The sequence below is a fragment of the Cornus florida genome, unplaced genomic scaffold, assembly GCF_030987335.1.
Source record: "Cornus florida cultivar Cherokee Brave unplaced genomic scaffold, ASM3098733v1 CherokeeBrave_3.0.0_Hap2_Chr08, whole genome shotgun sequence".
NCBI classification, from domain to species: domain Eukaryota; kingdom Viridiplantae; phylum Streptophyta; class Magnoliopsida; order Cornales; family Cornaceae; genus Cornus; species Cornus florida.
Window position 1 is genome coordinate 32,932,686 of NW_026775578.1, and position 72,089 is coordinate 33,004,774.

Genomic DNA, 72,089 nt, shown 5'->3' on the forward strand with positions numbered 1-72,089 from the left:
CTCGGTCACACAAAGTGCCAATAGCTGATTAATGTCCCATTTTGTCTCTTGTGAATTATAATTTACCCTGAAAGCATCGAAAGATCTAGGCAGAGAGTAGATCACCATGTAGACCAATAATTCATCATCAAATGTGATTCCCTGCTCCCTGAGACCATTAACCAGCTTGCATATCTTATAGATATGCTCCCTCACTGAACCACTGCCATCATAACTGGTTGACATAAGTTGTGTCAAATAATAATATTGAAGTTGCTTCTTGGTACCCATGAACTGCTTCTTAAGTAAATCAAGAAGCGCCTTGGCAGTATCAAATACAGGAATACCACCACGAATAGTCTCACCAATAGAAGTACGGATCAACCTGATGGCCATGGTATTAGCCTTAGTCCACTTAACATGCAATAACTTTACTGCTTCAGAAGACTCTTCAGTGATTGAAGCAGGTTTCTCCTCATAAAGTACGAACTCATAGTCCAAGAAACCTAACATAATATCAACACTTATCCTCCAAGTAGTATAGTTCGAACCATTCAATGGTTCAATCCCTGTGAGCTGTCTTTGAATAGCGGAAGCGTCCATAACTGTAATACATGTTATATCAAATAACATAAAAATGAACATATAAAATAATATGTTACAGCTTTAGGGATTATAACTTTAATTCGTGCTTGGGTTTTAAGTCGAATTTATCAGGATGTCTTACTATATGCAAAACTGTCCACCCTGCGGGAACATATAAAATGTCATCTAAAAAACACCTTTTGGCAGAATTTTTAGATTTTATTTTATCCCAAACTTGCGATCAAATCACACATAGACCTATTTGATTATACTTGAATTGTTGCAAAACACTTCCACTACCTTTTGGTAGGAGGGTTATTTAGTTATAATCCAAGCACTCTCAAATATTCTACTCACTTATCCTACATTAAGACATTGATCACATTTTGGCTGAACAAATACCCTCATGTAAGTAAGTGTACTATGAGACCTCAATAAAACCAATGCTTTAAAATTTCAAAATAATAATAACCTCTATAAGCGTGTCACTTTTTAGCAGGCATCACTCACTTTGACTATTAATTTTGAAACGGTCACTTTATAAGTCAGTGAACAATTTAATAAATAATATATGAAATTACTACCTCACATATATAAAATAATTTAAAGAAATAATTAAATATTATCTCTCTATACTGTACACAGTATGATTATTACAATCAAATTTATTAATTTTATTTAGGGTTCAGTGTGCATGACTTAATAAAGAAACAAATTATATATATATATATATATATATATATATATATATATATATATATATAAAGCATTTGTTCCTGTTATGACATTGAATCATCATTGAATTGTCAAAACAGATTGTGAATCTCGCACTCAAACCAGAGAATGAACATTAGAATTATACATATATATCTATGTATCTAGTTTGGCGTGCCCAATTTGTAAAGGAAACGAATTGGGATCAGGAGCATAACAAACTCATGTTAAAACAAAGGTTCTCGTTCCGGGTACAAAATATATTATAGTAATTTAAAACAGAACCTTGCATATATATATATATATATATATATATATATATATATATATATATATATATATGAATCAATTATATATCCATGTACCAGTACAAACACACAATTTTCAGACTTTATATGTAATTAATCACTCATAAATCGAGGACACATAGGTAATCAATGCGATTTCAAATACATCAGTTCAAGTATACTAGATCATAAATTAATCTTTACTATTTTGATTTCTACAAACCCTAACCTGACTCTGTTACCAATTGTTTGATTTAAAACAAATTACAAGTAGAAATCAAAATTAATCATCAATTAAAGAGTAATTTTGATAGCATACCCGATTAGTAAAATTAACTGTAGATATCTTTGAGAATTCTTTATCGCCCTTTTAAGAGATCTGAAATAGAGCGTTTTACCCCTTTTGAAAGTTGTTGATACGATAGGGCTAAATAAGGGTTTTAAAACCCCTATATATAACAACAACAGGGGGGACGACTTCTCTACAAACAAACATACTTAAGTTTCCCTTCCTATCATGGAAACTTAGATATCAATGGTTAGAAATAAATCACACCAAATAAGTTGGAAAACCACAATCCAACGGTATAAAACCATACTCCCAATTAGACCATCAAATTGGAAAGTACAAACTCAATCCATCAAGTATCAATAATCACATTGCAATCCTACTTTAAAAAACGTAGTGCATAGGACCATAAAATAATTTTCATTATTTATATATATACATATATATATAAATTCCAACACCATACCCTCTTGTAAAATTTGCCATCAAAACATAGTCTTAAAATATGTAAAAAATCTATTTTACCCTTCACTATTTTATTAATTGTAATTATAAAATATCAAGATATATACGTAAATGACCAAATTATCATTTTCATCTCTTTGTATATATATATATACACAACAATCACCACCACCCCCAACCCGAAATCCGTGGGTACAGATTTGATCGGTGTCGGCATTTTCGCATCGACGAAGCTATAGGATCAAATTGTGTCGTCCCTTTGACACAATACTTCAGTTCACAAATCACTGCCCCATAAACCAAGAATTTGGTTGCGCTGGTAGAGGTGGCAGCAGAGGAGGCAACCTCCTCCACGTGATTGTCTTCTTCCACGGGGACCACCGCCACTGTGCTCCTTCCCACCCTCTTTCTCCTTTTTCCTTTCTCTAATTTATAGTATATTATATATATATATATATACACACACAACTATAACAGATCAAAATCAAAACATTTTGATTTTTACAGCAATTAGCATACCAATTCAATTAGGTTTAATTGCAAATTAATGAGGCCTGCCGACCACCGCCACTGTGGCTCCTTCCCACCCTCACTCCTTTTTCCTTTCTCTAATTTGTAATATATATATATATATATATATATATATATATATATATATATATATATCAAGCAACGAGTCTTTATGTCAAATCTTAGGGGGTGTTAGTGTACTTTTACCCTATAATAATATGTATATATATATATACACACACACACATAGAGAGACACATATTAAATGAGTATTTTTAACTGTTGTAGCTTGTAATTCAATATAAGGTTAAGTGCAAAAACAAACTCCTTAAACTATTACCTTTTTGTAAATAACCCCCTAAATTAAAAATTACCTTCCCTAATTATTGATTTGTTACAATGAAGAACAAATTCATCACAAAAGATTATTTTACCCTTTTTCATTAAAAGTTTCATTTCTTATTAAGTTATTTTTATTATCATTTCTCTTATGTATATAGTAATTATACTATTTACCTTAATTTTATTATTAGTATCAATTTATCATAAAAATGAAGAAAAAAATAGATAAATTTTTTTTTTTCTAGTTGGTACTCACACACACATACCTCCATTGAGGTTCGAACCCCTGACATCTCTTTGAAAAGCAGGGACTTGGTACTGATAGGCCACTAACCTGTTAGTAAATAAATAAATATATTTGTAACTATTATTTTCTAAATTGATTAACTTATTATTAAAACTTTATTATTTATAATAAAACGTATTATAATCAATTTAAACATTTTTATCGTAAAAAAATATCATTTTTTTATATAATATATTGATGAAAAATTAGTAAAATACTTTTGAAAAAAATACCTTCTTTTCATGTAATATATTCATTAAAAATTAATTATTTTTTTTTAAAAAAAATCTACTAAAATTTTGCAAATTTAACAAAAAAATATCTCATCAAAATAGTATGAATTTTTTCATAATTTATTTAAATAAGAAAAATATATTAAATGTAATTCAATAAGAAAGGGTATTATGGTTATTTAATGAAATATAGTATAATTTTTTAGGTATGTTGCAATAAAATGAGATAGTGTAGGCGATTTTATGCACAAAATATAAGGATTATTTATTTAGATAAGAAAAATATATTAAATATAATTTAATAAGAAGGGGTTTTTAACCCTTTGCCCGCGCGCGTAGAGAGAGAAATATATATATATTAAATGAGTTTTTTTTTTCAATTGTCAAGGTGGTTGGGTGGGTAACAAATAAGCTTTGGCTGGGTGTGTGTAGAGAGAGAGAGAGAGAGAGAGAGATATTAAATGAGTTTTTTGTTTTTTCAATTGTCAAGGAGGCTGGGTGGGTAACAAAAAAGCTTTGTAGATTTCTAGGTATGAAAGTCAATCAGTTTTGAACTCTTATAATTCAATAGTTTCATTACGTTCCAAATGCAATAGTTAAAATGAGATTATTAATCTTATTGGATTAGACTTTAAATGCAATTGTTTGGTTGGGATTATTGCAAATATAATACTCCCTTTATTTATATGTCCCTTTTAGAGAATAGAGTTTTAAGGAGACATACAATTAATACATTATTTTTTAAAAAATTTATTAAATTATTATTTCAAATTTAAATATATATACACAATCAAGTTTAAAATTTTTTTAAACTTCAAGACTATTTACGAAACAATTTAAAATATTTTGTTTAAACTTTTTAAGTGGACACGTGTTTTGAGACAATAAAAAAATAAAATAAAATAAAATAAAATAATAATTAAATTGGAATGGAGGGAGTATATGCCAACACCGTCATAATGATGGTGAACTATATAGTTTGTATTTCATCATTGAAAAATGGTTTTAGGACCAAATTTGGTAGTTATCGTATTCAATTTATGTAAGTGAGGCGGTGCACCCTATCATGTGATGTCATGGTGCACCACGTAATATCACCATAATGTCATGTGGTGAGACTCACTATATTTCTCACATAAATTAAATTTGGTAATTACCAAATTTGATCCATAAATTTTGAAAAGTCAAACAAATTAAATGAAACACTTTCAAAATTATCATTCTAAGAGCATCTCCAATCGTTATGCATATTTTTTTTGTGTAAATCTGATGTGTCATGATAAATTTACACAAAAATTTTGGATTATTTAATTTTAACTCCAACGGTTGTTTTATACTTTTTGTGTAAAAATATATTTCCCAATGACAATCAACCATGTGTTATGTCAGGACCCCACATAACTTGTACAAACTTACTTAATATATAATTGATTTTTTAATATAACGAGAAAGAGGGATGAGAAAGGAAATATATTGATCTGATAGTGTAAAAATGTTATGTAAAATACGCAACCCTGTTTTTTTTTTTTTTTTCGAAATGGAGGAAATTTTTATAAAAATATGAACAATAAAATAAAAAAATTCATAGGAGCATACCCCTATTTACAGACATCCCCTCAAGGAGGAAAATGCATAAGCATATGAAAAATAGCCTTAAAGCTACGCAAACATTAAAATAACATCATGTAAACGTAGTCCTACAATATCAAGTGTCTTCCACATGATGCACTTGGCAATCTCCTTAGGATTAGAGCATTTATCATTACATACCCTATCATTTCTCTCCTTCCAAATGAAGTAAACCATAGCTGTGAATACACAATCTTACACATTAGTGATATGACAATGTATCTGGAGATGGAAAAAATTTACACATACCATAGGTGGCAGTGTATATTTTACACAAAAAAAATATTTTAACAGACCGCTGGAGATACTCTAACTTTTCAATAACCTTTCAACTTATGTTTTTTATATTTTAAAATTTAAAGAATAAGTTAATAATTTGAAAAGGGAACAATACATGTTGTCCACTTGTGAAGTTAAAAAACTAAAAATTGACAACTAATTTGTATTTGGACAAATTCAATTAATAATCAGATTGACAACTAATATGTATTTGGACAAATTAAATTAATAATCAGATTGACCAGCACTATTGTTGAGAACCTTGTAACATCTTCTTCTTCTTCTTTTTTTTTTTATCATATTCAAACAAATTACATCTGAAGTTTAATTCTGTGACCAAAAAAAAATCGCTTATCCTTCATAGGAAAAAAATTAAAGGATAACATTGATTATCCTTACAATTTAACGAGTTATTTATTTATTTATTATTAACAAAAGATGATAGGATTTCATGCCTCATTAAAGCAATTGAGTAAACTCGTCAAAAGAGTCAAACTTGAATAATGGTAAGTTCATCTTGTTTAGGCTCTTAAAAAAAATGTTACTGGTTTGTTTGTTTTTTTTTTTTTTTTTTTGGAATAATTTTAAAACGTTTCATACTCCAAGTTTTTAGATAAACAGATAATGAATAAATAAAGGCCTTTAATTAAAGAATACAATAAAATAAACTAATATGTTTCACCAGCTAATTTAATATTTGGGTTACGCGCCAAAAGCAACGGTAATAATAGATTATTTTAATCTTGTTGAATTACACTTTAAATGCAGTAGATAATTATGATTTATTCAAACAACTTATATCGAAACTAATAATAAAATAAAATAATTTTGGAATGATTATCTTTACAATTTAACCATCCTTTTTTTTTTTTTTTTAGCAAAACATGATAGGATTTCAAGGCTCACTAAAAGCTTTGTAACGCACTCCTTTGTTTTTTTTTTCTTTTTTTTAAGAAGGTTAAGCAAACTGTAAGCATTTTTCATAAATATTCTATTTCCACCTACCCATTTTGCAATGTGCAACCCTAACCGGAACCATATTCTATTTAGGGCCTCAGCAAATAAGTGGCCTTATTTTTTAATTGGGTTGAATTGATGTGGACCATGCCTAATGTTACTAGAGTCTCACGTCGCATTCGAATGAAAAAATAAATAAGAACATATGAGTTGAATGTTAATCCCATTTAAATTTTAAAATTTTAAATTGAATTACGAAACGCCAAACCCCTGTGGTTCTGTGTTTAGTAAGAAATGAATCCCTTAAGCACCTGCTTTTTGAATGTCAGTATGCTAGAGCTGTGTGGGAGAGTTTCCAGGAAAAATGTGGTGTTTATTGTGGTGTGTCCCTGTGCTGTCCAACATTGCAATGTGGATGTCTAGTGTGTGGAAAGAGAATTCTAAATCGTTCACTTTGCTCACATATAAACTCTGATTTGCGCAGCATGCTTCCATTATCTATGGAAGGAGAGAAATGAGCGTACATTTTCCGGAAAATTTTTGGAGTCCGAATGTGTTGATCAAGCAAATTGAGGAGTGCATTAGATACAAGTTGCTATCTGTCAATTTCTCGGACTGTAGCAGTGCTAGATCAGTCGCTCTCTCACAAGCACTGTGTCGCAGTAGATTTATTTGATTTTGATTTGACAAGTTTTAATTAATTTAATTATCAATGTTAGATTTGATTACAGAGATATTAAAACTGTTAACAAATAATATTTCCTTTTAAAAAATAAGGATCTAGTACCATTAAGTCACTGGCCATAGTATCATTAAGTCACTGGCCAATTGGTTAATCTTGATATATTTATGGTATATTTGTTATATTTATTATTATCTAAAAGGCATTACATTTTGCCATATAAATAAAAATATGATAACGAAGCATGTCCAAGAGAAAAGAAATTTAGAGGAAAGAAATTGTGAGATTCTATTCTCGCATCACAAACTCTCTTCCGTTTTCTAGGGTTTTCAATGCTCTAATCTTCCTTTTTCGGCTTAGTGACGGAGAAGGAATCCCAATAACTCAAGAGGAAGGTCTTTAACCTGTCTCACTGAACTTCTTGTTATAAATGATACTCTCTCTTATTTATAGGCATTATATATTGTCTATAAAATTTTACAAATCTCTTTATCTTTTAAGAATCTTGTGTAACCTTTACAAATATTTACCCCATGTGAAAATTTCTAAAACCCCTCTCATGCAAGAAGCAATGTGAAGGATTCTAGAACCCTCTCTCTAGGATCCAAAGTCATCTATACATTTTTAGATCTCCTCTGCCTTATGCATATATCTATGCAATGTGAAAGATTCTAGAACCCCTCTCTCCTCATGTCATAAAGTATGATTCAAATTCACTCTCTACATTTTTAGAATCTTCTCTACCCTCTACAAATATTTAGTCAATGTGAGATTCTACATACCCTCTCTCCTGAAACAATTTGACAATAGTTTCTATTTTGCATTTTCAAATCACACCAGAAGCAGTTTTTGTTGTATTGTGATTTATTCTAACAATGTTTGAAGAAAAAAATGAAAAATATGTTTGGATAAATGTTTAAAAAATTATTTTTAAAAAGATTTTATCTTTCAAAAATAGTAGTAAAAACAAGTGAAAACATTATTTTCTTACATTCAGATTTGGAAATTTTTGTGAAATAGCTATACGAAGCGTTCACGATTTGTTTATGTTTTTCACAATTTAGCAAAACAAAAAGGATTTCACAAAAAACCTTAATAATTTGTTTTAAAAGTCTTAATATAATCAATTAAAAAAAGTTAAATTATGAAAACACTCTAAAATATATATATAACAAAGGCAACGGTAATATCTAAATTCTGCAAACAATTGATGGAGCTAAACAACTACGGATCCATATAAATTAGAAAAGCAATAGAATAATAAAAAAGAAAGGTGAAATTACCCTCAGACTCCATAAGGTTTGCAACTTTCACCCTTAGATTAAACTATGTTCAAAAATCATTCCCGGTAACAACAAAATAACTCTATTAAAATATTGTTTTTTTTCAATGCCAAAATTATCCTTCAAATGGATGAAATTACATTTTTACCCTTAATTAATAAGAAGGAGAAGATGAACTTTATGTAAAAAGATTGAGGCTATTTTAATCATATATATATTAATAAGAAGGAGAAGATGAACTTTATGTAAAAAGATTGAGGCTTTTTTAATCATATATATATATATTTTACCCTTAATTAATAAGAAGGAGAAGATGAACTTTATGTAAAAAGATTGAGGTTATTTTAATCATATATATATTAATAAGAAGGAGAAGATGAACTTTATGTAAAAAGATTGAGGCTATTTTAATCATATATATATATATATATAAAGTTCATCTTCTCCTTCTTGTTAATTAAGGGAAAAAATGTAATTTCATCCATTTAAAGGGTAATTTTGGCATTGAAAAAATTATTCTGACAGAGTCAACTATCAACTAACTGATTGGATCTACTTGTTGCTTTTTTGAAACCTCAGGAGGTTAGAGGTTAGAGTGATTCTTGATGATAATTTAATCTGAAAATGAAATTACGAACATCAGGGAGTCTAAGCTAACCTTATTGTGAATATGGTCTTCTAAGCTAACCTTGCTTATATAGGCGTGGGTGGTCGAACAACTATAAGTGAAACAAAAGCGCATAACACCTAGGTATTAGCTGTAATATAAATGCAGATGAAGGCTTAAATAATAAAAATCGCTAGAACATTCCAGTCATTTAAAGTCCAACATTGATAGTACTCCGTATCATTTAAGTCTTTTGACCACTAATCGATTACATACTTTTAAACCGAAAAAGATAAAAGCCCCAATCCCAACACTCACCGACTATGAGTTGGAGTCCCCACATCTCACCCCCACTCACAAATGGTGGGTCAGGATAGGGTGTGTAGTGTTACTTTTTTACATATGAAGAATAAATAAATTGGTTACACGTAAATACCAAACCCACAAGCGTATGATCCACAAATCACCATGATGCATGCTTGTCATAACACGATCACGACTAAACTTGGTTTCAATTGGTTGATGCTAGAAAGGAAAAAAAAATAAAAAATCATTAATATTAATGTAAATAAAAAACTTATTATATGTGTTCCTACACGTACACTCCGGTTATTAAGGATAAACTACTTTATAAGCAAGCAGAAAAAGATCTTGATTTTAATAAAGAATCATAATCACTAGTAATGTAGATTGTAGAGAAGCACGAAATCGCATTCATCTACCATTTAACTTCCTTTCTCTATCAATAGCTCTAAAAAGCCACTTCATATTGGCTAGTTTATAGTGTCAAGTTTGAAACGGTGTAATAACAACCAATTTATATTGGCTAGCTTATAGTGTCAAGTCTACAATGTTGTAATTGTTGGGTTTATTTCTTTCTATGTGGAGGAAAGCCCAAGTGGGTTTTATTAAAAGTCCAAAGTCCAGCCTTTAGGGAAAAGAAAACCCTAAGGAAGTTAGTATAAAAAGAGAGAGAGGTTAGCCACAAGTAAAAGAACAAAGAGAAGAAAAACGCAGGTTTTTTCCATTCTGCCCAGGTTTGATCAAACGTCCGATCCTGCATCGTCCGTGGTCCGATCAAGCTGAAATTTGGAGGAGAGGTTCATGACTCAGTTATACACAATCTGAACGGTGGAGATCAGATTTTGAGCTCGGGAACAGTGATTCGTGTCTGTGAACAGTAACCGGGTTTTGGTAGAAAAATGCAGGTTTTTCTATTCTGCCTAGATTTCATCAAACGTCCGATCCCGCTTCGTCCGTGGTCCGATTGAGCTGAAATTTGGAGGAGAGGTTCATGACACAATGAGTTAAAATCTGAACGGTGAAAATCGGATTTTGAGCTCGGGAACAGTGATTCGTGCCCCGTAAACAGTAACCGGGTTTTGGTATTTTTCTCTCCAATTCTCTTTGTTTTTTGCCAAGATTGTTACTATCTTGATGAGATGTTTTGTAGCCTCTAATTGCGATTAGAGAAGACTTTGTGTACCCATTATTTGGTTGATAGTGGAGATTTTAACTGGACTAGGTCTCGTGATTTTTCTTCCTCACACTGGGGAAGTTTTCCACGTAAAAAAATTGCTTATGTTCTTATAGCTTGGTTTGATTGATTTATTCTCTATTATTTTTAGCACATATAAAAGTAGAAATATACTATATTTGCTTACATATAGGGAGAAGAATTATTTCGCTGTGTTTGTTTATTGTCATCTCTCCCAACAAAGTGGTATCAGAGCTCTAGGTTAACAGATTGCCAGGTTGGCAGTTTGAGTTATGGAAGCAAATACGAGTAGAATGATTAATTTAAATGGTTCAAATTATCACATATGGAAAGGAAAAATGGAGGATCTTCTTTATGTGAAAGATTATTACCTACCGGTGTTTAGTGCTGAAAAACCAGAAAACAAATCTGATGTGGAATGGACTTTGTTACATCGACAGGTGTATAGGTATATCAGGCAGTGGGTAGATGATAATGTTTCGAACCATATTAGTGGAGAGACACATGCACGTTCTCTATGGAATAAGCTTAAACAGCTATATGCTAGACAGACTGGAAATAATAAATTGTTTCTGATTAAGCAGATGATAGCTTTGAGATACTAGGACGGGACTCCTTTATCTGATTACCTGAATACATTCCAAAAAATTATTAATCAGCTAGCTGGAATGGGTATTAAGTTTGATAATGAGATACAAGGGTTATGATTGCTTGGTTCATTACCGGACTCGTGGGAGACGCTCAGAACTTCATTGTCTAATGCCGCTCCAGAAGGTGTAATCACAATGGATATGGCCAAAAGTTGTTTGCTAAATGAAGAGATGAGAAGAAAAACACAGGAATCCTCTTCACAGTCAGAGATCTTGGTTACAGAATAGAGGGGGAGAAGTAAGAGCAGTGGTCCAAAGAACAGAGATAACAACAGAAGCAAGTCCAACAAGTTTGCAAATGTTGAGTGTTATCATTGCGGGAAAAAGGGACACATCAAGAAATATTGCAGGCAATTGAAGAAAGAAAACAAGAATGAGAAAGGGAAGGGAACGAAGAATGGAGATGACAAAGATGGTGATGACAGAGTTGCTACCACCACTCCTGCAGACTTCCTCATTGTTTATGATGATGAGATGATAAATGTTGCATACCATGAGACTAGTTGGGTAATTGACAGTGGTGCCTTCATTCATGCTACATCTCGGAAGGATTTCTTTACATCTTATAAATCTGGTGATTTTGGAACAGTAAAGATGGGCAACGATGGTTTGGTTAAAGTCATTGGAATTGGGGATGTGTATCTGAAGATGAATAATGGTACGAGGTTAGTTCTCAGAGATGTGAAGCATATTCCTGACATTCGCTTGAATTTAATTTCTGTAGGTAAACTTGATGATGAAGGGTATTGCAGCACTTTCAGTGATGGCCAGTGGAAGCTCACTAGGGGTGTTATGGTTGTGGCTCGAGGTATGAAGCACTCTGCACTGTACGTTCTGCAAACAAAGATCTCCAACGACATTGTTAATACGATGGAGGATAATGATACAACAGAATTGTGGCACAAGAGACTGGCTCACATGAGTGAGAAATGATTAGCTCTACTAGGGAAGAAAAGTCTACTATGTGGCCTGAAAAGTACACTTCTAAAAAGGTGTACTCATTGTTTGTTAGGGAAGCAGAGCAGAGTCTCCTTCAAGAATTCCTCTCATTCGAGAAAGTCAGAGATACTAGATTTGGTATATTCATATGTGTGTGGCCCTATGAAGACGAAAACACTTGGTGGGTCTAGATACTTTGTGACCTTCATAGATGACTATTCAAGGAAGTTGTGGGTATATACCTTGAATTCAAAAGACCAAGTGTTAGTAGTGTTCAAGTAATTCCAAGCCCTAGTTGAGAGACAGGCCGGGAAGAAACTGAGATGCATTCGTACTGATAATGGCGGAGAGTATTCTAGTCCTTTTGACGAGTATTGTAGACAACAGGGTATCCGGCATCAAAAGACAACTCCAAAAACTCCTCAGTTGAATGGTGTAGCAGAAAGGATAAACAGGACACTGGTTGAAAGAGTGAGATGTTTGCTTTCACAAGCCCAATTGCCAAAATCTTTTTAGGTGGAGGCATTGAGCACAATTGTTCATGTGTTGAATCTTACACCCTGTGTTCCTCTACAGTTTGATATGACAGACCGAGTTTAGACAGGTAAGGATGTATCCTATAATCATTTTTGGGTTTTTGGGTGCAAAACATTTGTGCATATTCCAAAAGATGAAAGGTCCAAACTTGATGTGAAAACGCGACAGTGTATATTCCTTGGCTATGGCCAAGATGAGTTTGGGTACAAGCTTTATGATCTAGTTGAGAAGAAAATTGTGAGAAGCAGAGATGTCGCGTTTGTAGAAGATCAGACGATTCAGGATATTGAGAAAGCAGGGAAATCTATGTCAGTGACGGCCCAAGTTTGTAAACCCGGTGAGTCAGTGATGACCAAAAGATGACCCGATAACGGATCCGAAATGCGGAAGCGAAAGGTGAAACAACGGTCTCTAGAAATACAATGCGTCTCTAAGACACCAATGTGACCCTCAATAAGGTCATGGAACCCAAAGGAAAACAAATGCAGAAGTGTCGTTTCAAAAATGGACAAAAAGGAACCTAAGGGCAAAATGGTCATTTTGCAAAAAAAAAATGGATTCAAGTGCTATCGAGCACACCACTAGGAAGACAATGAAAAACTAATGATGATGGACTCAAGAATTTCATTATCCGGATTCCAGACGAAGGAGAAACGACAAAACAAAGAAAAACGAGCAATAAAGCTAAAAGGGTAAACTGGTAATTATTCAGAAATATCTGGGTGCAATCGAACACACCGTTGGATAGAAAATGAAAAATAATCAATTTCAAAAAAACTCACTTGATTTGGAGTCCGGATGAGGGAGAAAGGTCAAAAACAAAATCGACGTCGCGGCGGCCCGACGAAGGCCGTGACAGCTACAGTGCCATCAACCCACTACTGCTGCAACTGAGAGTAAAAACGGGCATCTAAACGGACTTTTCTGGAAAAACTCAAAAAAGAAACCCCCCCTAAAATCAAGTTTTCTACCCGACACATGAACGGAAACTAAAACAATGCATTGTAAAATGTCTAAAATACCCTCAAGAAAATCAGGTCTAGAGGTCAAAAATCGTTCCAAGCTACTGCCCCAAGAAAGGAAATGGGGCTTCGGAAGGTTTTTAAATTGCCTAAATTGAAAATGCAATCTTAAAATACACCCACAAGACCCCCGGAAGTTTCGGATCGGTCGTCACGCTTTTCAAAAAAAAGTCGATGAATAGTACCAAGTATATTTGCACTGAAGTCGGCAAAAACCTGGCAGCAATGATTTTTCGGAAAAAATTAGATTTTTGAGGGCCAAGATGGCATTTTCTGGAAAAATACAAAGAAGAAACCCCCCTCAAAATTGAGTTTTCTAGGTGACTTGCAAGGAAAAGTGAAAAAAACACATTTTAAAATACCCGAAATTCCCCTAGAACAGGATAGGATAAAACTCCTTAAAAATGCTACTTAGAGTCTTTGTTTCATCAAGGATGGTTTTGTTTGCCAAAGTGAGCATGCAAGCATATGCAATGTGATAAAATAGATGTGTTGCAATGGCCTATGGCCTCATGGTATGTCATATGCAAAATAGAACCCTTCAATGCATTAATCCACATATCTTCCATAGGCAACAATGAAGTTCAAAGTTAGCATACATTTCACATAAGTGTCTTTGGCCCTTGGCCTCATTACAACCACATTCTAAGAGTGTCAAAAGGTGCACTTAAGTGCACATTACATAGCTTAGACAATAAGTACAAATTTTATCAAAGTAAGCAAAAGTAGGATAAGATGTGCTAACATATGCATATTCTATGTCATCAAAATATACTTCAAGAACTCTAGTGAGTCTAAAAATGCTGTGCATCCCACACTAAGGCTTCTTTACCTGCAAAACACCCATTAACTTAGGAGTGAGTAAACAAGTTTACTCGTAGGGAATGCATGGGTTTATCTTTGTACCAAGTTACAATCCAATACCATTTAATTCATGCTATCAAGTGACAATAGAACTTTCAACATAACACAATGAGATGTAATTTTACAAAGTTAACAACTTGGAATTTAAATGCAAAATCAAACCAAAGTGGATACTTGGACGTCACGCCGGATCAAACCAACAATGTGGTTACTTTAGGGTTACTAGCCCATGGGTAACCTTTCTATGTGCGCACTAGACTTGTAGAGGGACTTTCCCCCGTACTAGAACCATGCCCTAGCCATAGTCATAACAACGACATCCCCAAGTTTCCAAAATCAACATTTTGTGCACATTACATATATGTATCAACATAACATATATATATACAATGTAAAGCCATCAACATGCACAAATCAATTTTGGAAATACAATACATGCCCTAAGTTCTCAACTAAAATGGCATGAAAAATATTGAATGATCATTATGCAATTTGCCACTAATTACAATAATATCATTCAACAACAAGAACATAACCTCACAAGTATGATATAAGTTTAAAATCATAATTTAAACAATTTAATAAAACAACTAAATTCCCTAGATTTCACTTCTCATCCAAACATGCTCAATTTAATATATGTTGTAGTACATGTCATGGTTATTAAATAAATCATTTCAAAACTTGATTTAAGTCATGGGAGCATATAAATAAAAATTAATTAAATTAATTCATTAATCCCTCTAGATTTTAAAACAACTCTAAATGACCTCAAATTAACATAAGTTATGAATCAAGTCATGGTCATATTATTTATCAAGTCTAAAGTGAATTACATACAAGTCACAATTAATCATTTATTTCTCATTTTAATACAAGACAAACATATAACTTAGATATCACTATAGGAACAAATAAAATCACTTGGAAGATAAATGATAACACCCCTACCTCAATAGAGAATTGAATCTCTATAATCCAGGCAACCAAACTCAAAATGGAAAACAAGTTTAGGGTTAATGAAGAGGGGAGTGAGAGGAAGCTTTTGTCTTCCAAGGTTTTATGTCTAAGGTGAGTGGAAGGAAGCCAAAATGAAGAAAAAAAGCTATTAACCAAGCTTTTCTCCAATGGTGGCTAGGTTATGGTTCTTGAAGACAAGTGAAAATGAAAATGATAAAGTGTAAAATGGTGAGTGAAAATGCTAGAAATCCTCCACTCACTATGTGCTCTTACACTACCTCTCTCACACACATAATGCAAGACTAAATGGTGAACCTACACTTGTCATGAATTTATGGTTCATTCCTAGGCTTAATCTCAAGCCTACACTTGCCACCATCCTATGTAAACTTCCAAGACTTAATATTGAACCTATATTTGTCAACCATCCATGCCAACAAGTGTACCAATCCTAGACTAACAAGTGGGTGAATCTCCACCCTTCACATGTCATCATCCAAGGCATCAAAGTGTTTCTACACAAATGTCAACAAGTGGACCAATGAGAGTGTGACACTTGTCACACTTTTCAGAAATTGCAAACAAGTCCTTTTTGAAAATATCTTCCAAATTAAATTGTAAAATGGTCCCTAAGACGAAACATAATTACTTTACTTAATTGCCCAAAACCCCCTCAAGTTATGGATAATTACAAAAAGTCTTGTCTTCATGACTTTTACAAAGAAAGTAAGCATTTAATATATATTTCTACAAAAGTAAAAATGTAGATGTCATAAAATTTAAATACCATGAATGCATGCAAAAACAGAATCAAATTTAAGCACAACAAGTAAGGTTATGCAAGGAAAAACGAAAGAAACGGGGAAAAGACGAAATAGGGAAAAGACAAAATAGGAAAAAGATGAAAAAAGAAAATCGCCAAAAATGGAAAAGGAGGAAAAAGGCCGGGTCATTACAATGTCTCAACAAGGTGATATCTTAACTGATATGGATCCAGCTCCTCTGAAGAATCTGCCATCTCAGGTTGAAAATGATGGTCAGGATGACCACCAGTGTACAGGTGATGTGGATGTTCCCTTACAGGTTCAGGGAGATGTTGAGACTGATGAACAGTTGACAGCGCCAGAGATTCCACCAGGTTTTCCATCCAGGAAGTCTGCCAGAGACCGACATCCTTCCACTTAGTATTCAGCAGAGCAGTATGTATTATTGACTGACGGGGGAGAGCCCCAGTGTTTTGCAGAAGCCATAGAAGATGAACAAAAGAGAGAGTGGGTTGAGGCCATGCAAGATGAGATGTAGTCATTGCATGATAACCACACCTTTAAGTTAGTGAAGCTACCTAAAGGAAAAAGAGCTTCGGAAAACAAGTGGATTTACAGGAAGAAGCAAAATGAGTTATCTTCACGGCCACGGTACAAAGCTAGATTGGTTGTCAAAGAGTTCAGTCAGAGAAAAGGTATTGACTTTGATGAGATCTTCTCTCCAGTCGTAAAGATGTCATCGATCCGTATAGCACTCGGCCTAGCAACTAGTCTTGACTTGGAAGTTGAGCAGATGGATGTGAAAAATGCCTTCCTTCATGGTGATTTGGAAGAAGAGATTTATATGAAGCAGCCAGAGGGTTTCAAAGTGAAAAGGGAAGAGGATTATGTGTGCAAGCTGAAGAAAAGCCTATATAGTTTGAAACAAGCACCGAGACAGTGGTATAAGAAGTTTGAATCTGTTATGGGGGAGGAAGGCTACAAGAAGACAACTTCTGATCACTGTGTATTTGTTCAAAAATTCTCTGATGATGATTTTATTATTCTACTGCTTTATGTGGATTTTGTTGGCAGGAATGCTTCAAGGATTGAACAGTTAAAGAAGCAATTGAGTAAGTCATTTGCTATGAAGGATTTGGGGCCAGCAAAGAAAATTCTTGGCATAAGAATCAGTCGTGACAGGAGTGCCAAGAAGTTATTTTTGTCACAGGAGGAGTACATTGAAAACGTGCTTCAGAAGTTCAATATGGATAACTCTAAAGTGGTTAGCTCTCCTCTTGCTACCCACTTCAGACTGAGTACAAAGGAATGCCCTTCTACAGATAAGGAAAAGGAAGACATAGAAAGAGTTCCTTACGCCTCAGCAGTAGGAAGTTTGATGTATGCAATGATTTGCACAAGACCAAATATAACCCATGCAGTTGGTGTAGTTAGCCGATTCTTGTCAAATCCGGGAAGAGAGTATTGGAATGCAGTGAAATGGATCATCAGATATCTTCGAGGCGCTTCCAGTTTGAGACTTGGTTTGGGAAACGGACAACCATTGTTAGTTGGCTACACAGATGCAGATATGGCAAGGGATGTGGATACTCGTAGGTCTACTTCGGGTTATTTGATCACTTTTGCAGGTGGGGCTGTAGGTTGGCAATCAAGACTTTAGAAGTGTATTGCTCTTTCTACAACAGAGGCAGAGTTTATTGCAACAACGAAAGCGACTAAAGAGTTCCTATGGGCAAAGAAATTCTTGAGAGAACTTGGTTTCAAGCAGCAGAGGTATGTGTTGTTTTGTGATAGCCAGAGTGCTATTCATCTTGCTAAGAATTCCAGTTTCTATACAAGATCTAAGCACATTGATGTACGATATCATTGGATCAGAGATGCGTTGAACAATAAGTTACTTGAACTTGAGAAGGTTCACACTGATGATAATGGCTCTGATATGTTGACAAAGACATTACCAAGAGAGAAGCTTGAAGTTTGTTGTTCGATCACCGGGATGGCGATTCCCTCCACATAGTCGGAAAGGGGAAGATTTGTTGGGTTTATTTCCTTCTATGTGGAGGAAAGCCCAAGTGGGTTTTATTAAAAGCCCAAAGCCCAAAGCCCAGCCTTTAGGAAAAAGAAAACCCTAAGGAAGTTAGTATAAAAAGAGAGAGAGGTTAGCCGCAAGTAAAAGAATAAAGAGAAGAAAAACGCAGGTTTTTTCCATTCTGTCCAGGTTTGATCAAACATCCGAATCCGATTCGTCCGTGGTCCGATCAAGCTGAAATTTGGAGTAGAGGTTCACGACTCAGTAACGCACAATCTGAATGGTGGAGATCAGATTTTGTGCTCGGGAACTGTTATTCGTGCCCATGAACAGTAACCGGGTTTTGGTAGAAAAATGCAGGTTGTTCTATCCTGCCCAGATTTCATCAAACATCCGATCCCGCTTCGTCCGTGGTCCGATCGAGTTGAAATTTGGAGGAAAGGTTTATGACACAATGAGTTAAAATCTGAACGGTGCAGATCGGATTTTGAGCTCGGGAACAGTGATTCGTGCCTGTAAACAGTAACCGGGTTTTGATATTTTTCTCTCCAATTCTCTTTGTTTTTTTGCCAAGATTGTTGCTATCTTGATGAGATGTTTTGTAGCCTCAGATTGCGATTAGAGAAGACTTTGTGTACCCATTATTTGGTTGATAGTGGAAAGTTTAACTGGACTAGGTCCCGTGGTTTTTCTTCCTCACACTGGGGAAGTTTTCCGCGTAAAAAAATTGCTTGTATTCTTGTGACTTGGAGTGATTGATTTATTCTCTATTATTTTCAGCGATATACTATATTTGCTTGCATATAGGGAGAAGAATTATTCCGCTGTGTTTGTTTATTATCATCTCTCCCAACAGTAATTTCTAATGGATAGTGTGTACAAAAAGAAAAAGGAAAGTTGAGTGAGGAATTTATATTTTGAGTCTTGCGAGAGTCTCGTGGAATTATGATCGGTTGATGAGTAAACCCTAACCCTAACCCTAACCCTAACCCTATAACCTTGAGTGAATAAAGCCTAGTTAAAGTTGTCCCTCCTTTGGTTAAAGAGACACTAATTGATATCCAATCTAATGCAAACTTGGAGATCATCTTTTTCAATTTTTCAAATGTTTTTGAATTTTATCTCAATTTTTCTTGAGTTGTCAACCCAACAAAGATTTATGATGAATACGATTGCTTACAAATTAGGAAAGAAATTTTAATGAAAGTCTATTTATATTTTGAGCCACATACTTAACGTAAGCTAGGGCATGCATACATGTTAAAAAGACATTATTACAAGTTTTGTGCAAGATTAAAGGAATTATTGGTTAATGACAAGAATGGTTTACATGGGAACAAGTCTATGTCCAGAACTGAGGTTGTGGAAACTCTCTTGGCTAGATTCACTAGTTTAAGAAAAGTACTACCCAGTCTGTAACGAATTGCCTGTAGCCATATGTTTATCATCAACAACTATAAAAGAATCCTTATGAAAGTTTTCTAAATTAAGGGTAACTTGTTCTAGCAGCGTTGACAAGAATTAAAAAGGTAAGTTCTTGATGTCGCTTTCGAATCGCACTCTCAATTTAAATGGGGTGTGTATTGTAGAACCATACACGTGTTCCCATCAGAAAAAAAATAAAAATAAAAATAAAAACCTCATTTGTAAATGGCTTGCCTAATAGATATATTAAATTAGATTAATTAGATTTATTAACGTAACATGTGCTTTCGCATTATTTGCCTTTGGGTGTAATAACAATTTTTCAACTTAAAGCAAATTAAATTTCTTCACAAATTTTTGTCGTGTCAAAATTTCGTATCAATAAAATGATATTGAAACCGCCTCCAATGCACCGTCATAAATGATAGAGCGAGTCGCAAATGAAAGTTAATAAGGCAACTTCAATTTTATTTAAACTGTCAAAAGATTATTTCATCAAATGGACCAATATCATGTGGTCCGTGTGGTGTGTGTATATATATAAGCATGGAATGCATGATTTTTCAGCATTGAAAACCTCAACATCTCAACTATATCATTTTTTTTTTTAATTCAGGAAATATGTGTGTGTATATATATATAAAAATTTTTGGAACTAAATATTGTCTCCATTTAAATTAATTAAAAACTTTATAAAAAAAAAAAAAAAAAAAAACAGAGGGCATATAAAAGGATTTCTTACCTATTTTAGGTTCCATTCTTTTCTTAATTTTAAAATATATATATATATATATATATATATATATATGAAAGTTTTTTTTTATGTCAATCAAACTCACGTTGTAAAATTGATTTCCTTAATTTATTCAATTTATTTTCATCTATTTTTACTTTCCACTATAATTTTCATCTAACCACGCTTTTAAAAAAAATTAAATAACAAAAATAACATATTAATTGGTGTATCATAAAAATATGGTTCTTCATTAGAATTGATCATCAAATTATCGATACGCACAGCACGCATTTTCCTTTCTGTCTCGCAAGATATGTGTGGAGGGTCTCACATGGGTGTCATATATAGATCTGTGAATAGAGCGGATCCTGATTCGGATCCGATCAAAATCTGATCCGATTAGTCAGATATAAATTGAACGAAAAATTTGATAATTCGATTACGATCTAAATCCGGTAATCCGTTAGCCTAACAAATCGAATATGAATTATGCTGATCCGATCCAAATAAAATCATATATATAAATAATTAAATATATATATAATTATTTATCAATATATATACTACGAAAAGGCACGTGCGATGCACGTGATAAATGTTTTGTAATTTGTCATAGAGTTTTATAGAATAATTTGTCATAGAGTTTTATAGAAAGTAAAATGGGTAATTTGTGGTAGAGTTTTAGATAAATTATTTTATTTTCTTTAAATATATCTTTGTCTAATTAGATTTTCTTTTATCAAAAAACTCATAATAAATAGATAAATGCATGTTATATGTGATAGAGTTTTAAAGAAAATAAAATATTTAATTTGTGGTAGAGTTTAAGTAATTTGTGTTAGTGTTTTATAGAAACTCTTTTAATATATTCTTCTCCAATGTGATAGAGTTTTATTTGAAAATAAAATAAATAATTTGTGGAAGAATTTTATATAAATTATTTATTTTCTTTAAATATATATATATCCTTGTCTAATTAGATTTTCTATTTAAAAACTTATAATAAAAGGTAATTTGTGGTAGAGTTTTAAAAAAATTATTTTAATTTTTATATTAGTTAATAAATATTTTTTATATTAATAATTCTTGTCTAATTAGATTTTCTTTAATTAAAAAATTCATAATAAATAGATAAATAGATAATTTGATAAATACAGGTTATATGTGATAAAGTTTTAAAGAAAATAACATAGGTAATTTGTGATAGAGTTTTATATAAATTATTTTTTTCTCTATAAATATATTCATAATAAATAGATATATACATATTATATGTGATAGCGTTTTATATAAAATAAAATAGCTAATTTATGGTAGATTTTTATATAAATTATTTTATTTTCTTTAAATATATTCTTGTCTAATTAGATTTTATTTTATTTAAAAATACATAATAAATATATAATATGATAGAGTTTTATAGAAAATAAAACCGCTACTTTGTAGTAGATTTTACATAAATCATTTTATTTTCTTAAAATATATTCTTGTTTAATTAAATTTTCTTTTATTAAAAAAACACATAACAAATAGATAAAGAGGTAATGTGTGCTATAGTTTTGTATAAAATCTTTTAAAAACTCTTTTTATATCAATTAATAAATATTTTTTTATATTAATAATTATTGTCTAATTAGATTACTTTTTATTAAAAAAAAACCTCATAATAAAAGATAATTTGTGGTAGAGTTTTAAAAAAATTATTTTAATTTTTATGTCAATTAATAAATATTTCTTATTAATAATTTTTGTCTAATTTGATTTTTTTATTAAAAAATTATAATAAATAAATAAATAGATAATTTGTGTTAGAGTTTTATATAGAAACACTTTTTAAATCAATTAATAAATATTTTTTTATATTAATAATTCTTGTCTAATTAGATTTCTTTGTATTAAGAAACTTATAATAAACAGATAAATAGGTAATTTGTGTTAGAATTTTATAATAACTCTCTTAAAACCTCTTTTTTAATATCAATTAATAAATATTTTTTTATATTAATAATACTTGTATAATTAGATTTCAAAACTCATAATAAATAAATAAATAGGTAATTTGTGTTAGAGTTTTATAGAAAATCTTTAAATATATATTTGTATGATGTGATAGAGTTTTATTGAAGAAAAAAAAATGGTAATATGTGGTAGAGTTTTATAGAAATTATTTTATTTTCTTTAAATATATCATTATCTAATTAGATTTTCTTTTATTAAAAAAACTCATAATAAAAGTTAATTTGTGATAGAATTTTAGAATAATTATTTTATTTTATATATTAATTAATAAATATTTTTTATATTAATAATTTTTGTCTAATTAGATTTTCTTTTATTAAAAAACTCAAAATAATAAATAAATAAATAGGTAATTTGTGTTAGAGTTTTATAAAAACTCTTTAAATATATCCCTGTCTAATGTGATGGGGTTTTATTGAAAATAAAATGAGTAATTTGTGATAGATTTTTAAAGAAATTTTTTTATTTTCTTTAAATACATCATTGTCTAATTAGATTTCCTTTATTAAAAAACTCATAATAGAAGATAATTTGTGGCAGAGTCTTAGAGAAATTATTTTTTTTTATATCAATTAATAAATATTTTTTATATTAATAATTATTGTCTAATTAGATTTTTTTTTTAAAGAAAAAACTCATAATAAATAGATAAATAGGTAATTTGTGTTAGAGTTTTGTAAAAACTCTTTAAATATATCCTAATCTAATGTGATAGATTTTTATTGAAAATAAAATAGATAATTTGTGGTATAGTTTTGTAGAAATTATTTTATTTTCTTTAAATATATCCTTGTCTAATTAAATTTCATTTTATTAAAAAAAAACTCATAATAAAAGGTAATTTGTGGTAGAGGTTTAGAGAAATTAATTTTTTTTTACCAACAGGTCTGAAGAACCGAGTGCAACCGAGCACACCATTGGAAAGACAGCGAAAAATTAGTCAAGTTCAAAAAAAAATTCACTTGAATCGGAATCCGGACGAAAGAAAAAAGTCCAAAAGAAGAAGGCCTAGCGGTACAAGGCTCCTACTTCCCAAAGGGAGATCAGGAGTTCGAACCTCATTGGAGGCAGTGTGTGTGAGTCCCAACTAGGAAAAAAATATATATATTTTATTTTAATTGGTAACTTATAAGATTTATTTTAATTGGTAATTTAGCATAATATGATTTATTTTAATTGGTAACTTATAGGATTTATTTTTTTTGGTAACTTATTTTATTATTTGATAAATTATTTCATCTATAAATGATTTGAATCATGTTGATTGAATTCCAATTAAATAATTACCTATTTAATTTCAATTAATAATTAATTTGTGTCAAAGTTAACATATTTGAAATTGAATTATCAATAGCACTCTTTTTAATATTTAATGTGCGTGTAATATATTAAAATAATATTATTGAACTTTGACTTGTGTCTATATGTCAAATGTGTTCCCCGTTTTGTTTGTTCTAAATTGCAGAGGGTGAAAGCTGAATTTGATAATTTGGATTTCGCGGAACAGCACCGAAGTGTTGTGTGGTATAGCGTAATGCTTTAGCCTAGAACAAAACAAGTGTTTTGTGATGTGGTGTTCTGAAGTAAGAACAAAACATGTTTGGCAACGAAAATTTGTGGCATGTGTTTTGTAATGTTTTATTTATAACTTTATTAAACATAAAGTTATAAATTAATTATTGTATAATTTTAGTATACAATTGTGTAATGTTAATGTTTTAAACAGATTAATTGTGACCAAACAAATTTAAAATTACTACCATATTTATAAAATTTGAAAAATAATGTATTATAAAAAATATACAATATATGCATATTTTTTTATTTTTTATGATGAATTTTTATTTTGAACTTACATTCTTAAAATTTTATATTTTAATTAATATTTTCATATTTTTTATGCTGAATTTTTATTTTGAACTTACATTCTTAAAAATTCATATTTTGATTAATATTTTCATATTTTTTATTTTTTATGCTCAATTGAAGAAAGAGTAATTTTGAAAAATTCATATTAACACAAACAAAAACAAATCAAACATTTGTTCTAATAAATCTTAATCACAGAACTCGTCAAAATCTGCACTGCAAGCTCGTTTCAGACCTTGCCCTCTTGAGACCAATTTGTTAAAAGATGGAGGGGTGGAGAGCCGTGTCGATGTGCCAGTGCCAGGAAGAACAAATTTACATAGCAGGGCTTGATCTCTTTTGGTATTTGGTCTTAGAAAAGATAGTGAGGTGGCCAGAGATACGGGTATTGGAGATCTCTTTTGGTATTTGGTCTTTAGAAAAGATAGCGAGGTGGCCAGAGATATGGGTATTGGAGACGAAAAAGATTGAGGGACTAAATGTTGTGACAATTGCTCAATTTTTAGCCTCATATTGTATAGATCAAAGGTAAACAAAACTGAGAAGGCAAAGATGAGATGCAAAATGTCTACCTAGAGAGAACTGATATAGGAGGAATAGAAATAGTCAAATAAGATCAGAGAGCCAAAAGGGTCCTTTTCAATTAGCTGTAAAAAGCTAAGTCTGAGCTTATCTATGAATCAATGGGGTTCTTGAGAGAGAGAGGGGATATAGGAGGAACAAAAATAGTCAAATAAGATCAGAGAGCCAAAAGGGTCCTTTTCAATTAGCTGTAAAAAGCTAAGTCTGAGCTTATCTATGAATCAATGGGGTTCTTGAGAGAGAGAGAGGGGATATAGGAGGAATAGAAATAGTTAAATAAGATCAGAGAGCCAAAAGGGTCCTTTTCAATTAGTTGTAAAAAGCTAAGTCTGAGCTTATCTATGAATCAATGGGGTTCTTGAGAGAGAGAGGGGGCAAGTTCACAGATCTGCTAGATTTTGTAGTTTGCAGTTGCAGAGAAAGGGAGGGGGCAACTTCAGAATTGAGAACGAGAATAGAGATGGAGGTGGGTTTTGAACTTCTGATTCTTGTAGATTGTGTAGCTTGCAGTTGCACAGAGAGAGAGGGCAAGTTCAGAGTGTTTTGCCAGAAATTAGGGCGAGTTCACCGTTGAGAACGAGAATAGAGATGGAGGCGATTGGGAGGCTGAAATGATTTGCCCTAACCAATTTTGTTTTTGTCTCGCTGTAATATGTTGCCCCCGCTACAGTGCAAAGTGGGCCGGTCATTTTGTGGAACACATTAGAAGACCTTTTTTTTGTTCCAACATTTGGCCCAAATTTTGAAAGTATTCTGACACTGTTCAAACCAACATAGCCTATGCCAAACATGTTCTTGGGCCTCAATAGTGCTACTGTACAGAAGGATAAATTGAAAATCAGTGTTCACATCGAGCAAGATAGGTTCGAAAGAACCCTTTTCTTCTACGTCCCATTAAGCTTTGGAAGTTACTAAATTATAAACTAGAAATTTAGACTGCCCAAAATGTGATAACAAAATAGTGGACTTTTCTTTTCGATATCCCAATTGAAAAATGTTTCAAATGCCTTTGAATTCATACTCAATTTAGCAGATATCTTGGTCGAAAATAATTATTTATCTGTCTGAAAGAACTCGCTACCACCATTCACAGAGATGCTTGTTACTCTTCTTCTTCTTCAAGGTGTGGGTGTTTGTCGGCAAATCTTTATATTTTATATTCTGAAATTTTAAATTTTTGCCTCCTTGGATTTGTAGAATTCTCAATTTCGGTACCCTTCTTTCTTCCTCCTTTATCCCTCTATTTATAACCTTCTTGGATTAATAAGATTATGACATGTGTCATTTTCTGATAAGGACATAATCATAGTTGAGCCAACGGATGAATGTCACTATCTTTTATTTAATCATCTGTGGGCTAATTAAATAATAAATAAATATTGAAATACTGAAATATATAAATTTTGTATTACAGTTTTATAGAAACTCTTTTAATAATAGTATAGATTTTTAGGTAATTTGTAATTTGAATTTATAGAATTTTTTTTAATAATACTATAGATTTATTAGGTAATTTGTAATTTGAATTTTATTAAGTAATTTTTAGAATTTTATATCAATTAATAAATATTTTTTACATTGATAAATAAATACTGAAACTCTTTGCACATTTAATAATAGTATAGATATAGATGTATCAACACTCCTATCAGATTTGTATTAGAGGTGTAATACCCCCACATTTTTCACGCATAAGTTGATCAGGCTTATACACGAAAAATGAGGGATATCAAAAACAATTGGTAATATACAAGCGTGGAATACAAAATGATAATAATAAAAGAACTTAGACATGAAAGGAAAACTCGATAATAAAACATTCATCCATCCTTTATTAAATACAATACTCCGTTATACAACTTGGAAATCCTATGTCAAGGATCCCTATATATAAACTTGAAAGTTCAACGTCGGAAGTAAATAAAACTGAAAGCAAAATAATACATGAAACTTCTATCCTGAACAAGACAGTAAAAATAGATGAGTTCGGATGGTGGTCCCACACTGCTAAGCCTCAACCTTGAAACGGGTACTGACCGTATCCTGAAATAACAACAATGGTGGGTCAACCTCACGAGCAAGTCGTCTCTACTATGACCCAAATCAGATAATCAAATAAATTAATCATTACTATTCGGAGGTATACTATATCTGTACACACCTTAATGAAACTACACAATGTATAATATAACCTCAACCAGAATAGACGGTGATCACTTAGACTCACATGAGGTGGTTAAGTGTCTCCTTTCCCTACCTGGGAAATCAACTATTAATACAAGGTGCACGGTACTGACAACACAGACTATAAGTCCTACACAGTGGTAACACATCTCAAGGTACTAATGAAGATACTGAGCATATCACTTAAGCAACACATGCCAATAATATTAAACCACATACCCCGACAGCCACACATCTATCTATGGCAACGAATGCATAAGGTATAAACGAGTCTCAACTTATTAGTCAGCTCATATGGTTCTATATGGCAACACATCCATATAATATAAATGCAACATAATTTATTAAGTAGTCCATTTACCACCTGAAATGCACATAGCATAATAATAATGATTTATATTTCATTAACAATATAAATAATCCCATAATGGACAATTTATATGAAGAAAATCATGCAATCATTTAATTTAACATTAATGATTAATACCATATAAAATAATAACACAATTAATATTTTAATATGTCATTAAATTAATTACATCTGTTAATAGCGATCCGTACTGTAAACGATACCATTAATGTCTAGAAATATTAATCGGACATAATAATAATTAACGGGTAATAAAAATAATAATTTAATGTCCCGTTAAACCCGTAATTACCAACCTAGGCCCAAAAATGCAAGTTGAAGGCTCTGAAAATTACAAAACAGTCCCTAGGGGTATTCTGGACTTTTCCAGTAGCTGTAGGGGTCCTACACGCTCCCTCACGCGCCTCCTAGAGCTTCCTACACGCGCCGCCACCTTCCTCACACGCGCATGCGCTTACACGCGTCCCCACGCACGTCTGGCATCAGCCACGCGCGCGTTGATGCATCCTACTGACGTGGCGCTTCCTGGTTCGTTGGTTGCATCAAATCTCCGTGGGCGTGCTGCACTGGATTAATCTACTAATTATCATCTCATCCAATGGTTACTAATCCGGATACACTGAAGTAACATGGACTACGAAGTGCCGGATTAATCTGAAACTCCTAATGGCTAGGATGCACGCGCACACCATCCTTCAGTGCACCGCATCACACCAAATCACTCCGGTCACCTTCCTCACTGCCGGTGGCCGGAAACCTCGCCAGAAATTACAGAAAAATCCCGAAAAATTCCAGAAAATTCTAAAAAAATCCCTAAAGCCTTAAATAATTATTTTCAGCTATAATTTAATTACATAGGCCAATAAATAAATATTTACCACCTTTAATAATTAAAAATTTCTTTATTTTAATAAACTAACAATTAATTTATTAAAATTCCTAGCATGGTTTTGATGCTCCAAAATAACCTAAATAAATTAAATAATTATTTTATGGATTCAAAGGGGAAAAGTAGATAATAACTTGCCTTATGGATTTGAAACAAATCCGCTGGTTGCGCGTAGTCGGGTAAAATCACCTACACCGGTCCAAGCTTCCTTCTCTCTCCCTTTTCCTTTCACTCTTATAAAATTGTTCACTGTTATCTTTTTGTTTCCTATCCTACTAACGTGAATCCCCTTCATTTGATAAGTTAACTAACACATATATATATATATACTAACTTATATAATATAAATATTACAAATATCTAATTTATCATAATTATCAAAACCTTTCCACTTATATTACTTTAAACCATGCAATCTAAGTCAAATAATTGGCATAAAATTCCACCATAATATCCAATTTACATCATGACATATTATTATTATTATTATACTATAATACAAATGTAATACTTTAATTAACTAATACAAATGTAATACTTGAATTAACTAATACAAATGTAATACTTTAATTAACTAATATTAATTAATATAAAACATAACCAATAAAATATATAAACTAACATTATAATTTATATAGAACATACAATCAATATTACATGCACAAATAAATAAAAATTAATTTAATAATTTAGCATACACAATTAAAAAATGAATAAATCTACACATTAAATAATTAACCTAATAAAAAATTAATTTAAATAAACTCTTTAAAAAAAATACGGGTTTAGAGTAAGCGCACTGTCATGGGTTTAGAGTTTCAACGCCACTTTAGCTACTCCCGTTGGCACCAAGACGTTGTTTCTACTCTCGTAAGTATTTGGTCAGCCTAACTCTCATGCCCACCTTAGCCAACACATTCCCCTCGTGCGCTTACTAGTGTTGTGGTGGCCCTCGCCTTCTCCTCACTTAGCTTGCATACTCACATACACTAAGGCATTTAAGTTAGAAAGGAAAAAATACTTCTATTACTACAAAGAATGTTGTGCACAAGGCTAGCTCTCAAACTCTCTACAAAGCTCTCAGGACTCACTTTAGGACTTGATGGCTACAAAATGATGTCCTACTTCTATTTATAGGCATCCCAATCCCTAATGGACAGTTAAGATGCATTCTAACCGACAGTGGAGATCGATTCTCTAGAATCTTCTCCCACTTTCTTCACACTTCCATATATATTTACAAGTATCTATAACATTCTAGAACTCTCCATACTACTCTACACAACTCTGGAGAACTTTAAAAGCTTCCACACACTTCTATAATATTCTACATATATCTAGAATCTTTAACAAAACTCCAAATAATTCTGAAAGACTCTAGAAACTCTTCTCGCCATGCAATTGCCATGCAGCGTCTTACTCAGCGCCTGCGTATCGTCTGCATGGCCTAACCTCTATAGGTATGGTGGGACATTCTCCCCCACCCATTTCCGTGAGGCCCATCACGGTTTCTTCAGCTAACCCAGCCTCTTGCAGGTCATCAGTATTTGTACATATGTCCTTGGCCCAAACGTGCGCGCGCCATTAGGGAGGTGTGAGGTCCTCACGAACTCCATTGTATTGACTACCACCTCTGGACTCTCCTTCCTGCCCACGAGTGTCACCATGCATGCGGCCTTGCCTTCTTCGCCTCCAAGTATCATCAACGCACCAAGGCATGGTAGTGGCGCGACATTGTTTCTGTCCATGAACTCCAGCCCAACACCATATCGTGGTCGTCCATCTCCGCAACCAGGAAGTTGGTCTTGCCCTTCCACCCTTGCATGCATAGCTTCACCTCCTTGCATACTCTGCTCATGCGTGCCTCCTCAGAGTTGACGGTCTTAATCTAACCCTCCGTCTTGCGCATCTCCAAGCCTAGTCGTTGCGTATCATTCGGGGTAATGAAGTTGTGTGTGGCACCCGTGTCTACCAATGCTTGCACAGCTTTGCCACCAACCTGCGCATCCACATAGCGCATCCCATATCATTCGGGCTGATATGCAATAAAAAAATGTGCAATGAATTCTACAAATGATAAGTGTAAAAACACAATAACAAGAAACTCAATAATAATCAACCACATACCCAACAGCCATAAAATCTGTCCCGGTAAAGTGAGTCTAAACTTATTAGCCAGCTCTCATGGTTCCATACATGCATATAAATAACCAACCACATACCCAACAACCATAAAATCTGTCCCAGTAAAGTGAGTCTAAACTCATTAGCTAGCTCACGTGGTTCCACACAGGCGTATAAAAGTAATAATGATTGCAATTTAAATGACATAATAATTTCCATAAGATGCACACATTATAAAACATGTTAATGATTAATATCATCAATGGCTTATAAGCTAATTAAATTTCAAATAACTTTCGTTATATTTTAATAACAACTATGGCATGATTAGTTTCATAAAATAAATTACAATTTTAAAAATAGTCCATTATGAGAATATCCGAATACTCATAGTGATTAAATACATTTATGACTAAATAATAATTACAAATATCATAAAACTACTTAACACTTAACAGTAGTTACCAAGCAAAACATCACCCAATTAATTTTAAATACCAACATTAGCATAATAAAATATTTTCCATAAATAATTCATCTCGGTTTAACTAATTTTCACGACGCTATCTCACTAAAATAGAAATAACTCCTAGTAGGATAGGAATCTGAAAATGAAATTGGTACCATTGGAAAGCTAACGAAAATCCTTAAATTTCAACTCAAGAATGACCCAATTTGGAGTTAAAACGACTAAGTTATGATCGTTTCAATTTCGTGTCACAAAACAGGCAAAATAATAGGTTGAGCTCAAACACTACTGTGAGCGCGCCCACACCGGATCAAAAGCTAAGCTCCTGACACATGGCGCATTCTAATTCGCTACCACATCAACTCTTGATGGTGCACGCCATACCATATCATTTCTCACGACTGCATGAGTGCATTCATGCGCATATGCCGCACCTTATCGAAGCTTTATATATCATCAGGATTGATGGTCCAGATCCGTGCGCGCATGGTGTTTCATGTAGCCGCATCACACTGGATCACAAACCCTTCTTCTCTATCAATTGTCGTCGCCGGTGGCCGGAAAACTTCGCCGGAAGTTGCAGAATGCATAAAATGGACGAAAAATACAAAAAAAAAAAATCTAAAAACAAATTCCAGAAAAATCTATAAAATTCCTAAAAATTATAGAAGCCTTGTTTAACCATTTTAAAGTCATAAATGCAACAATTGGTCCCATAAAAATTCTAAAACACCTCAAACTCATTTTTATTCTAAAATTCATCATAAAAATAAATATATAATTAATCACCTAAACTAGCATGATTCTTGATCATAAAATTGCATAAGCATAGAGGTGAAAACTTTATAAATTCAAAGGGGAAGAGAAGAGCTTGGACTTGCCTTTGATTTTCGTATTGAAATCAATCTGTAAGTCTCCTCCAGCCTTTTCCTCAAAACTTCTTCTCTAAATCCTACGGTCCTCTCTGGTTCTCTCCTTCCTCACTCTCCAGACCAAGGTAAGCATAGTATATATATATATACCAACTCTCTCTCTCTCTTTCTCTCTTCATAAATATTCATTCTCTCTCTAATAAATTCTTTGGAGTCTTTCTCATGAAGTCTTTGAAATAGGCTATGTACAACACACGAAAGTCCTCCATCCATTAACTATTGGAGCAGATATCAGCCCATTTGTCTTCTATTTTACCAACCCCAACATAAGATAGTCAAAAGCAATTCAAAAGCTATTTTGTTTATTATTATTATTATTATTTTTTGCTGACAATACCTAGTGCTACACAATCCCCTTTAAAGATACGAAACTTACTAAAATCAAACTATTAAATGTAGTTCCCAACCCACCAGTCAGGGGCAGAGCCAGGATTCAATATAAGGGGGGGCCATAGTATTAACAATTTTACCAATATAATATAATAATATTTTAAGTGAAAAGTACTTCATGATCGATTAGATGCATACAAAAATATATCTAACCAAAATCTGGCTAATTTATTTACAAAATAATAATTGGCCTATATCTAGTCAAATATGACATAGATATATATACAAAAAAAAAAAAAAAAAAAAAAAAAAAAAAAAAAAAAAAAAAACCCAAACAACTACTACAAAAGCTGAGCTCAACGATCTTTTAGAGAAGAAAAATCATCTATAATTGAATCTGTTCTAAAAGTCTGAGTAATTTCTTTTTCAATACTAACGCTCAAGTAATCTGCAAGAAACTCATCCTCCATCCTGTTGCGTAGTTGTGTTTTGACAAGTTTCATAGTTGAAAATGCCCTTTCTGTAGTTGCCGTGGAAACGGGAAGAGTCAAGACAAGACGAATCAACCTATCAATCAAAAAGTAGATTTTTAACTTCTCTGTTTCCACTAATCCTCTATATAGCTCAGAAATTGTCGACATATTTTTCAAATGTGAATGAGCAAGCACTTCAACCTTATAACGTTGCAATTGGAATGTCAAAATAATCCTCTCTTGGTCTGTGAAATCTTGAGGATAAAATTCATCTACAAGCGTACAAATGTCTTCAACGTTAAACAACTTGTAACCATCTCTAGGATCCAAAGCTGAGCTGAGAATAACAAGTTTCATTGCCTTTTCACTAAACCTGTTATTCAACTCCTGCAATTGCGAATCAATTGTACCATAAAATATATCAATCCGATAGTGGTGCTCAAGTGTAATATTCTCTTGTAGGTAACGTGACTGGCCCTTAATTTTTTTCGTATAAGGAACACTCAAATCAGGCACATCAATGTTGTGGCGCTCATAAAATGATTTAACAATATCAAGTAAGTTGTTCCAACCATTTTCTCTCAATTTCAAATTGATTTGTTTTGTACTCGAAACCAATTGCATAGCATTTACGATGTCTTGAGATTTTTGTTACAAAGCTTGACAAAGGATATTAGTTATTCCCATGATATCTTTTATCAGATGCAAAATAAACATAAACTGAAATGATCTAAGAGTATTAAAAGCAGTATCAGCATCTCCCCGGCTCTTGTAATTACTTCCATCTTCAATGATGTTTTCAAGAACTGAACATGTTGGACTAACTAACCTTATGAAACTACAAACAAATTCAAAATGGGAGCTCTAACGAGTATCTCCAAGTCATTGCAAGGTACCAATCTGATTAGCTCCTCGGCCGGTTTCAAGTTCATCAAGATCTATCAAATGGGCAATTTCCATAACTTGAGCAGAATGTAATTCATCAATTCGTTTACAAGAAGTTCCGATACTATTGATAATGAAGTTCAAATTTGAAAAGAATTGATGGACGACAATTACTTCTCTAGATGCGGCAACTAATACTAGTTGTAGTCGGTGAGCTAAGTAATGCACATAATATGCATAAGGACAATCATTAAGAAATAATGCTTGCAAACCATTCCATTCACCACGCATATTGCTAGCACCATCATAACATTGAACTCAGAGATTGTGAACATCAAGATTATAGTGAGAAAGAACCGCACAAAGATCCTTTTTTAAATTCAATGAAGTTGTATCTTAGACATGCACAAGATTAAAGAAATGTTCTTGTAAAAAACCATCCTTATCAACGTATCTTAAAACGAAAGCCATTTGCTCTTTTTTAGATTTATCACGAGCTTCATCAACAAGAATATAAAACTTGGCATCGCCGATATCTTCACGAATCTTATTTCTCACTTTTGTAGAAAGAATATGCAAAATCTCCTTTTGAATTTATGGTGAGATATACTTGGCATTCTTTGGAGCATTTTCAAGAACAATTTTAGCTACATCATCATTATATGACGCAAAAGCCTTTACCATTTCAATGAAATTACCTCGATCACTTGATTGTAGGGATTCATCATGCCCTCTAAAAGCACAAGCTTGATAAGTAAGCCATTGGACCGCATCAATTGTGACCTTCAATCTCAATCAGTTATTTGAAATTTGTTCGGAAGTTTGTCTATCCATCACTATATCAATATGACAAGGTTGATTCATTAAGTCCTTACATGCTCTCTCAGCAATGTTATGAGCAGAACATGGACTTCCTCCCATATGATTTAAGAAAGCACACTTATTGCCATAATTAACTTTCTTCCAACTTCGAAATCCTTCACTAGTGAATGCATTGGTTCCGGGACACCCTGTTGGTTTCACTCCAAAAAGAAAGCAAGGTAAGTAAAATGCAGCATCCTTTGAAGGAGAATACTCTAACTAGGTAAGGAATAATTTAAACTAAGATGATTGAAACCGATGAAGATGCTTTTTCGATCCAGAAAGCGGATATTCTGAAAGTGGAATTTGGTATGCTTTCGCTTTGATGTAAGCTCGTCGAACTTCATCACGTTTGTCAACAGGATAATCCCATATTTGACGACGTAATCCTGGATCACGTTCAAAAAAGGTAGGATTAACTTTTGTATGTTCAACTCTTGGAGATTTTGGAGGACACTGGTTATCATGAACCGAAACATCAACATTAGAGGCGGAAGCCGCGGAAGGCACATCATTTTTTTTTAAAAAAGAGTCAATAGTTCTTTTTGGCTTCACCATCGTATAACACTGTACCTAAAGAAGGTAATTCAAATATAAACTTTTAAAACCTAGGGTTTTACATTGTAATTTAATCTATCGATCCTAAATTCTAATAAGCATAATTGAGTAAAAATAATATTACACCCTCATTGCATACAAAACAATTAATTTAAAATATAAAAAAGTTATCACTCACAATTGTGCGCCTGTGCAGTGTATAAAAAATAAATTGTGCCTATGCAGAGTATACAAAATAAATTATGTATTAAAATTTCATTGAGTCAGGTTTAGAGAAGAAATTCATTTTGGTTACAATTAAAATTTCAATCACACATAACATTGTACATAGATATATGCGTCTAACACAAGAATAAATTAATAAAAAAATAATTGATATTCCAACTACGAAAAAGTAAACTAAAAAGAACAGGGCTATAGTCTATAGATATATTATATATACTCTAATCTCTATGATTCTATGCAAAAAGAAAACTGAAAAGAGCAGGGCTATAGAATAGATATAGCATAGAATAAACTAAACAAGCAAATATACATACATGATAATGGAAAAGGGGAAATTAAATTAATGGGTAAGAGAGAGAGAATTGAGAAGGGTTACCGAATGTCAGAATGTGGAATAGCTCTTCGCCACCACCATGCCTTCAACTTCGCCGGAATTGGGTCACCATCAACACTATTTCGTCGCGCATCACTGATTGTTGGCGCCTTAGCTGAATCGTAAATCCTTGCTCGTGGGTCGCAGCTCTCAGGTCAGTCACGCTACTCCCTGCTGCGTCGTTGTCAAAATCCTCTCTGGCCGTCCTTGGGATCACAGGTTCTTCTCACCATCAATTCCATTCGCTTAGAGTTGTCAGGCATCTAGATATAGAAGTTAGTTTATTGGCGTTCCCTCTCATCGGCATGTGCGGTGTGCCCTAATATGCTAATTGCTGAATGAATTGGGGGGGCCGTACACTAATAAACTAATATATATATATTTTTATATATATATACTAATAAAATTTTTTTTTTAGGGGGGGGGGGGGGGGCCATGGCCCCTGCTGGCCCCCCTCTCCCTCCGCCCCTGCCACCAGTAAATACTAACTTCAAGTTCTAAAAAAAATCAAATAAATAATTCTTAACATTAAATAATTTAAATACACATAAATAACTAACTAACATTAAATAATTAAAAGCACAAAATAATAAAAATAAAAATAAAAAAATATATATTGATAATTTAATTTAATCCAATTTAATCAAATAAAACTCATGTAATAATTTCCTTCAAATTACGGGGTATTACATTATCCCCCCCCCCCCCTTCTAACAAAGGAATTCCGTTCCCGGAATTCATCACATACCTGAACTAAATAGTTCTAGGTACTTTATATGAATTTCATCTTCCCATTCCCAAGTGGATTCTGCCTCATTATGATGACTCCACTGGACACGTACAAGAGGAATAGTCTTCGTGCGTAGCACCTGATCCCTACGATCCAGAATACAATAAGGTTGCTCCACATACGTCGCATCGGGCTACAACTCAATCTCACCCAGATCTATGTGCTGATAACCATCCTCGTCGCGGAGAAATTTCTGTAACATGAAAACATGGAATACATTGTGCACCCTATGTAGATTGTCTGGTAGCGCCAACCGGTACGCTACTACTCCAACTCGATCTGTGATCATGAAAGGACCCACAAAACGAGGAGATAACTTCCCTTTCCGTCCAAAACGTATTACTCCCTTTATAGGAGACACCTTCAGTAAAACCTGATCTCCAACCTTGAACTCTAATGCACGAGTTTGACAATCTGCATAGCTTTTTTGTCTACTCTGAGCTGTATGCATACGATCTCTAATAAGAGCAATCTTTTCTTACGTGTCCTTAATGAATTTAGGACCCAGAAATCTGCTCTCACCAACCTCTAGCCAACAAATAGAAGATCTACACGATCGACCATACAAAGCCTCAAATGGTGCCATGCCAATAGTTTTCTAATAACTATTGTTGTATGCGAACTCAGATAATGGTAAATAATATTCCCAATTGACCTTAAAGTCAAGAACACAAGCCCTGAGCATATCCTCCAGAATCTAATTCACCCTTTCAGTTTGTCCATCGATCTGAGGATGATAGGCTGTACTGAGATGTAACTCTGTACCTAAAGCCTGCTGAAAGCTTTCCAGAATCCCGATACAAAATTTGGATCTCTATCTGATATAATGGATAATGGTATACCATGCAGCTTCACTATCTCTGCTATATAAAGTCTAGCATACTACTCTGAAATGAAATCGGTCCGAACTGGCAGAAAGTGAGCTGACTTGGTCAATCTGTCAACAATGACCCAAATAGAATTGTGATTCCGGTGTGAAGTAGGCAATCCCTCAATGAAGTCTATGGAAATACTTTCCCATTTCCACTCAGGTATGGGAAGTGGCTGTAGAGATCCTGGCGGTATTTGATGATCAATCTTCACCATCTGACAAGTATTGCACTTAGAAACAAAAATTGCTATGTCCCTCTTCATACCTGCCCACCAAAACTGACGTTTCATGTCCTGGTACATCTTGTCCCCACCTGGGTGCACAGAAAACTGAGAACTGTGCGCCTTCGTCATCACCATCTTCCTCAAATCATCAATAGGAGGAACTATTAAACGTCCTTTGTACCTCAAAACCTTATCTGAGCCTACGGAATAAAATGAAACCTCACCTAAATTTAACTCTGCAACTCTATTAATGCATTGTCGGTCTGCGAGCTGAGCATCAATCACTTTGTTGATGATAGCAGGGGTCACTACAACACATGCCACAAAAGCATCTGATAATTCATCGATTGTCCGCAAAGCATTCCATTCTGTGGCAAATAATACTGAAAGACTAACGTAGGGTCGACGACTGAGTGTGTCTGCCACTACATTCGCTTTCCTTGGATGATATTAAATGAAGAAGTGATAATCTTTCACAAATTCTAGCCATCTGTGTTGTCTCATATTCAGTTCCTTTTGCATGAATAGATACTGTAGGCTCTTATGGTTACTAAATAATCGAAAGTACTCCCCTAAAAGATAATGCCTCCAAATACGTAAAACAAGGACAACTGCTGCTAACTCCAGATCATGAGTAGGACAATTAAGCTCATGCGGCTTAAGTTTACGGGACCCATATGATACTGGTCGTTCCTCTTACATCAAAATATAACCCAAACCTTGCAAAGAAGCGTCGGTATATACTAAATACTTAATTCCACTATGAAGCGTGGCTAGAACTGGTGCAGAAGTTAACTTAGTTTTCAATGCATCAAAAACAGTTTGACAAGAATCATCCCATACAAATGGTACATTCTTCTTAGTCAAATGAGTAAGTGGACCCACAATTTTGGAAAAACCCTGGATAAATCTGCGATAATATCCTGCCAATCCTAGAAAACTGTGGATCTCTGTCTGTAAGGTAGGCTGTCCCCACTCCAGAACCGCTGAAACCTTGGCTGGATCAACTGCTAATCCTTTTTCTGACACTATGTGTCCCAAAAATTTGACTTCTCTCTGCCAAAACTCACACTTCTCAAATTTTGCATTCAACTGATACTTTTGAAGTGTCTGCAATACTGTGTGTAAATGTCTGGCATGGTCCTTTTCTGACTTAGAGTACACCAGAATATCATCGATGAAAACAATGACAAATTGATCTAAGTACTCTCTGAATACTCTATTCATCAAGTCCATAAAGACTACTGGAGCATTAGTCAACCCAAAAGGCATGACCCGAAATTCATACGATCCATACCTGGTGAGAAATGCTGTCTTTGGGACATCTTGCTCTCGGACTCGAAGTTGATGATACCCAGATCTCAAATCTATCTTCGAGAAGTAAATGGTTCCCTTCAACTGATCAAACAGGTCGTCAATCCTTGGCAACGGATACTTGTTGCGGACCGTGACCTTGTTCAATTCTCTATAATCAATACAAAGACGAAGAGATTTGATGAGCGCTAAAAAGTGTGTATTTAAACCCCTTAAGCTTAGGTATTCTAGAACTTTTATCTATCTTATTTTACCGTTTTGTATTGATTTCGTGTTGTTTCCATTTTCAGCTACTTATCCCCAAAATAAGCTAACTCAGCCAAATAAGAGCATAATTGAAACAATTCTGGGATGATTCAAAGAAAGGAGAAAAGTAGAGCAAAAGGAAGCTAAGGGTGGAATTTCAGCAACTTCGATCGATCTCAAGAAAAGTTCGATTGATCCAACTTTCATCTATCTCAGCACTTCAAGATAGATCTGAGCCATGTTTGTCCCTATACAAAGATCTCAAAAATTCGATCGATCTAACTTCCTTCTCCGATCGATCGAACACTGTTGTCCTGATCCAAATGATTGATCTTATCCAGTTGTACCACCCTACCAATCACTTTTGTCCTTTTTCCAAAAATATCTTCAAAATATCTCGGATTTGTTTTTATCCAAAAAGGCGCCGCCATTGAAGATCGATCCAACTTCAGTTCAATAGATCTCATCCATGTTCGATCGATTCAAGTCCAAGGTTCGATTGATCGAACTTCCTCTAGTGCAAAAAAGTTAAATTTCTAGCTCACAAAAATTGTCCCTTATCCAATCATTGGGGAATATTTGTTGTACGACCCCAGCTCATTTTGGGTGTCATTTGACTTACCTATATAAGGATAAGGATTACTTTTTGTATTAAAAAGAGAATATCATATTATATCATATCATACCATACCTTAAAGAACTCTTAGGGAAGAAGCAAAGAAAAAGAGGAGGTTAGAGACACTATTAGAGATTCTTCATCAACCAAGGAGCAGATTTCTTCCATGAAGCTTGCCCTTGAAGGTTGGAGGACATCATCCATGAGTGGCTAGACATCCTCTTGGGGCTAGAGTTAGCCCTAAGCATGCTTTCTACTTTTTGATTTATGTATATTTTAGGAGATTTGTATTGTGATTCATGTCTTGACACTTTTATAAATATAGATCTTGTTTCTTCAATGATTTATATGGTTTAATGCTTCCAATTGATCATTTCATTCTATCCATATGTCTATGTATGTTAGAATAGATGTTTATATGTTTATCTCTATTTCTGGTGTTATTGATGCATGTCTATGTGTGTTGATGTTATAGATCTAGAGATTGTCAAGACATAGTGCTTAATGTCATGTTCTTGTAGTTTATTTGATGGTTCATACTCATTTCTTGATGGATTGTGCATCTCCCTTAGTTTAATTAGTTTAATTTCATGCAATTAGTTTAGTTGTAGTGTAGTTGTTAAATGGGAGGACAATCAATGCTTGCTGTTGATGTTCCATACATATGAAAAGCAAGTGACATGTGTCACTAACCTTGTGATGTGTTTGGATTGTGAGCTTAAAGAAAGGATTAATGGCTTAATTTGATATGTTGTACTATTCACCATGTTGTTTAGACAATATATGCTTAATTGTCATCCATGCTTGTTGAAATAACCACACACACATACTTTGTTGCAATACATGTTCTTCCACTCATTAATCATTCATCAAAGGTGTAGAAAAGCTATGCTTGGTGGTGATCTATAAACCCCAAAATTAAGCTATGCTTAATTTGTCATCTATTGCATTATTGTTTACTTTAGTTTAATTTGCATCTAGTTTAATTCAACTAACCAACAACCAATTTGATCACTCGACCTACTAACCCTAATCTTGATTCTTCAACCTAGTACGACACTCAATCCCTTGGGACGATCTCTACTCACCCTAGCTATATTTTTAGTAAAAGGTAGTAGTGGCAATTTATAAATGTAAAACTTAGCCACACATAAATATAAACTTTGGAGTGCGACGACCAACACACCTAGATCCATCCTTCTTCTTCATAAATAAAACCGGTGCTCCACATGGTGAAGTACTCCTCCGAATAAACCCCTGACTGAGAAGCTGTTGAATCTGATCCTTCAGTTCCCGCATTTCCACTGGTGTCATTCTGTATGGTGTTTTAGCAATATGCATGGTGCCAGGAGCTAAATCAATGACAAAGTCTATCTCTCGACTTGGTGGCAGGCCAGGAATGTCTTGAAAAACATCCTAAAATTCTTGCACGACTGGAATACTATCAAGTGATACTGTAACCTCCTCTTAATACTCCTCCTCAAGGTAAAACAAATGAATACTAGATCCACCATCTGGTCATGGCATAACAATGAGATACATCTCCTATCGCGGTATAACAAATACAATGGATTTGTCATGGCAGTTAACCTGAGCATTGTACTTAGATAACCAATCCATCCCAAGTATCACATCATATGAATACATGTCTAACACTAATAGAGTGGCAAGAAATCGAAGTCTACCAATGTCTATAGTGACATGTCCATAACTTTCACGTAAAATGGTGTCAACTCCCAACGGTGCGGAATGTTGAGAGGTTGGTCACAAAACTGAGTTACCATACCAGATGAAGCAACAAAAGATCTAGACACAAAAGAATGTGATGCACCAGTATAAAAAGGAATACGACCAAGTCTACCATGTATAGGAAACATACCCTCTATGGCTTGGGGAGGCTGCACATCATACGGCATGACATTATATACTCTGCCATATTGCAACTGTTATGGGGGTTGCCTCGGAGGTGGTGGTGGTGCCGGTAAAGCTAGAAAGTTCGAAGCATGAACCCGAGGAAATTGCGGTGCAGGTAAAGGTAGTGGTGGTCTCTGTCCCTGCTGGCCCTGTTATGCCTGAGTAGTCTTTGGACACTTTTTGGCTGGGTGTCCTATTTCACCACACACACAACAATTTCATTTAAAAGGACCATATTGTCTCCTATGCTGGTTCCCTTGATACTGACCCTGTCCAGGCTTAAATGTTCCTGTCGGTTGTCTATGAACAGGAGCTCCATCTCTCTGACCATCATTACTTCCCTTGTTTTTCTTCCAAGGCTGGTGTCCCTGGATTCTGCCCTTATCATTCTATTTAATACCACTGCCACTGCCCTTCTCAAAGGTCTGATTCGCTGGGTCTCTGTCACCCCGCTTATTATCCTTGTTTTTCCGATAATCATGTCGCATCTGACAATGCTGTAAGGCAGCGTCAACTACCTGAGAGTAAGTAGTATAAGCTGGACTACCCACAATGTGTTGCTTAATGGGCCATATCAACCTATTTACAAAGCAATTCCGCTTTTTCTGCTCAGTGTCTACCTCTTCTGTTGCAAATAAGGATAAGCTAGTAAACTCCTGCTCATACTTAGCAACTGTTCTGTCCCCCTGCTGTAGGTCGAGGAACTCTTTCTTCTTTGCTGTTCTAATTGCAAATGAAAAGTATTTGTCATCAAAGCGGGTTTGAAACTGTGTATAAGTCAATGTGGATCGTTCCTCCATAGTGGTAATAGATTCCCACCACTGAAGTGCATCACCAACCAGCTTGAATATAGCGAGTGTTTCTGAACTTCAGTACATTCTACCATGCGGAGATGGCGTTCAATATCTTTCTTCTACTGATGGGCAATCTTTATATTTGTGGACCCTGAAAATTCTGGTGGACTCCCTTTCAAGAAAGAGCTCTTGGCTTTATCCCAAGTGTTCTGTTGTTCCACTGCCTGTAAAGGAATAGGTGCCTGTACAACCGGTATAGGAGCAGGTATAAGAGCAGGTGCTGGCTGAAGAGGTTGTTGATTTTGAAGAACCGCTGCCATGCCTGCCGCTACAGCTTGGGCAATAATTTCTTCGATATTCAGAGGAACCTCTAAATTATTTCTCTGCTCATTTTCATGTTCCAGGACCACCTTCTCGTCTTGAGGTTAATTACGATGTCAGCGTTCCTGCTTCCTCATAAATCTCCTCTGTTGTCGTCCTACCATTTTTCTGATAAGATAAAACGATTTCTCGTTAATACATAATAACAGGCTAAAATGGAGTACAATAAATCCTAATACTCAGGCTCTAAACATCAAAATACGCAACGCGGAAGTCATATAATGAAAGAATCCCTAAGGACACTTTAACCTGGAGTGCTCTGATACCAACTGTGATACCCTCAAATTTTAGCGTGTGGATTGATCAAGTCCACACCCAAAAAATACAGGGATATCAAAGACAATTGATAATAAACAAGTACATAATACAACATAAATAAAAACTGAAAGGATAAATTAAGCAGAAGGGAAGTCAAGTGATAATAGGGTTATAGTCATCCGAAACAAAATAAAAGTTCCAAAATACAACTTGGGAATTTCATAAAGAAGACCCTTAAATTCGAAACCAACTACATAACTGAAATAGACAAGTCTGATATTTAAATGGATAAAACTCCTACCCTGGAGTAAATAGTAATAGTAAATGTAAGGTAAATGCAACGGACAGCTAAAACCTTAGCCCTGCGGATGAAACTGACGAGGGCCTGAAATGTTTCAACAAAAGGTGGGTTAGACCCACAAGCAAGTCCTCTCTACTACATCCCAACAAAGAATCGATAAAATAATCATCTCAAATCAAAAACCATACCAGTAATAATATCTATTAATATAGAAATATACACTACTAAAATATAAATTATTAATCACTGATATGCAATAAAAAAATGTGCAATGAATTTCACAAATGATAAGTATAAAAACACAATAGCAAGAAACTCAAAAATAATCAACCACATACCCAACAGCTATAAAATCTGTCTCGGTAAAGTGAGTGTAAACTTATTAGCCAACTCACGTGATTCCATACATGCATACAAATAACCAACCACATTCCCAACAGCCATAAAATCTATCTCGGTAAAGTGAGTCTAAACTTATTAGCTAGCTTACGTCGTTCCACACAGGCGTATAAAAGTAATAATGATTGCAATTTAAATGACATAATAATTTCCATAAGATGCACACATTATAAAACATGTTAATGATTAATATCATCAATGGCTTATAAGCTAATTAAATTTCAAATAACATTCGTTATATTTTAAAAACAACTATGGCATGATTAGTTTCATAAAAAAAAAAAATTACAATTTTAAAAATAGTCCATTATGAGAATATCCGAATACTCATAGTGATTAAAATCACTTAATAACATACTAATAATGATTTATATCATTAATTAAAATAATACTACATTTATGACTAAATAATAATTACAAATATCATAAAACTACTTAACTCTTAATAGTAGTTACCAAGCAAAACATCACTCAATTAATTTTAAATACCAACATTAGCATAATAAAATATTTTCCATAAATAATTCATCTCGGTTTAACTAATTTTCACGACGTTATCTCACTAAAATAGAAATAACTCCTAGTAGGATAGGAATCTGAAAATGAAATTGGTACCATTGGAAAGCTAACGAAAAATCCTTAAATTTCAACTCAAGAATGACCCAATTTGGAGTTAAAACGACTAAGTTATGATCGTTTAAATTCCGTGTCACAAAACAAACAAAATAATACGTTGAGCTCAAACACTACTGTGAACGCGCCCACACCGGATCAAAAGCTCAGCTCCTGACACATGGCACATTCTAATTCGCTAATACATCAACTCTTGATGGTGCGCGCCGTACCATATCATTTCTTGCGACTACATGGGTGCATTCATGCGCATGCGCCGCACCTTATCGAAGCTTTATATATCATGAGGATTGATGGTCCGGATCCGCAAACGCATGGTATTTCATGTAGCCGCGTCGTCGCCGGTGGCCGAAAAACTTCGCCGGAAGTTGCAGAATGCATAAAATTGCCGAAAAATACAAAAAAAATTCTAAAAAAAATTCCAGAAAAATCTATAAAATTCCTAAAAATTATAGAAGCCTTGTTTAACCATTTTAAAGTCATAAATGCAACAATTGGTCCCATAAAAATTCTAAAACACCTCAAACTCATTTTAATTCTAAAATTCATCATAAAAATAAATATATAATTAATCACCTAAATTAGCATGTTTCTTGATCATAAAATTGCATAAGCACATAGGTGAAAACTTTATAAATTCAAAGGGAAAGAGAAAAGCTTGGATTTGCCTTTGATTTTCGTATTGAAATCAATCTGCAAGTCTCCTCCAACCTTTTCCTCAAAACTTCTTCTCCAAATCCTACAGTCTTCTCTGGTTCTCTCCTTCCTCAATCTCCAGACCAAGGTAAGCATAGTATATATATATATATACCAACTCTCTCTCTATCTCTTTCTCTCTCTTGATAAATACTCATTCTCTCGCTAATAAATTCTTGGAGTCTTTCTCGTGAAGTCTTTGAAATAGGCTATGTACAACATACTAAGGTCCTCCATCTATTAACTATCGGAGCAGATATCAGCCCATTTGTCTTCTATTTTACCAACCCCAACATAAGATAGTCAAAAGCAATTTAGAAGCTATTTTATTTATTATTATTATTATTATTATTGCTGACAATACCTAGTGCTACATAATTCCCTTTAAAGATACCAAACTTACCAAAATCAAACTATTAAATGTAGTTCCCAACCCACCAGTAAATACTAACTTAAAGTTCTAAAAAAATCATATAAATAATTCTTAACATTAAATAATTTAAATACACATAAATAACTAACTAACATTAAATAATTAAAAGCACAAAATAATAATAATAATAATAAAATATATATATAGATAATTTAATTTAATCCAATTTAATCAAATAAAACTCATATAATAATTTCCTTCAAATTACGGTGTATTACAGCCACGGGGTTAGAGTTTCATCACCACTTTAGCTACTCCTGTGCGGCACCAAGACATTACTTCTACTCTCACAAGTACTTAGTCAACTTAACTCACATGCCCCACCTTAGCCAACGCACTCCCCTCGTACGTTTACTAGTGTTGTAGTGGCCTTCGCCCTCCCCTCACTTGGCTTGCACCTTCACATATACTAAGGCACTTAATTTGGCAAGGAAATAACGCTTCTATTACTACAAAGAATGCTTTGTGCAAGGCTAGCTCTCAAACTCTCTACAAAGGCTCTCAAGACTCACTTTAGGACTTGATGGTTACAAAATAAAGTCCTACTCCTATTTATAGGCATCCCCATTCCTAATGGACGACTAAGATGCATTCTAACCGACGGTGGATATCGATTTTCTATAACCTTTTCCCACTTTCTTCACACTTCCGTATATATCTACAAGTATCTATAACATTCTAGAACTTTCCATATTACTCCACACAACTCTGAAACCTTTCACACACTTCTATAATATTCTACACATATCTAGAATCTTCTACACAACTCCAAACAATTCCGAAAGACTCTAGAAACTCCTCTCGCCATGCAGTTGCCATGCAGCGTCCTACTCAACGTCTGCGTGTCGTTTGCGTGGCATAACCTCCATAGGCGGGGCATGACAGCGCACTCGCAATAACATTACTAAAAAACTAGTACATTAAATCAAAAATATTACGCCCATACATTAAATCAAATGGTCTAATATGATGACATATTTCAAGTCGAAAGAGAAAATCACTATGCGCTTGGAACAATTTGTAACACTTAATGAAACATCTGGATTGAATAATACAAGGATAGAACATAAGACCATCCAACTATATTATGTCCTTTTGAACTATAATTTTGAACCGTGATTTGGAATTATCAACATACCCTCTCAATTAAACCAATTAACCAAATCTTATTCTCGTAGGGGGCAATTTATGTTTACATGAAGGCTGATTTGTACTTATAAAGTCTAATTTCTTTGTATGTCAATGTTTTAAACCGAAAATTAAAGGGAATATGGTTTGAAAGTATTAACCCTTCTATTCTTAAAGAGGGAGGGAGGGAGGGTGGGGTTTGAGTCCGGAGTTGTGTGTATTTGCTTTGCCATTAGTAAATTATATATATATATATATAAGTGAAAATAAATATTTTAAATGTAACCATTCATCAAACTGGAGATAAAGTGCCCGGGCTAAGGGTTGACGGTTCAACTATGGGACCAATCAGAAAGAACTATGAATGACGTCAAAAAACTATAGCAATTAAATTGAAAATAAGAAGCAAATAAAATAAAACAATGAACAGTACATTAAAGTCACAAATTTTTGAAAACAAAAAGAATATATAAAAAATTTTAAAAGATAAATAACTGCCCAAGAGGTTGCCATATAGCCTATATGTTTATGGACTGACTCAATATTAGCTTCCTGAATCTGAGTTTACAGAATAGCAATCATTTGCAAATTAGATCTTCATTGCAAGGGCTCTGTTTGTCTATTTTTAGAACTTTTTGCATGTATAACCATCAATTTGCTTTGTGAGTGTTAACATATTACAGTATTTGTAATGCTTGAAATACCACTACCTATTCATTATGATTTCTAATTATGTGCATTTTTTTTTTTTTTCTCTCTGGAAATAAACATGAGGGGAACTAGGTCTACCACACCAATCCATCCCGAACTCGGTGGTTAAACTCTACTGCGGTGACGATACTGTAGGGGAGGTCCTACAGAAAAATAGCTCTACGCCAGGATGATAAAAAGCTTAACACCTCTCATTCTTATTACATTTTTAATATGAAAAAGAAAAAATTCAAAATAAAAAAGATCGTCTTATTCAAAACACCAATTATGACAAGCTAGTCAAGTTTTCAATGAATAGTTCAAGCAAGTGGTTGGTTCATGTTTGTTTATCTAAGAAGGGAACTCAACAAAATTTATAAATTCAATTAATAAACGAACCAATGTCAAACACCCCTACTCGGTTATTCATGAATTTTATAGGCTCGTTTTGAGTCAAGAATATATATGTATAATAATTTATAAAACATGATTTCAAACCCAAAAATAATATTTGTCAAATGCCATTTATTTTCATTGCAGTCCTAACTAAAAACCCAACCCAAACCAATCCAATCCTCCCCATTTATACTCGTACAATCTAATGTCTTTTAAAATAAAATATCAACCCTAAGCCCATCTACTAAGGCCCATGGTATGATTCTGAGCAAAGTTCACTAATTTTATGATTCTTCTTATTATTAAAATGTTAAATATTCTAATGACTTTAATAAAAATATATTTTTTTTTTTTCAAATTTTCAAATTTCATATTCCTCTGCACTAGTTCCGTTGGCACCACTACTTCCGCACTAGTTTGGTTACTACTGCTCCTATGCAGATCAATGGAGATGACTGACCTGATACAAAAACAAGGTAATTAGCGTGTGCTTAATTAACACGACGAATTGAGATTAAAATCAAATTATATAAAGTTGATACCAGATGAGCAATAAAAATATTAATTTTTTTTTTTCAAATTTTCAAATTTCATTTTCCGCTGCCAATGCCACCCTTTTGCCTGGGGGAGGGCTGTCTCCTCTGGCAACTTCGCACTAGTTTCGGTTGCTACTGCCCCATGCGGATCAATCGAGATGACCGACCTAATATAAAAACAAGATAATTAGCGTGTGCTTAATTAAGACGACGAATTGAGATAAAATCAAATTAAATAAAGTTGATACCGGATAAGCATGGGACTGGAGCACGAATAGCAATAGCACGAGATGCACCAGATGCAAGACTCACATCTAAGATTTTGAAAAACAAAATAATTTAATAAAAAAACCTAAATAAAATTACTATTTGCAAATTACAATATCGAACAGAAGAGACCATACCAAAACCAAAATGAAGAGAAGTCAGTGAAAGGAAAATGATGATCCTGACGAACACCCAATAAGACATAAAATCAATGCAAAATTACATGTAATGTATATATGCGTGTGTATATATATATATATATTATAAAATCAGGAGAAATCAGTACATTAACCTAAAGTGAAAATTCAAAAACAAATATAATGTTTCATGCTAGTATAGAATAAGAAAAAAAAAAACTGATATATACAAGCAAATAAAAATTGAACCTAGATATAATATCTGTGTATATAAAGGAGATGTGTGTATACATCCATGTGTACCTATGCATATTTAGACAGTAATATGTGCGAGTATACATATATCATAAATTTAATTTTCAATTTCCAAGTGCGTGTATTGAAATGCGTAAATACATAATGTGTGTATGTGCTTGTATATGTGTGTGTATATTTGTGTGTAAATGTGCTTGTATATGTGTATGTGTGTGTGTAAATGTGCGTGAATGTGTGTGTATACCTGGATAGTGCACTGAAAGACTACCGGAGTAAGGAGAAAGTGATCACGTCATATTTGCTCGCTGGCTTTTCTTTTTCTCTGAAATGATGGTGTATTTGTGTAAATGTGCTTGTATACGTGTGTGTAATTGTGCGTGTATATGTGTGTGTACCTGGATAGTGCACTAAAAGACCACCGGAGTTAGAGGAAAAAGGGATCGTCAACATCATATTTGCTTGCTGGCTTCTCTTTTTCTCTGAAATGATGGTGTATTGTAATGAACGCATGACAGTTTTTTTTGGATTTTATAGAAAGTACCGTAGGCAGGAAAGGTTTGGGTAATAAAACCCAAACCATCACGTCAGTGGGTCATACCCGACCCGATTCGGATCGTATTCTAAGGCACCAATGGACTATGTGGGGTTTTTTTAAATGCACCAATGGACTCAGACAAGGGGATCCTACGTCTCCCTTCCTCTTTGTTTTGGTCATGGATGTCTTATCTACAATCATTAAGAACTCTGTTGATAGGAGTCCATATTTCAAGTTTCACTGGAAGTGTACTAGAAGCAGGATTTCTCATATTTCATTTGCTGATGAGCTGGGGCTTTTTGTCATGGTGATGCGGCTTCCCTTGCTGTTCTTACAGAGGCTCTTTAGTTATTTTCTTCTCTTTCTGGGTTGTCTCCTAACCCTTCAAAAAGTCTTATCCTTACTGCTGGTATTCCTATTGAAACTCAAACATGCTTAGCCATGGGGTGTGAGTTTGAGATTGGTGATCTCCCAATCAGATAACTAGGGCTACCTCTAATTTCTACCAGACTCAAGGCTACTGACTGCGGGGCCCTTATGGAGAAATTTTCGCAGATTACAAAAGGAGAAGATACAGACACTATAGAGAGTACTATTGGAAAGTTACTGCATCGGGATAGGTAGCTTTTGGCCTTGAACCTTCCCTAGTGTATTACTATCGGATTTACTAGCTAACCAGTGAACATTATGTCTTGAACTGTTCAGCCATTGATGTAAACCAAGACAATAGCAAACACACAATTCCTTCCCACACAAAGTCGGTTCTCACGGTTGTGTTCATATGGCCGTGAACAACGCCTGGTATTTCATGAGCGCTCCAGAAAACTTAGCCTTAGAAGTTCTCATAGAAGCGGCCCCACTTCACACTCATATAGGTGACTTCTTATTAAGAGTATCCTACCATACCCCACTTGAATTTTCAAGGTATAAGAGTCATTAAAAGCATAGCTTATCCTACTCATCGCTGTAGGTAACACTGTCTCATCATAGAAATGGGTAGAAGATTGAATCTTCCCAGTGCTTCTGGTGAGCCATTCAGAATTTGTGTTGTCCCTTTGAACCTAGATCTTGGGATCTCCAGTCAACTAGGTTGGGTTTCCATTAAGATGACTCGTTAGCTTTCGGCTTTAATCCCATTCCCCTCGATGAACTATATACTTGCTCTCTTGTCAAACCTTTTGTAAACGGATCCGCTAAATTATCTTTTGACCTGATATAATCTATTGAGATTATCCCACTTGAGAGCAATTGTCTAACGGTATTATGTCGTCGACGTATATGTCGAGACTTACCGTTGTACATATTACTTTGTGCCCTTCCAATTGCTGATTGACTATCACAATGTATACATATAGCGGGCACCGGTTTAGGCCAATTTGGAATATCTTCTAAGAAATTACGAAGCCACTCAGCTTCTTCACCTGTTTTATCCAAAGCAATAAATTCAGATTCCATAGTGGATCTGGCAATACAAGTTTGTTTTGAAGATTTCCAAGATATGGCACCTCCTCCAATAGTAAAGACATAGCCACTTGTGGATTTAGAATCATTAGTATCTGATATCCAATTAGCATCACTGTATCCTTCAAGTACTGCTGGATATCTAGAATAATGTAATCCATAACTTATAGTATATTTTAAATACCTTAGAACCCTAATTATTGCAGTCCAATGGTTCTTTCCTGGATTACTAGTATATCTACTCAAATTATTAACTGAGTATGCTATGTCTGGGCGTGTGCAATTCGTCAAATACATTAAGCTTCCTATAATGCGAGAATACTCAAGTTGTGATATGCTAGGACCAGTATTTTTCAATAAATGAAGATTTACATCAACAGGAGTCTTTACAAGACTACTATCCCCTTTATTAAAATTTTCTAATATTTTCTCAATATAGTGAGATTGAGATAATACTAGACCATCTGATGTTCTAGAAATCTTAATTCCTAGTATGACATCTGCTATGCCTAAATCTTTCATATCAAAATTTTTGGTCAACATCTTTTTAGTAGTTTTGATTATAACATCATTACTACCCATTATTAGCATATCATCCACATATAGGCACACAATGACATATCCATTTTGAGTGTTTTTCACATACACACATTTATCACACTCATTAATTTTAAAACCATTTGACAACATCACTTTGTCAAATTTTTCATGCCATTGTTTAGGTGCTTGTTTTAATCCATATAAGGATTTTACAAGTTTGCACACCTTCTTTTCTTTCCCTGGAACTATAAACCCTTCAGGTTGTTCCATATAGATTTCCTCCTCTAATTCACCATTTAAGAAGGCAGTCTTAACATCCATTTGATGTATTTCTAAGTTTTGCAGTGCTGCAATAGCTAGTAACAATCTAATGGATGTTATTCTTGTGACTGGTGAATATGTATCAAAATAATCCAGGCCTTCTTTTTGCCTATATCCCTTAGCAACAAGTCGGGCTTTATATTTTTCAATTGAACCATCAGGCTTCATCTTCCTCTTGAAAATCCACTTATACCCTAAAGGTTTAGTACCATGAGGAAGATCCACCAGCTCCCAAGTATGATTTTGCATGATGGATTCAATTTCACTATCTATGGCTTCTTTCCATAAATTAGCTTCAGGAGAAGACATAGCTTCCTTGTAGCTTTGTGGCTCATTCTCCAATATATATGTCAGAAAGTCAGGACCGAATGACTTAGACGTTCTAGCTCTTTTGCTACGTCTAGGTTCTTCCTCATTTTCATCATCTATAGACTCTTGGTCTATATTCTCTTGTATATTGCTATTAGCAGTATCATAATTTCTTTTAAGAGGATTTTTGTAAGGAAATATATCCTCAAAGAAATAAGCATTCCTTGACTCAATAATTGTATTGACATGGATATCAGGAATGTCTGATTTATGCACAAGAAAACGATATGCACTACTATTCTGTGCATAGCCTATGAAAATACCATCAAAGGTTTTTGGTCCTATCTTAACTTTCTTAGGAGTAGGAACCGCAACCTTAGCTAAACACCCCCACACTTTTAAAAATTTATAGGAAGGTTTTTGACCTTTCCATAATTCATAAGGTGTCACATTTGATTTCTTTTGAGGTACCTTGTTGAGAACATAATTAGCAGAGAGCAAAGCTTCCCCCCACAAATTCTGGGTTAAACCAGAACTTATCAACATAGCATTCATCATTTCTTTTAAGGTACGATTTTTGCGTTCAGCAACACCGTTCTGTTGAGGTGAATAAGGAGCGGTAGTTTGGTGAATAATACCATGTTCTGAACAAATGTCAGCGAATGGTATTTCGTATTCACCACCTCTATCACTTCTAAACATCTTTATCTTTTTTCCAAGTTGATTCTCAACCTCATTCTTGTAATGTTTAAACATTTCCAAGGCTTCATCTTTACTTCTTAACAAATATACATAACAATATCTTGTGCAGTCATCAATAAAAGTAACGAAATACTTTTTCCCACCTCTAGTTGGCACAGATTTAAAGTCACAGATATCACTGTGAATTAATGCTAGAGGTTCAGTACTTCGCTCTATGGAGTGAAATGAGGTTCTAGTCAATTTTGCTTCTACACATGTTTGGCATTTTTGATTTAAATCAATATTAAATTTAGGTATAGATTCCATGTTAATCAATCTACGAATAGTATCATAATTAACATGTCCTAACCTACCATGCCATACATCAGATGAGTCAATAATATAAGCAGAAGAAGCACTAGCTTTATTATTATCATTAATAGCTTTGGGTACAACAGTCATTACATTGAACTTAAATAGTCCATTACTTAAATACCCTTTGCCCACATACACCCCATTCTTAGTCAGCACAAACTTATCAGATACAAAGACCAGCTTGAACCCATTCTTGCTTAGTAGTGACCCAGAGACCAAGTTCTTCCTGATGTCTGGTACATGCAGCACATTATTAAGAGTGAGCTCTTTCCCTGAGGTCATTAGTAGCTTGATTTTTCCTTGTCCTTCAACCTTTGCAGTAGAAGAATTCCCCATGTAGAGTTGTTCTTCATTATTTATAGTTTCATAGGTAGTGAACATCCTCTTTTTAGAGCAAACATGACGAGTAGCTCCTGTGTCCACCCACCATTCTCTGTTATTGCTTACCAGGTTGATTTCAGAAACCACAGCTGAAAGATTTAACTCTGATACATCAGCTGTCAACTTATCTTCTTCAGCTATGTGCACCTCAGTGGTCTTCTTCTTGGGGTTATGATGTGTTTTGCGGCTACGACAATCTTTAGCTCAGTGTCCTAGCTTGCCGCATATGAAACACTTCCCAGTGAACTTCTTGTAGTTTCCTTGGCTAGGACCTTCTCCAGAGTGCTTCCTCTTCTTATTTTTCTGTCCTGCTTCCACTACATTTGCCTTTGACACTATTGAAGAATTTCCGGCTCTCTTTTCAGATGTACGGTTATCTTCTTCAATTCTCAGCCTGACAATTAAGTCTTCGAGCCCCATTTCCTTGCGCTTATGCTTCAAGTAATTTTTGAAATCTTTCCAAGTAGGTGGCAGCTTTTCAATGATTGAAGCTACTTGAAAGGATTCACTCAATGTCATCTTCTCAGCATGTATCTCATGTAGGATTAGCTGGAGCTCCTGCACTTGGCTCACGACTGTCTTGGAGTCTATCATTTTGAAGTCCAGAAATCGTCCAACCACGAATTTCTTCAATCCAGCATCCTCTGTTTTATACTTTTTGTCTAACGACTCCCAAAGCTCTTTAGCAGTATTTATTGGACTGTACACATTATATAAGGTGTTGTCCAATCCATTGAGGATGTAGTTCTTGCATAGGAAGTCTCCATGCTTCCATGTATCAACAGCTCCAAGCTTGGTAATGTCTGTATCACCCTCATCTAACACTGGAGCAGTCTCAGTCAGATACTTGCTTAGATTCAGAGTTGTAAGGTAGAACATCATTTTCTGTTGCCACCTTTTAAACTCTGTCCCGTTGAATTTTTCGGGCTTCTCCCCATGACTGACGGGAACATTAGGCACAGTAATACTCGTACTTTCCATTTGTCTGTTATATATTGATATACAGACCACGAGTCAAATTATAATAATTATAACAAGAATAATAATTAAATAATTATTACTATAGTATAAAGGTATCTGTCTTAAGATTGTTAATAAAAAAAATAATGTATCATATACTATAGTATAATTTATTTAAATATTATTTTGTAAATATAATATTTATTATAATAATCTATATATATATATATATATTTATATGGTTTAATATCAAGAAAATAAAAATATAAAAGAACCTGATAAAGTCGAGGCTAGAATTTAATTCTATAGCCTTAAGACAGATACGCCCCGCTACGGTGCTAACGGACTCTTCGGCGTCTATCTCCCAGGATACAACGACTTTTCTTCCTTTGGTAGTAGCACTTCAAACCAATGGAATAGGCGAACCGACTCGGTGTAGTACTCTCTGATGAACTCAGACTCGGAGACCAGGATTGAACCTAAACTTGGAAACCAAGGTTCGAACCCAATCCAAACCAGTTTAGGTTGAACCCAAACCAGTGGCTGAACCGAATAAAGAAGAATTAGAAGGAGAAATTCAGAAGAAGAGAAGAATAATTCTGAATTTGGTGTGTATTGAAATGAACCCAATGATGGGTATTTATAGGCTTGTTGGTGCTTATTCTGAATGGGTGCACCCATAGTCCGAATGGGTGCAACCATTGTTGACCAATCAGAATTAAAAAACTGTTGGTGGTTTTTAAATTGTAAAGGGTGCAACTCTTGGTTCAAAATTAATTCTGATCCAGCCCAGCCCTTTAATTTCGTCCAGTCCAGCAAGCAAATAATCCAACTCGGCCATTAATTCAGCCCAGTAAACAGGCCCATTTTGATAAGTCCAGCAACAAAATAAAATTACAACCACACAGGCCCATCCCAACTTTGGGTAAAAAGTTAAACCCATTTCACAATCAAGTCCCGCCCCGCCCTAGCCCGGACCGGACCGGGTCGGGTCGGGCGGGCGGCGCGCGCGTGTGGTAGTTGGTTCGGATCCAGGCTAGCCTAGGTCCTCCCCCTCTTAAAAACTTGGGTGCCCTTGGGCCCAAACCCAAATCCCATACTAGACATATATATACTCAAGGTTGCTTTGCTACTTTTTCGATGTGGGACAAGCATTTCCCACTTTATTCACACCCATTTAGGCTTTATAAATCACTTACTTTGGAGCCAATTTCTCATTCACCCGGAAACGGATTTGAGAAAATAAATATACCACGTTCATCTCCTCGCAAAGAGGAACGCGCTCATCAATAGATTCGCAAAAAATTCTTAGCGGAATCTTTTTAATAATCCTTCCAAAGTTTGCGTTTTCTAATGCCGTTTCCAACAAAAAGTCCCCGTTTTAAAATGTAAAAAAGTTTTTTTCCCTTTCACGTGCTTTACTTTACTAACTATTTCCACGTAGCCTCCGAATCTGTTCTTCTCCTTCAAAAATATACCCAAAAAACTTATAAGTATACTGTCTTTAACCTCACAGAATCTACCTATGAAAAACGAGTTGTAACCAAACTCATGATCCTTGGGTAATACAATACTTTCAGCTGGCCTCATAAACCAACAGCTAAAGGTTTCAGAAGGAAAACGATTCAGGTAAGTTGGATGCTGAGAATCGAAAGTAATAGGAAATTCATCCTCCTTCTCATGTGGCAAGCAGTAACACATTTTTTTTCCTTTCAAGTAGGACTGCTTCTTCAGGAATAGTTTTTCCCGGTATTTCAGTTCATCAAAATAAGCCGCTTTCAGGCCTGCTGTGAGATTTACTACCTGGGCCTTTGTTAGAACCTTAATTGGTGGCAAATCATCGTAGTTATCTGATTCACCATCCGAATCTGATGATAAGTAATCATCAGCATCATCTGCTGCGGGGAAATTAAGAAGATGGTGGAGTTGGGGACATAGCTGGGGGATTGATTGGAAAAGGGAGGAAAAAAAGAAATTCAAAAGAACCGGTGTTGCTGATCGAGTGCCAAAAAGCATTCTTCCAAACCAAAATCTAGTAGTAGTAGTATTGGTTTGCAACTTTAGAAAGGTATCATTTGCCTCATCCATAATCATTGATGCAAAAGAAAGCAATAACAAGCGAGGCACCCAAACCTGACCATTAGGTAACACTCTCTGCCCAACACTATTCTTTCGGCATCTTGAGTGGTTCTTTGCCAAAATAATCGGATTCATGATGTGCATCATCCCCACTGCCTGGCAAATTGTTTTCTGTATAACATGAGACTTTTGAGTGACAAACATATCATAACTACTACTAGCACCCTCGAGATGGAGATGGTGATGATCAGGAAGAGCCAATTCCATGGCATGGGTCAGAACCACAATGGTCCTGGACCATAGCTGCGATCCCAATATTCTAGTGATTGTACGCAATAGTGGTTTGTCCCCATAAACTTCATTCTTAATTGGCATGTCCAATCTATCAACATAGAGAACAATGTGAGGGGGTGTTTTTTTGATAAACCTCCTAATCGAGCGGAGGGTTTTTTCATTCCGATGCTGATCTGAACAATTCGACAAAGAAACAAGACCTGGCGTGTCGATGATCCGTAACTTAATTCCTTGCACAGTTCCCACAACAACCAGAACATTCTTTGTTCCCAACTGAAACGAATTGGTGCCACATTTAACTTCGCCATCAAATATGGAGTTGATGGTTGCACTTTTACCTACTCCTGTTTTCCCAATAACTAGTATTGTACATTCGGCCTCCTAATCATGACCATCTGCTGCTACTAGTTGCTCTGTGGCAATGGCATGTTCGCGGTCAAAGCTAAAGGCTGCAGCAGCTAGAAGACGATGATGATCACGACCTCCCGGTAGCTGTAGCTGTTGATGATCATCATCAGCAGATGAAGGTAATAGTACTAGTCTTTGTAAGACTTGTGATACAATCACATTATTATTGGGATTATTCTGAATTCCAAGCCTAAAGGTAAGACGCAAAAATTTAATCTTTAATAACTTAAGTTTTTTATTAGCCTCCACTCTCATGGAGTTGGAGTCTTCAATCTGAAACCTGTTACCCATGGTAATCAATCACCAATTAAATAGATCTTCAAAACTCCAAGCTTAAGAAAAAAAAACTGAGTTTGGATTGATATCAAAAAATTAAATTAAAGGTTAATTGAAGAACAAAGGAAAAATGCTAATAATTGAGCACGTAAATTACTTTTATGAGGTCGTTTATGGATGTTGCGAGGTTACCCCGTTTGTTTCAAGGCGGAACTGTTAGATCTGCAAACACTTATCGAGGGCATTCATTTTTCCTGGATAATGATTCGGTGGAAAGAAGAAGAGAGGACCTTCGATCGTGTTTGGTGGGTAAGTTCGGCAAGGATGTGGGTGATCGGGCTCAAATCGCGGCTTGGGCTTCTCGTGTTTGGAAGGTTTCTCCCCCGGTGTTGTGATCTCACCTCTACCGGATTCTTTGTTGCTTTTTCATTTTCCTTCGGCGAAGGAGGTCGTGTGCTTAAAGAAAGTAGTCGTGTTTGGGGGACGGCCACACTATGAATGGAATCTTGGAGTTTTAGGGTGGAGTGTTCCGAGGTGTTGAAGGGTAAAGACCTGAAGATTGTGACGTTGTTTGGTCTCTCGCTCCATCTTTGGAGTCATGCCCTGTTCATTATGGTCAGCGATCTTTGCGGTGATTTCATATGGGTGGATGCCGATGAAATAATTGATGCTAAAAGGGTTCGCATAATAGTGTCCGACGGCAAGGTTTGTCCTCCTTTTGTTTTCATCCATGATGATCGTCTCTGCTACAAAGTGAATGTGTGGGAAGAGAAGCCTCATAAGCTTGTACTGACAATGTATAGTTTGGAAGGAGGTGATGGTTCACACCTGCTGAAGGAGACAGAATGGTTAAGGTGGGACTCGTTGGGGAAGAAAAGTTTGGCTGAGTTTCAGAGATGGGAGGAATGGAGGGATGATTTATGGAAGCGCAACTCAGAATGTTTTAAGAGATTATTCACTTTGAGAAGGAAAGAAGGCTTATCGGATGGTACTGGTGTTCGACGGTGAGAGAGATCCTGGGAAAGGCATAAGGAGGGTGGTCTCATCGGTCTTGGCCGGCCGGCGTTCATACAGATGTGGAGAAAGGAGCGTCGTCGTGGTGTTTCTCACGTCAGTCAAGCGCGTGGGAGGGAGAGCGCTGACCGCCATACAACTGGTTAGCGCAGAAGATTTGGCCGTTCAAAGTGGATGACAGCTGCATCCACTTTTATTTCAAAATATGGAGCTCCGATTAAAAGCAAGGCCGATTTTGGGGTTAATTTAGTGACTGGGCCTAATATTGGGCTGAGGGTTAAGGCTTCTGGATCCAACTCATTTTCTCCCTCTTGTGGGCCTGTGGTTGGCAAGCCTAGCCTGATTTATGAAGATAAATTGTCATCTGGTGGGCCGGATAGAGGTGGTGTGGCCCAATCATTGGATGTTGTAGGTTGTGGACAAGGACCCGTTGTAAGCAGCCCTACGTAGTCGATGGAATAGAAGTCTGTATCTGCTTTGCACGACCAAACTTTAACCCTGGAACTGACGAGCACCTAAAAAATAAAAGAGTGGGTCAGGCCCACATGCAAGTCCTGATCTACTATGATCCAAACAGGAATCCGATATGCAGATACATCCTAGATAGACTCAACAATATCTAGAGTAGTCCATATATGTATATATTACACACTATAGGACGCTCACTAGTCCAATAGGTCTGTCTCAGCCTGAGTAGAGATACCATGCAAATCGCACATTTACGTGGTCATGTGTACCTAGACCTACCAGGGAACAGCAACTACTGTCCAGCTATCCATCCTAGGCGATATACGCGCCCTAACCACGGTCCTGAGACTCAAGCTCATACCATGACACCATATAATAAATATATATAAAATCTGTACTCCTAATACAAAATATCATCTATCTGTATAGCGGTTTGATACATGTATCACAACTCCATCCAGAAACCACAGTAGATCATTCAATTATTTGATTGACATGACATAAGTAGGTGATGGACTTAACCTATATGATTAATCCATACCTTAATCCAAGTTAGGTAAAACTCAGTGTTTGAACTAGTCCATACCTAGTATGTCACCGTCCCGTACCGGTACATACACTCCTCCGGTTAACATAGTTGACAATACAGTATTAAATAGTCATCAACCATAATATGCACAAGATAAATTAATCCATATACATAAATATTAGGCAATAAATACAGAGCCTAAAATCCAATTCCAATAATGTAAACTGCTATATTAAATTCAAGCATTCACATCCTCCAACATAGTCCATGAATTGATACAGTTAATAGAAATTTAAGTATCAATTAAATCTAACTAAGCATGGTTAAATAAAATTAATTCACCATCCTTAAAATACTGAACTAATATATGATTATATATAATAAAATTATATATAAAAACCTTACTCAGTTCCAGTAAACAAAACTAATAAAACAGAGAGCAAACTACCCATCTTCTCTTAGGTTCATCTAGCTCTAATTTTTAATCCAGCTATGAATTTATATTTTCCTATCATAAAACTAGCCTTGAACAATCCCACACATCATTTAAAATAATTTAAATTAATTGCAAAAACCCTAAAAATCAAACAGTTTTAACAAAAATGCACGTTACAGTGCTTTCCAAGAAGAGCAGGCTTTAGAAAAATGAGAGCCTACTCTATGTTTGCACCTAGAGCCGGCTCTAAGAGGTTTGGAGCCTTTTCTCCTTCCTCTTAGCAGCCCTCGTCCGTTCTAGCTTCATCTGCTTCAATTCCGATGATTTACAGTACCTCTGTAATGTGTTCTAAATCTTATTCTAGGTTCAAACTTAGTCCTAAATAAATTTTAGACCACTGATATCCAATTAGAACATGTTTGGAACACAAGTTTTGTAGCAAGATTGCAGAAACTCCGTTAGAAATTTTAAGCAACTAACCGTAGATTACTTCAGTGAATTTTTATATACTGTTCTAAATACTTGTTCTTGAGTTCAAACTTAGTCCCAGAATAGTTTCAAGACATCCAATCACTTTCCTAATCTCAACTATAACAAAGCTTAATCATAAACCACAGAAGAAATAAAGAACAGAACCTCAAAGGTAATGCAAAGCAATTATTTCAACGAGTCTAAACAAAGTTCATACATGCATAACAGACTTGTTATAATGTTTATTTAAATCTGTTATATCCTTGATTTAATCCCTGGAGTCTAAACTAGGCATGCTCAGAACACGAATTAAAGGGAAAGAGAAGATCAGAAACTTGCCTTTTAAGTTTCAGAGTTAAAACACTAAATCCATGTCTCTGAGTTTTCCCTTGCTCTGCCTTCCTATGCCCCCTCTCTCACTCTCTGTTTCTTAGCAGTCCCTTGTGTTACAGACGTAAACTTATGTTTTTCTAAAACCCTAAAACCTCCAGCAAGCGTATGTATTTATAGACTCAGACATTAACCCTAATCTATATATAACTCGGCCCATAGATAAACCTAGGTTAAAATCAATGACGGCTGCCTATGAAAACCATATAATAGTCACGTAAAACAATTAAAGTATTAAATCCCACAAAATTAATTCAATTAAAATAATTAAATTAAAACAATTACTTCCATAATTAAGATAACTAATTAAACAGAACAATTTATTAATTAACTTAAACAATGAATGCAACTTAAAATCAATTACACAAATAATCAAATAAACTGACACATCATTCAAATAATAATAAGTACTTCAAACAAATCAACCAATTCACATACATCAAATAATTCAAACAATTCAAATAATTCAAGTAAGTCAAATAATTCAAATAAACAATTAAATAATTAAAAATTCAATTAAAACAATAAATTAAATACCAGGACTATCCTATTGAAATTAGGGGTATTACACTGTGCATGTGGGTCGAGATGTGAAGATACGGATTGATGATGTTTCAGCTGCTGTGCTCTTGAATGAGTTGAGAGCTCATCTTGTGTCAAGGGGCTCTGTTACTGAACGGAATGATTGGTTGGCCGATGAGGTGTTTGGAACTCATCTTTCTTGCTGCTCTCCATCTTTGTCATCTGTTGAGTATGGGGAGGATGGGTCGTGCTCCTCAGTTCATGGGGATGCGAGCATGGTTTTGTGGAACGGATGTGAGTCTGATTTTGATTTGCTTACTCCTTTGGCAGTTGTTAGACCAGAAGAAAATTCTGCGGAAGGAAGGGGATTTGATGCAGGGTTGGCTGATTTAGAGAATGATTGGATGAAAGAAAATGGTGTCGAGATTGGTTCTCTTTTGGGTGTGTCATTTGAGGGTCGGATGGAGGAGGCGACTAATCTATTCCTAGATGTTCTTAATGCTCAGTTTGCTAATAGAATGGATTACAGGGGGAGTGCTCCGGTGGTAAGAGAGGAGAGAGGGGCTCCAAGTCCCTCGACTGTTGTTACTTATGAAATGAGGATGAGGGGGGCTAGAGAGAGGGCCAATGGGAGGAGGGTGAGACGGTCAATTCTACTGTTTCCCTATGAAGCTTCAAATTCTCTCCTGGAATGTCCGGGGTCTTAACGATCCGGCTAGAAAGAAAGTGGTGAAATCGGTGATTCAGAAAGCGGGTGGTCATCTTGTATGTCTTCAAGAAACAAAGATTGCTTCCATGACGGATGTGATTGGCTAAAGTTTGTGGGGTGGGAGATTTGTGGAGTAGTGTGCCTTGGATGTGATTGGCTCTTCGGGTGGTATCCTGATTATGTGGGATGTCCGTTGGATCTCTTTGTTGGATTCTCAGGTTGGGCGTTTCTTGGCTTCCTGTATTCTATCCATGGTGAAGGATGGCTTTTGGTGGGTTTTTTCTGAAGTCTATGGGCCTACAGAGGATAATGAATGCCATTTGTTTTTGGAGGAGCTGGGGGATATTCGTAGGCGATGGTCGATGCCTTGGTGTATCGGAGGGGGATTGCAATGTTGTTCATTCCCCTTTTGAGAGATCGACAGGGGGCAGATGGACAGCTGATATGATGGCTTTCTTAGAGTTTATTGATGTTTGTTGTTTGCTTGATTTGCCTTTGGTGGGTGGGCCTTTCACTTGGTCTAGTGGTCGTTCTCCTCCTACTCTTTCTCGTCTTGATAGATTCTTGGTGTCGAGTGATTGGGAGGAGAAGTTTTCTGATGTTGTTCAGACCATCTTGGCTCGTCCCTTGGCTCGTCCTTTGTCTGATCATGTTCTGTTGCTGTTGGACTGTAGCGGGCTGCGTAGCAGAAGATCCCCATTTAGATTTGAAAACATGTGGCTCCGGGCTGAAGGTTTCTTGGATCGAGTTCACTCCTGGTGGGCGGGGTATGGAATGGTTGGCACTCTGAGTCATTCTTTGGCAGGCAAGTTGCGTTTTTTAAAGAATGATCTCAAAGTCTGGAACAAAGAGGTGTTTGGTAACTTGGTCTGGAAAAAGAATCGGGTTCTCTCTGAGATAGCTGACATTGATAAGATGGAGAGTCAGGGTCTTTTGACGGGTCCTTTGAAACTTATGAGGGTGGAGTGTCAAGCAGAGTTTGCTGAGATTGCTGTTTTGGAGGAGATTTCATGGAGACAGAAATCTAGAGCTTTGTGGCTTAAAGAATGTGACAATAACACTAAATTCTTTCATAGACTTGTCAATGCTCACAGAAGGGGCAACCACATTGGGAGGATTAGGGTGGATGGGGTGTTGACTAATAAAAAGGAAGAGATTAGTAAGCTTTTCTGAGTACTTTTCGACTTTGTTCACTGAGTCAGCCGATTGGCGTCCTTTGCTTGATGGGCTTCATTTTGATTCTATTTCGGGAGAGGAGGGCTCTGTTTTGGCAGAGCCTTTTTCAGATGAGGAAGTTCTCTCTGCTCTGAAAAGCTGTAATTGGGATAAAGCTCCAGGACCGGATGGTTTTACTATGAGGTTCCTTTTGGAGTGTTGGGAAGTGGTTCGGAAGGAGGTGATGGGCTCTTTTCATGCCTTCCATGCACAGGGCTCTTTTGAGAAAAGTTTGAATGCAACTTCTATTGTTCTTATTCCAAAGTAGGAAGAGGCAATGGATGTTAGAGACTTCCGCCCTATTAGTTTGGTGGGATGTTTTTACAAGTTGATTGCGAAAATCTTGACTTCTAGGTTAAAGAAGGTGATGGATGGTGTCATTTCTGACTCTCAGAATGCTTTTGTGGGAGGTCGGCAGATCTTGGATTCTGTTCTCATTGCTAGTGAATGTGTTGATTCCCGTTTGAGTAGCGGTGTTCCGGGTGTTCTTTGTAAGCTAGATATTGAAAAGGCATACGATCATGTGAGCTGGAGTTTCCTTCTCTACTTGTTAGAGAAGATGGGATTCGGTGGGCGGTGGAGGAGATGGATTCTTTTTTGCATCTCTAGCGCTCGTTTCTCTATCCTTATGAATGGAGCGCCAATGGGTTTCTTCTCTAGCTCGAGGGGTTTGAGACAAGGGGATCCGTTTTCCCCTTTCCTGTTCCTTTTTGTGATAGAGGCTCTTAGCAGATTGCTAAAGAGGGTTGTGGAGTTGGGTTTTTTTAGAGGCTTTCGGGTGGGCAGGGATGGTGCTAGTCAATTGGAGGTTTCACATTTGATGTTTACAGATGACACTATTGTGTTTTGTGATGCGGATGCATCCCAGCTGAGGTATTTGAGATGCATTCTGATTTGGTTTCAAGTTGTTTCTGGCCTTAAGGTTAATGTTGGTAAGAGTATTCTTGTGCCTGTTGGGGATGTTCTGGAGATTGAGTTTTTTGCTTACATCCTTGGATGTTACACTGGCTCCTTTCCCATTTCTTATTTAGGATTGCCTTTGGGTGCCCCCTCGAGATATGTGGGGAGTTGGGATCCGGTTGTAAACAGAGTCGAGAGGAGGTTGGCGCGTTGGAAAAAGCAGTACCTGTCTAAGGGGGGTCGGGTTACCCTGATTAAGAGCACCCTTTCTAGCCTTCCTACATACTTCTTGTCTCTGTTTCAGATTCCTTCGTCAGTGGCTGAGAGAATTGAAGATTGCAGTATAACTTCCTTTGGGGGGGGGGGAGGAGAAGAGTTCAAATTTCACTTGGTTCGGTGGGATCAAGTGTGCCGTCCAATTCGGTTTTGAGGCTTAGGGTTTCGGAGGTTGTTGCCGTTTAATAAGGCTCTTCTTGGTAAATAGCTCTGGAAGTTTAGGATTGAGAGGCACTGGTCATGAAGGAAAGTTATTGCTAGCAAATTTGGGGAAAGTCGTGGTGGGTAGTGCTCCCTAGAGATGCATGGTCCAAGGGGGGTGGGAGTTTGGCATTTCATTCGGAGGGGTTGGGATGATTTCTGCAAGCATGTTCATTTTTATATTAAAGATGGAAGGAGGATCAGTTTTTGGATGGATCTCTGGTATGGGGATCTCCCTCTTGCTCTCGCATTCCCTCTGCTTTATAGGATTACTTCTCATCGATAGGCCATGGTTGTTGACTGTTATCATCTTGATAACGGAAGACTGTCTTGGGATGTTCAGTTCAGGAGGCATTTTCAAGGTTGGGAGATCGAGGATGTTTCTCGTTTTCTGGAGCTGTTGTATAGCCAAGTGATTTCTTTTGGGGGATCGGATTGGTGGTTCTGGATTCCTACCTCGCATGGCCGTTTTGAGGTTAGGTCCTTTTTCAGATGCCTTTCGGTTAGTCATGGAAATCCCTTCCCTTGGAAGTCTATTTGGCTGTCCAAGGCTCCCCGCAAGGTCGTTTTTTTTTTGCTTGGACCTCTGTTCTAGGTAAGATTTTAACCCAGGATAATCTGAGGAGGAGGAATCAGGTGGTGGTTAATCACTGTTACATGTGTTTGTGTAATGAGGAGACTGTTGATCACCTCTTTTTACATTGCAGCATGGCCAGAGATTGTTGGGATTTGATGCTTCGTTTATTTGGGGTACATTGAGCTATGCCTTTTTCCTCTAGAGGGTTGATTAAGGCTTGGAGAGGCGTCTATGCTTCTTACATTTGGGGATGGGGTTGGAGAAGACGAGGAAGGAATTGGAATCTCTGAATAGACGAAGGAAGGAAATTTTGGATATTGAAGTTAAATGGACATTTTTTAGCAATAATTCTCAAGTTCGGTCACTATTTTTCTTTTATTGAATTTAAGGCCACTCTAAACCAAAAATTTTCTATTTTGGTTGCTAAAAGCTAATTTTTCTTTTTATGAAAAGAGTAATGATAGGTATTCAATAAAAAATGAAGAATTGTACAAATACAGGCCTGAGCTCAAACAAAAAGACACCATTGTTGCCCCCAGATAGGCAACAAGCAATAATGATAGTCCGACAACATTACGATGACGTCAATCCTTACTTATATAAATTAATCAGATTCATCAATCTTTATTCGTATAAATTAATCAAATTTGTTCCACTTTCGCACCATCAATCATTTTCCTAGGTAGGTGATATATATTTTCATTAACGAACTTAAAATTGTTAATTCTCATAAATTGTTACTTGTTCGGGTTTCAACTATGGAGACTTGTTTGGGTTTCAACTATTGAGACTTGTTTGGGTTTCAACTATGGAGACGACAATATACTATCCTTTATTTTACAATTCCATATCTACCATTTTAACTATATTTTTTCCCTGAACTTGGGAATTTTATTGATACAAAATAAGCAATAAGGTACGTGAACAAGGCGATCCGAGTACAGAACAAAACAGAACAAGAGCAAAGGAAGAAACCAAGCAAGCCTAGTCATACTCCACAGAATAGCTATAAATAAACACCAAAAGGTTTTTCTTTTCATAGATGACCCTTCAGTCCTGGGCAGGGGTGCATCTTGGGTTAGGTAACTCGAACCCAATTCGAGTCTAGTCCAATTTGTTGCTAGCTTGTACAATTGTTTTTACAATTAGAATTAGGCTTGAGTTGAAAAATCTCAACCCGAATTTAATTAGGATTGGATTTGGGTTGAAGTGCTAGTAACCCAAGCCAACCCAAACCCGAATTCTAATATTATTTTCATATATATTTTTACTTTTAAATACATTATATATAATATTTAAACTATGATTAGTTTTTTTCTTTTCAACTTATTTTATTAAATCTTAACTTATTATATGTTAACATTTATGAGAATTAATTTTCTAAAAATTTGTTTGCAATTTATTAAAAATCTACAAAAAGTCTTTAAATCTTTTCTTGTTTAGGAGTGATTTAATCTAAAACTAATTCAAGACCATATTAAATTTTCGGTGTAAGGATTAGCAATATGAGTAGCCCGAAATTTTTACCCGGAATCTAAGCCCGAGTTGCAAGCCTGAATTTAAAAGTAGAAGGATGGGTTGAGCTTGGGTTGAGTAGTTAAGGTTGATGATAGGGTTAAGGTTGGGCTTGCGTTTAGCATTTCATATGGTGAGTTGGGCTCAAGTTATACCTCAAACCCGCCCAACCCGCTCGAGTTGTAGCCCCAGTCCTGGAACGGAACCAAATTGTGGTTGCCTCTAAAGATTGATAGCAAGTCCTCCCAAGAACACATATCAGAAAAAGATGAATGTTTGAATCCTCCCCATTATAACAAGGGACAAGTGCAGAAAATATTCCTAAATTATATTTCGCGTAGCACTTTTACCCCTATTTGAAAAAGCATACAAAAAATACCCAAACTTTTCACATTGTGCAAAAATATCCCCTCTGACATAAATTAGTGTTGTAATACCCGTTTTGCCCTTTGACTCTTGTGAAAATGCCCAAGGGGGTATATATATTACTAATATTATAGAATAGTGGTGTTATGTGCACATTGTCTTATTTTATTTTTTTTTCGAAGGAAAATATTTTACATCGAAACAAACGGAGCCTAAAAAATGTTACATTGAAAATATTTTACAAAAAAATTATTTTAAATGGGGCCTTAATCTTCAATTTTATAAATAAAAAAAAAAATGCTTTATTTTGAAACGGATAAAATATATATATATATATATGAACACTTATTTAAGGACGAATGATGTAATTAAATAGCAAAGGAACAACATGGAGACATTCTCTTAGCTGTCACATAAAAGGTTAGAGGGTTTAAGCTATGCCTAAAGGAACAAATAGAAAATTTGAGCCCCTTGGCACCTTTTGCATGTGTAGGTAATATTTAATTTATTATTATTAATTATATTATTTTTTAATATTAATTAAGAAAGTATTACTCGTGGGAAAAAATAATATTTTCTGGACTATATGGACCGGTTAATCACAATTAAATACCGAAGCAAAATTTTAAGGGTCAGGTGTAAAAAAAACACCCTTATAGTATGTTTATAGTGCATATTGCACTCCTCCCGTGCAAAAAACACTCATAAATTATGACATTTGTGCAAATATGTCCTATTTATAAAAATTGGACTAAAATGCCATTAGCAACACATTTTATAATATATATATATATATATATATATATATATATATATATATATATATCCCTCAATTTATTGTAAATTTACAAATTATATATATACAAATACATATATATACACATACACACACACACATATATATAAACACGTCTTTAGCTTGGACTACAGAAGTATTGAAGATTAACTTATCTAAAGGCACTGGCTTTACTAAGGTCTGTTTTTTTTACTAAGAAAATCAAATTGAAAATGTGTTTGCGAAACGTGCATCTGCTTGCCTATTTTATCATGATCTACGGATTTCACTGTGTCCTTATATACTATTAAAGCGGCATTAATAGCAAGAACTGCAGCACCAGAGACCGCAAGGGCCTTTCAAAGGTGCTAGCCAGATGAAGTTACCCCCATTTTCGGGAAGGGAGTGAGAGGTTGATGTCAATGTCGCCAGAAGTGGAGGAGATAAAGATGGAGGCGTCGCCAGGAAGGGTGATAAAGACAGAGGCGTCACAAGCTCACGGCCAAACCAGTCCTCTCCACAGCCCATCGCCGGAGTCGCTGTTCGATGCCATTGCCACCACCCGCCAAGATTCCCGTTTACTCACCGGCTGTTGTTCCAAGCTCACTGCCCTTGCAAACCGCCATTAATTTTGTGCGAGCTTCTCCTTACTCGCCGATCCATCACCACCATGCCCGCCGTTCAAACCCCTCTAAGCCGCCGTTGGTAAGCCAAACTCGTTGTGGCCGTTCTGCCCTTCTGAGAACCACAATGCTCATCGGTCCACATCGCCAGTTCCGTCACCGTTGCGCTAGCCCGTCCCAGCCGGATTCATCTCGCCAGTGCACTGCCGTAGTTCTTCATCACGGCTGTTCAGCCATCCTTGCCGGCCGATTCTATCCCACCATCCATCTTCGTTGCCACATCTTTCTTCTGTAAGATCATTTATTAATTGTGTGGCCCACATGATTTGGACATGTGATATATTTCATTAATTACTAGTTAAGTAAATAGATATCATATTAATATTATATTATTTGGTTAATTTACAAATTACCTTTTTGGTAATTAATTATTGGAGAAGTATTTTCTTATATATTCCTTACTTTGATGAAAAGTGGAATTAAGGTTACTAAAAGGAAAACTGATCATCTTTCTGCCTTTATAAAAGTGCATATATCACATCAATTATGTACGCTAATGAAACAATACGTATAAACTTTTATGCGTACAAAAGACCAAGAGAGATAAATCAGTTTTCACGCTTTACCTATTGTTTAGAGTTGCAGATTAGTTCGTTGTTAAAGGATCTTGACGTTGGATTTGATCTCAACAAGATTTGCAATCACAGATTAATGTATTTATATTTAATTACTTTATTTATGCATTATAGATATGTGAAAATAATGAAACTCTAAATCTTAGAATTCATGTTTATTTGTGATTAATGATTTGTGCGAATAATTAAAATTTACATGTGGTATCAGAACTTATGGTTTAGAACTTATTATTTTCCTTTAATGTTGCATAATTAATAGGTGTAAATAAAATTAAATAATTGTATGATTTATTTTTATAGAATCGGCGCGCGCGCGCGCACACACACACACACACATATATATTTGTTTATATATTATACGAAAAATTTCAGTACTCCTAATATTTTAGATCAGTATGTTATTTGGATTTTGAAACCTTGATTTTAGAACATAATTGAATTGATTAAAAGTTAATTAATGACACATGTATGCATATGTATAATAAGACAAATATATTATATTCATGTGTTTTCCTTTTGGTTTTCTGCATGACTAGATAAATTGGAAAAATTAGTTATACTTTCCCGCAAATCGAGGAGATCAATTTCAATTCTAATTGTTGGTTTTTGTACAGACTTATATATATAATTATATCATATATAGTTCATTACATATATGATAAATTAATGGAGAATAGTTATATAAATTAAGTTTGTGATTTGTATGATTAAATAGTTTTATAGATTGATTTCTTTAATTAGAAATCTGAATTTCTGGAATAATTTGTGTGTCTAAATATTTGATTTTATTAGACACGCAAATAAATTATTATTTTGTACCCATACATACATATATATTAGATAATCAATTTTAGATTGATTCAGTTATGATCTTCAAGTTCAGAAATAAAAAATAATAATAATAATAATGTTTTATTATGTATATAAAATAAAAGGATATTTTTATTGAATTTTTGGACTATTAAACTTATGGGATCGAACTTATCTAAACTTGGATAGATCAATATGAGTATGTGTGTATAATGTTAAATGGATAAATTAATGATTTATTAGTTACTAGCTAATTTAATATTCATATATGTGAGGGTTAGTAGCTACCAAAGTGGTCTAACTATAATGGTCGATGAATATTAATTTTAGTAGTAAACATAATTTAATGATGAATTAGTCACTAGTTAATTTAATATTCATATTATGTAAAGGTTGGTAGCTACCAAAGTGGCCCAGTCATAATGATTGATGGATATTAATTTTAGTGGTAGACATAATTACAATATTTCATGAATTACGATGCTTATGATTGACTTTTTGTGATATTCATGAATATTGAGTTTATTTAATTATGAGTAATAATTCCCCAAAGAGAATTGATTTTCAAGTGATTAAATGAAAATTAAAGGGTTGTATGTATTTTTAATTAGGTAGATATAGGATATTCAAAGATAACTTATTTGTTTAATTAAATAATGCGTCACCAATTAAGGTATACATATAAATACATGTAAGTATCATTATTAGTATTTTATAATTGCCACCCAAATGAGTACTATAGTTATACATTGTATTTATATTTTAAGTTATATATACGTGTTGTTAACTCAAAGCATTATTGTTGTAAGCATTTTATCTTATTATGTTTGTTTTATTATATCTCTTAATTCGCATACTATATCTCTTCTGATTCTCAATAGGACTAACTTCTAATAATGAAATGAGTAAGTTAAGTTCAAAATTTAGATGTGTTAAATCTTGATTTAGCATTTTAAATTGAGAAACCTACTGTTATTACTAATAAAGATAGTGAAGAATAAAAGATTCTCCATAAAGCTTGGGAGAGATCGAACAGATTAAGCATTATCGTTATGCGAATAATTGTTCCCCATAGTGATAGTACTAAGGAATATTTGACTAGAAGAATGTTTTCATATTGTAGATAAATTTCTAAACGAAAATTATTGATTGATCACCACTATGCATTTTTTTTTTGTTGGTACTCGTACCATGTATGAACATAATCTTAAGATAACTGATGTTGCTGCAAAATTGAGAACATTAGGGATGATTGTGGATGATAAATTTCTCATTTAATTTATTCTCATTTTCTTATTCACTCAACATGGGTCATTTCGAATTAAGACAAGTAGAAGTAAATGAATTGACCATTATGTTAATTTAGGAGGAAACAAGGCTTAAGCAGCAAGGTAATTATTATGTTCATCTGATGAGTTAAGAAGCTAGAAAGAATTTGGGAATAAGTCTGAAAAGACATTAAATGAACAATACCAAAAATTAAAAGATTTAGGTCAATCTACTAATAGAAATTAATGTAATAATAATGTAAAAGTGTCATTTATGTATTGAACACTTTTAGAAAGATTACATGAAATATAAAGAATGATTCGAAAAAGAATAGTAAGCTTTTGGCTTTTGTATATTTCAAATTACTTATTGAAATTCTTTCAATACATGATAGGTTGACATAAGTAATAATGTTTATGTTTCTAATAGGTGCAAGAATTACTTGTGGCATAAACTACAAATTCAAATGAGAATTTCTTATTTATGAGAATTGAGAAGAAAAAAATTGTTGAAACTATTAAGACATTTTATTTAGTCTTAGATAATGAATTTTATTTAAATTGTTTTAAACTCTTTATATTTCTTCAATTTCCTATAATTTGATTTAATTTCAAAACTTTATGTTTATGGTATTATTGTTGATAATTTTTTTAATTCAAACTTGATAGTTTATTTATTAAAACCCTTTTGACATTGCTTCATAATGTTAGAATTAAACGTAGCTCAACTAATGAAAAATTCATTTATCTTGTGGCATAAAAGTCTATGATAATATTCAATGGAAGTTTAGGAAAA

At 34.7% G+C, this 72,089-nt stretch overlaps 2 protein-coding genes, 1 long non-coding RNA gene and 1 pseudogene across 4 annotated transcripts in view; all 4 read right to left on the reverse strand.

Moving 5' to 3' along the window:
• LOC132270014 (uncharacterized) overlaps positions 1-582 on the reverse strand; it is a 660-nt gene extending 78 nt beyond the window's left edge. Inside the window, exon 1 of the mRNA XM_059771238.1 lies at positions 1-582. This exon is cut by the window's left edge and continues 78 nt beyond it. Within this exon, the coding sequence (XP_059627221.1) occupies positions 1-582 (582 nt within the window).
• Positions 583-32,675: 32,093 nt separating this feature from the next.
• On the reverse strand, positions 32,676-33,416 carry LOC132270015 (uncharacterized). Its single transcript, XM_059771239.1, has one exon. The coding sequence runs from the start codon at positions 33,414-33,416 to the stop codon at positions 32,676-32,678; it is 741 nt and encodes a 246-aa protein (XP_059627222.1).
• A 13,668-nt stretch (positions 33,417-47,084) lies between these two features.
• Positions 47,085-48,834, reverse strand: LOC132271191 (uncharacterized). Of its 2 annotated transcripts, XR_009469663.1 has the most exons (4): positions 48,719-48,834; positions 48,563-48,628; positions 48,321-48,481; positions 47,085-48,238 (listed from the first exon to the last, which is right to left on the reverse strand). It is a non-coding gene; the product is annotated as an uncharacterized LOC132271191 (long non-coding RNA). The 2 variants fall into 2 exon arrangements; XR_009469662.1 differs by lacking the exon at positions 48,563-48,628.
• Positions 48,835-55,886: 7,052 nt separating this feature from the next.
• On the reverse strand, positions 55,887-57,608 carry LOC132270016 (translocase of chloroplast 120, chloroplastic-like; annotated as a pseudogene).
• Between the last annotated feature and the right edge of the window lie 14,481 nt (positions 57,609-72,089).

What these genes read in the sequence shown, in the direction of transcription:
- LOC132270015 (XM_059771239.1), bottom strand. Translation starts at nt 33,416, where the DNA reads ATGCAATTGGTTTCGAGTACAAAACAAATCAATTTGAAATTGAGAGAA.